Source organism: Schistocerca piceifrons, chromosome 1, assembly GCF_021461385.2.
Source record: "Schistocerca piceifrons isolate TAMUIC-IGC-003096 chromosome 1, iqSchPice1.1, whole genome shotgun sequence".
Classification (NCBI taxonomy): Eukaryota; Metazoa; Arthropoda; class Insecta; order Orthoptera; family Acrididae; genus Schistocerca; species Schistocerca piceifrons.
Genome location: NC_060138.1, coordinates 163,120,932 through 163,193,020, shown reverse-complemented (window position 1 = coordinate 163,193,020; position 72,089 = coordinate 163,120,932).

Sequence of the window (72,089 nt, the reverse complement as noted above, 5' to 3'; positions counted from 1 at the left end):
AGGGCACAAGCGCATTCCTGTGCTTGAACTTCCTCTGTATTCACCAGATCTGGCTGTCTGTGACTTTTATCCGTTCCCAAAAGTAAAAAGTGCACTGGAGGAATCACATTTTCAGTCTGATGAAGAGGTAAAGGCAGAAACGACAGATTTGTTGATGAGAGTTACAACGGGTGACCTACATCATTGCTTTGAACAATGGAAGACACGTATGCAGCGGTGTATGGATAGGGGAAGGCCGTGTGTTGAAGGTGATAAAATTTAGTAGTAGCTTTGTTTTGCAATAAATCATATTCCTTACCCTAGACTCGTTATCTGCTTTCCACATCTCGAACACAGTTTTCAGACCGAGGTATTGTTGTTCGGACTTAACGATTTTGAAAGCTCTGTTACTGAAGGAGTTTTCATTTGTTTCTTTGAAAAAGTTCATCTAGTTTCTGTGATATGTCTTTGGTAGTAACTGTAAGCTGCAGTGCATGTAACTCTGTACATGACAACTGAGATGGAAGTTGGGCGCTAAACAGCAATCGGTCATTCCAGTAGTACGCTGTGACTAACCTACTGAAAAATGCCTGGTTGGCTGGATGCAGGGGTTTCGGCGGCTGTTGTCATCCGTTGATTAGCTCCTGCTTGACGCTGCACCTAAACATGACGAGTTACCTCTAAAGCTGCTTTCTGAACTCATACCCATAACTTCACTGTAGTAGTTTGCGAACTGTTAACAGTGAGGATACACAGTCATCGAGATAACGCTTCCGTTGGTTCCGAAATTCATCACACGTGCAGTTACATCACATTTGATCGACGATGACATTCCCACGCCGTGTGTCTACGCTGCGTGATTGTGATAAGCGCAAATGGCCAGATAGTGAAAGGAGCTCTCGAGCAAAAGTGAGCGTGCTGGAAGTACTTTTCGAATTCAGACGCTTTCGACAGACACATCGTGACTGTACCTCAAGCTGAAGCTTGGAGAAGATCGATACCATGTGTCGACTGCCCTAAGTTTCTATGACAGCGACACTTCATGGGTGTCTTTCTTGATGTAGACCTCCTTGGATCGGGTTTTGCGTTACAGCACTAATTTACAGCTGTCAGACGATAGTAGAATGTTCATGGCTCTACTAAGAATAAAATGGAGGTGGAAGCTGGAACAGAACAACTGGCATGTCACTAGTATCCATGCATTAGCTGAAGATGCTGTACTGTTGTTTGGTACCACGACTATGTACGATAGCACATTGGTACACTACTGGCCTTTAAAATTGCTACACCATGAAGATGACTTGCTACAGAAGCGGCATTTAACATTCAGGAAGAAGATGTTGTGATATGCAAATGATTAGCTTTTCAGAGCATTCACAATAGGTTGGCGCCGGTGGCGACACCTACAACGTGCTGACATGAGGAAAGTTTCCAACCGATTTTTCATACACAAACAGCAGTTGACCAGCGCTTCCTGGTGAAACGTTGTTGTGATGCCTCGTGTAAGGAGGAGAAATGCGTACCATCACGACTTTGATAAAGGTCGGATTGTAACCTATCGCGATTGTGGTTTATCGTATAGGGACATTTTGCTCGCGTTGGTCGACATCCAGTGACTGTTAGAAGAATATAGAATCGGTGGGTTCTGGAGGGTAATACGGGACGCCGTGCTGGATCACAACGGCCCTGCAGCAGCATGGACTAGCAGCTCGGAGACCATGGCTGCGGTTACGCTTTGACGCTGCATCACAGACAGGAGCGCCTGCGATGGTGTACTCAACGACGAACTTGGGTGCACGAATGGCAAAACGTTATTTTTTCGGATGAATCCAGGTTCTGTTTACAGATTCATGATGGTCACATCCGTGTTTGGCGACATCGTGGTGAACGCACATTGGAAGCGAGTATTCGTCATCGCCATACTGGTGTATCACCCGGCGTGATGGTATGGGGTGCCATTGGTTACACGTCTTGGTCACCTCTTGTTCGCATTGACGCCGCTTTGAACAGTGGACGTTACATTTCAGATGTGTTAGACCCTTGGCTCTACCCTTCATTCGATCCCTGCGAAACCCTACATTTCAGCAGGATAATCCACGACCGCATGTTGTAGATCCTGTACGGGCCTTTCTGGATACAGAAGATGTTCTACTGTTGCCCTGGCCAGCACATTCTCCAGATCTCTCATCAATTGAAAACGTGTGGTCAATGGTGGCCGAGAAACTGGCTCGTCTCAATACGCCAGTCACTACTCTTGATTAACTGTGGCATCGTGTTGAAGCTGCATGGGCAGGTATACCTGTACACGCCATCCAAGTTGTGTTTGACTCAATGCCCAGGCGTATCAAGACCGTTATTGCGGCCAGAAGTGGTTGTTTCTCAGGATCTATGCACCCAAGTTGCGTGAAAATGTAATCACATGTCAGTTCTAGTATAATATATTTGTCCAATGAATACCCGTTTATGGTCTGCATTTCTTATTGGTGTAGGAATTTTAATGGCCAGTAGTGTATCTGTCCAATGAAATCCCGTTTATCATCTGCATTTCTTCTTGCAATTTTATTGGCCAGTGGTGTATTCTCATAAAGAGAAAAGTAGCTGTATTTTTGTTGACTTTCACAGGACAGATCTGTATGGCTACAATTTGGCCGAATGGTTGAGTAGTAAGCACTCGAAGATTAATAATGTGCTGTTGTGAGCTGTAGACTGTCACTGAGTAATGTTACTGCACTGGACCATTGGTATCTTCTTGCCACAGAATTGTGAAGCCTCATTTGTAGCGCCAGGTTTCTGTCAGAGCATCGGGCCATGTCGTGGGTCAGCAGTCGCCGAGGTGACAGGCTGTCTGCTCCTCGCATGTTTACAACCAGCAGATTATCTCGTCTGGGTGTCTTCATCCTTTGGACGTCCCTCTGTGGAACTGGCCAGGTAGGCCCACACTGCAGGGAAATCCTGCTGCTCAATCAGCTGCCATGGCCGACTAGAATGTGTGTCACTGGCTGGGTTGGTGCCTGAACCACTGCTGTGAATACACTTGCCCATCTGCATTACCCAGAAACCGTATATGGCGCGTGCTCGTATTGCTTCGTTTCTGGTTCAGTTCTGCACATGCCTCGTACGTTCCAAAACAGTGACTGACTCTCTAGGATATTTTTAAACACAAAATATGTGAAATATATTAAATGTAATAATACTGAATCAACACAAATGGTAACACGTTTGATCTTATACGAAGGTTCAATTGATTGTACATAGGGTTTCTTCTTACACATAATGTGTTGATTATGAAACATAAATATGTGGCCACAAGCACAATGAGTATACATCGAGCATGATGATAAGAGTATGGTATGCATGAGTGTAAATTCTTAGGTTCTCACACGCAGCTGATCCTACAGGCCCATCTGCCATTATTTTGTAGCAGCATACATATGTGCATCTACAGATGTTACATTTAAAATCATAATTACCACAAAAAACTTAGACTCAAATTCTCTTTACTGATGAACTAAATGCAGCTTAACCTATCATGCAAAAGGAACATTCAAAGAATTTATAAGAAATAAGTGCCCATAACATGCAGCATCAAACCAGATATCATACACATCATACATGGGAATAGGTGCATCGTAATGTAGGGACTGGATAACCGGCAAACATAACTTTAGTCCTGCAGTTAATGGCATTAAAAGACAGAACCATCTAACATCTGGAGTGAAGTGTGGGTTATTTGTCCCCGCCACTGTACTGATGTGGACTGAAACGTTATGCACCTTTGTGGAAGTATACTCACAACTACCAACTTGCTGGTTTCCTTTATCTCTTAACTCTTAGTGCAGTTGTAATATTTCCTGGCATAATATTTTGTCATCACATGGGAAAGGTTTAAATTCCATACCTATTTCTTCTTCAGATCTTCTAGTAGCTATAACTCATGCACATCAATTTTGCTGAACAAAATGAGATTCTGCATGCTAATATCATTCCTAACTGTTTGTGAACTGGCAAGATAATTGACGCCCAGAAGATGTGGTCTGCATGTTTCCTACGCTTGTCTCTACATTCTCTATGATACTATAGACAGAGCCTCACACTGCCTGTGCGACATAACACAAACTTCTGTGAGAGAGGAATAATGCCAAGCACCGTGCACACACTCTGTGGCTTGAGACGCTAGCAAATGTCTCTCAGACATCCAAAAACGTGGTTCCATCGCTGCTCTAGCAGCAATCTAAGTCAACTGCTCATGGTGTGTCAAACCAGCGTATGTGGTATGGACACAGCCCGAACTCCTCCAAGAAAGCAGCATGTGCAGAACATATCTCAGGCATGGCCGAAGACAACACCAGAGCAATATTCCAAAAACGCTACCAACGAGTGCAAAGATAACCAAGCCCCTGAACGATAAAAAAAAACAGAAGTGCACCATGTGGAGTAGCTAATGAACTTCTCCCGTGTAACAGTCAACCGAGTCCACAGACACAAGGTGTACAGTTTTAGCTGCCAATATAATTCCATTATAATTCCCTCTTCCATCAATATAATAGGATAAATGGGCCATTACAGTGATATCACATCACGGTACAGTTCTAACGAATTGTGTGACACCATGACTGATCAATACCAACATCACTCGGATGGCTCTCACTATTACTAGAAGATAACCATGTGTCCCTAGCCTGGTTGAGTCTACAATAATTCTTTGCTCAAGGTATGGTTTAAAACGACAGACAATCTATCGATTTCTTACTTTTTATGGAATTCAGTTCCACTGTATTTGGCAGAGTCCAGCATGTTGATTTGGCTCGATCTGATTACTTTTGTGGATGTACCATGAGCCTTTCCCATGTCCACGTCAATTGCTAGAGTAGCCACTGTTATGGTGATAATTTGTCAGTTTTGATGGTCAAATCTGTACTATTTCTGCCTGTTGGAGATTCCTCTCAGATTTCACGCTACCTCCATTCAAACCTCTGACTGTTGTTTCCCCCATTAAAATCGTTCCAAGTGCCTCTTTGCTCTCGTTGTGGTCAGTTATGGCTGTGTCCTCCCAAAGGCCTGTCCCTATAATTCCTCGGCTCATTATTTCTCTGTGTTAGCTGACGATAGCTTCCTTTGTAGCTTCTCCTCTTCTCTCTCGCATTATGCGTCTCTTGCACTGATTGTAGCCCATGGAGAACAGTCTTGAAAGGTTCTACATTATACCCACATCACCCTGAAAATACTTACTGATAGTTAGTGGGTAGCTTCATAAGTATAGCAGAAACTCATGCTTATGTTACACGGCACTTCCAGGAGCTGAGTTTTCTTCACTAATAACTCGAAGAGTTTCACGGGGTTTCTGAATTCCACTGATTCCAAATATTTGCGTCTTTCATTCAGTCTTGTGTCTCATGTGACCAGTAGGCGGTGAGGGAGGTTATAATCTGCTGGCAGCCACAATTCTTCACATTTTCTTGGCTACTGACCCTTCCACGTGTTTGCGAATTAATTGTAATTTATATTTCACTTGCCACGATGGAGGTATTGACCAATTAAATTGGATTGTCCAAGCTTTTATATGTATTGTGTTTCTACTACCAAGACATTTTTGGAAGTTTGGCACCGACATCAAAATTTGTAGTCAACGTCACGTCCTCTCTTCTACTCGTTCTTATCTCCGCTACTACAACTCTAGTTTCATACATATTTTACATAACCTAGTGATAAAAGTAGCTACTGCTTTGTCCTGTGATATTTTCGTCGTTAATATGCGTATCACGTCCTCTGAGTGGGCGCAGCTGTATGAGAGGTCGCTCTATGAGTCGCACATTGCGGCTTCTGGCTCACTAGCGTCCGCGTGACACTCGTGTACAGATGGCCTGTCTAGGACTCCACTATACACACAGGTTCTGTCATGTCGGATCCATTCTCATTTCCTGCTCCATCCCTTGGAGACAAGCTTCATTCTCTTTTGACTTTCTGCCTACTTGATCTCCCAGCAATTCTACTCGACCCCTCGTTTCTTTAATCTCATTCTGTCTTTATCGCGTCTATTCTCTTTGTATTCTTGGATACTTCAACCTCAGTTTTTTTCTCTACAATGTTTTGACCGAGAGCCCGCAGTGTGGCCAGAAATTTTGTGTTTAGACTAACTATATTCCTAGAGAGAGTTGCATGTTTCTTGGCTGTTAGCGCCACATTCTTGGCTTCAGTTGCTACTTCGTTCGACTCAGCTGATATCTTCCTAATTTTCATCACCTTATCTCTGATTTCGTACGAGAATCCTGCCAACCTCTTTTCTAAGTCTCAAGTTGCTACCCGCCTCCTCTTTCCTGACCCCTTGGTTTCCTTCTTCCTCTTCTCTCCTGTTTAAGGAATTCTAGGACAGTGTCCATCTGAATATTGTTTTTCGTCGTAGTTTCTGGTGTTGAGGAGCATGACTGCTCCGAGGAACAGCTGTTCGGTGTCATAAAGGACCTGTCGTAATCCCTTACTGGAACGTTTCATATTTTTACTACTGCATTAACGTGCCGAAAGTAGACTAAATCTTCATCCCCACTTACATCGTTCACTTCACCTACTTCCCTCTAATGTGGTGCTTCTTTCTCTATATTGTCCACTCTTGCCCGTCACTGTTCCGTGGGAAAATTAACCACCTCCTCACTGTACATGTCTTCAGCACTGTTCTGACTACCTCCTGTGGGTAAAACGTTCACTCCTCTCCTTTCCCATTCATAACCTAACTTTGCTCCTAGTTTTCATTCAGGCAGCTACCTAACTAACATATCAACACCTAAATGAAATCAATTCCATTAACTATGCGTAACACAACATGTATAGGTAAAATTAGCCATTCCAAAAATTATACAACGCTGACAGGTATGCCCTTATAGCAAATATACGTGGAACAGAATCCACAGAACCAGAGAAAGAATGCTGAACTTATTGGTTATTAGGCAGCAGAAATAATACTAGCCGGCCGGGTGGCCGAGCGGTTCTAGGCGCTACAGTCTGGAACCGCGCGACCGTTACGGTCGCAGGTTCGAATCTTGCCTCGGGCATGGATGTGTGTGATGTTCTTAGGTCAATTAGGTTTAAGTAGCTCTAAGTTCTAGGGGACTGATGACCTTAGAAGTTAAGTCCCATACTGCTCAGAGCCATTTGAACCAATGATACTACTATTACCGGAAAACTTAAACAAACGGGGAAAATGTGACAAGCGTTTTGTCTGATTGCGAATCAGAATATCCCGATTTGTGAACTATTCTGATGCTATATACCCCTATCTGTACAAGACTATGCATCAAAATCTTCCTACAAAAGCCTGATACACTGCAGTGTCAATAAATTATGCAAGACTCCAGTGGATTTGGTAATGTGGGAATAACCTGAGATCAATTTCTGCCCCTATTGACACAAAAACGCACTTCAGAAATACTACTGAAATCTGTGTGCAACGGACTATTTGAACGCTGGCGCTAGTAGTGAAGCCTGAACTGGCAACTTGTAATAAACCAATAACATGTAATGACCCACAAACTGAAAACTGAAGTGATATCAGGTGTTCCCCAGGGAAGCGTCCTGGGACCTCTGCTGTTTCTGATCTATATAAATGACCTGGGAGACAATCTGAGCAGTTCTCTTCGGTTGTTCGCAGATGATGCTGCAATTTACCGTCTAGTAAGGTCATCCGAAGACCAGTATCAGTTGCAAAGCGATTTAGAAAAGATTGCTGTATGGTGTGGCAGGTGGCAGTTGACGCTAAATAACGAAAGGTGTGGGGTGATCCACATGAGTGCCAAAAGAAATCCGTTGGAATTCGATTACTCGATAAATAGTACAGTTCTCCAGGCTGTCAATTCAACTACGTACCTGGGTGTTAAAATTACGAACAGCTTCAGTTGGAAAGACCACATAGATAATATTGTGGGGAAGACGAGCCAAAGGTTGCGTTTCATTGGCAGGACACTTAGAAGATGCAACAAGTCCACTAAAGAGACAGCTTACACTACACTCGTTCGTCTTCTGTTAGAATATTGCTGCGCGGTGTGGGATCCTTACCAGGTGGGATTGACGGAGGACATCGAAAGGGTGCAAAAAGGGGCAGCTCGTTTTGTATTATCACGTAATAGGGGAGAGAGTGTGGCAGATATGATACGCAAGTTGGGATGGAAGTCATTAAAGCAAAGACGTTTTTCGTCGCGGCGAGATCTATTTACGAAATTTCAGTCACCAACTTTCTCTTCCAAATGCGAAAATATTTTGTTGAGCCCAACCTACATAGGTAGGAATGATCACCAAAATAAAATAAAATAAATCAGAGCTCGAACAGAAAGGTTTAGGTGTTCGTTTTTCCCGCGCGCTGTTCGGGAGTGGAATGGTTGAGAGATAGTATGATTGTGGATCGATGAACCCTCTGCCAAGCACTTACATGTGAATTGCAGAGTAATCATGTAGAAGTAGATGTAGACAAAAAGAAATCAAAATCAGTAAATGGATTAGGCATATTTTCTATTGAAATGAGAAAAGCTGTTTATTCACATGGCTAATTTATTGCAACAGTATCGTGCAGGAAATTAATAATCAGAGTAAACAATATAGAAAAGAATCCTACAAAATACATGCAGCTCATAGTTCCCTCCATAGTAACACTCGGTTGACAAATTTGCATCGGATTCTCTATGCGAACTCTCCTTCCCTGTTTAATAATGGTAACGCTGGCTGACAGTGTCTGACATGACAATGATTGTGAATCGTGAAATTGTAAAGCTACACAGCATGCATTAATAGATTAACGGCAGCGGAAAGTTCAGAGAACACGCCACTGATGGTGTAAAGCAATACAGAAAATTCCCTACGTGCTGGAGTCTCAAAGACGCTCACCACAGACAGCTACCCATCGTGGCTGAACCACGTGCTCAGCAGTGTGAAGAATTTACAAGTCCGCCCCCAGGACATCCGTGCTCAAGCTCGACGAAAGATCCGTACCCAAGGACTGGAAAGTTGCACAGGTCACACCAATATTCAAGAAAGGTAGTAGGAGTAATTCACTAAGTAACAGGCCCATATCGTAAACGTCGATATGCAGCAGGATTTTAGAACATATATTGTGTTCGAACATTATGAATTACCTCGAAGGAAACGGTCTATTGACACACAGTCATCATGGGTTTAGAAAACATCGTTCCTGTGAAACACAACTAGCTCTTTATCCACATGAAGTGCTGAGTGCTATTGACAAGGGATTTCAGATCTATTCCGTATTCCTGGATTTCCAGAAGGCTTTTGACACTGTACCACACAAGCGGCTCGCAGTAAAATTGCGTGCTTATGGAATATCGTCCCAGTTATGTGACTGGATTTGCGGTTTCCTGTCAGAGAAGTCACAGTTCGTAGTAATTGACGGAAAGTCATCGAGTAAAACAGAAGTGATTTCAGGCGTTCCCCAAGGTAGTGTTATAGGCTCTTTGCTTTTCCTTACCTATATAAACGATTTGGGACACAATCTGAGCAGCCGTCTTCGGTTGTTTGCAGATGACGCTGTCGTTTATCGACTAATAAAGTCATCAGAAAATCAAAACAAACTACAAAACGATTTAAAAAAAAATATTTGAATGGTGCGAAAAGTGGCTGTTGACCCTAAATAACGAAAAGTGTGAGATCATCCACATGTGTACTAAAAGGAACTCGTTAAACTACGGTTACACGATAAATCAGTCTAATCTAAAAGCCGTAAATTCAACTAAGTACCTAGGCATTACAATTACGAACAACTTAAATTGGAAAGAACACATAGAAAATGTTGTGGGGAAGGCTAACCAAAGACTGCGTTTTATTGGCAGGACACTTAGAAAATGTAACAGACCTACTGAGGAGACGGCCTACGCTACGCTTGTCCGTCCTTTTTTAGAATACTGCTGCACGGTGTGGGATTCTTACCAGGTAGGACTGACGGAGTACATCGAAAAAGTTCAAAGAAAGGCAGAACGTTTTGTATTATCGCGAAATATTGGGAGAAAGTGTCACAGAAATGATACAGGATTTGTGCCGGAAATCATTAAAGGAAAGGCGTTTTTCGTTGCGACGGAATCTTCTCACGAAATTCCACTCACCAACTTTCTCCTCCGAATGCGAAAATACTTTATTGACAACGACCTACATAGGGCGGAAGGATCACCACGATAAAATAAGGGAAATAAGAGCTCGTACGGAAAGATGTAGGTGTTCATTCTTTCCGCGCGCTGTAGTAGATTGAAACAACAGAGAATTGTGAAGGTGGTTCCATGAACCCTCTGCCAGGCACTTAAATGTGATTTGTAAAGTATCAATGTAGATGTAGATGTAGATGAGTGTCGGACTTTGCCTCGATCGCTACCTGTGGACCCATTCTGTCATGTGTAACTGACGCTGTCGCCAAACGAACTCTTCTCCTCGGAGTTCCACAACGAATCCCGATGTGTACATCACATCGTCCCTATACGGACTCTCTCCTGAGCTCCAAGAAAGAACTCTCTTGATCTCCGTGGAAGATGTCCACTTTCAAAAAATGTGGAGCGCCTGTGAAACTCATCCTGTCAAACTCACACTGCAAAATTCCTCTTCGACAATCGCGTAATCGGAAATAGCCACACTGTCTCAGTCCAGCAGACTGGTGAAAGACACATTCTCAACAGAAAGGCCTGCCACCAAAAGTTACTGACGCCTCCGGTACGTCTCTGACGGCACAACTGATTTCTAATCATGTCGCTTATTTTATGGTGAGTGCAACACCCGAACTTTCTAGAAACTATACTGATTGCATCGTTAACAGACTATCAGACAACCAGCAGAATGGGCCTACCTCACATTTAGAGAAGAATATTTTATTATTTTAGCAGAATACATCACTCAAAAAAAAAAAAAAAAAAAAAAACAGCCATATATCCAGTAGATATCTGTGGATTCTGAAACAATTACTCTTCCGGCTGGTAACAATTTCGGGGCACCGGCCCATCATGACAGCAATGTTAGTAGCAGATCCCTGCTGGCTGCTTGGCGACTCCCCATGACGACTCCCCATGGCTCTCGCCCTGTCCTTGGGCAATCTCCATAACGTCACGAGTCCCCACTTGCTCTCCGCTATTTTATCTGCAGACAGCTGCTTCCGCCTCCCCCGAATTCGACTCATCAAGGCAGCCGTCAGATTGGACTCCGAGCAGAGCGTTTTGTCTCCATGTAACGACAGCACAGGCCCAACACAAAATCTTAGTCAACAGAAGACGAGACCCATTACCTGTAATTACCCAGACCAACCATTAAAAAGAAAGATGTCATCCCATCTCATTAAACGTCACAGCCATAATAAAAATGAAAAGAAGGCAAGCCCTCTGGACTTGTCGTCTTTAAATACCAGAACTTGGGCGTTTTGGCCTCCTCCATCTCTTCACAATTGGTTTCAACTTCTCTTCTTTTGGATCATCATTTGTTTTAGCTATTCATAAGTTTGTTGTTCTTTTTTCTGAGGTCCCTGGTACTGTTTTATTATTTCAACAACAATCTTAATTTTTTAATTCTGTACACGCATCTTTGCTTCTCTTGCTATGAATTAAAGTATAACTAAAGTATAACAGTGTACACAGCTCAGTAATCTCAGAGTCCGTACCGATAGCTGAGTGGTCAGCGCGACAGAACGCCCTGTAAAGAGACCCGAGTTCGTCTCCCGGCTGCGTCGGATATTTTGTTCGCTTAGGGACTGCGTGTTGTGTTTTCCTCATCATCATCATATCATTCCCATCGACACGCAAGTCGCCGAAGTAGCGTCAACTCAAAAGACTTGCACCAGGCGACCGGTGTACTCGACGGGAGGCGCTAACCACACATTTCATTTCTTTCAGTAATCTCACTTCTCTGGTCACTATTCTTCTTCGTCTTTTATTTTGGAATACATTTTCACTTTTACACAGTGAAGCTCGTAACGCCATTACGTTATAAGATTTGTGAAATTTTCTTTGTCAGGGTCCGAAAAAAATTAAGAATTTTAAATACATTTTCTGCTTTGTATACAGGGTGGTTCATTGATCGTGACCGGGCCAAATATCTCACTAAATAAGCGTCAAACGAAAAAACTACAAAGAACGAAACTTGTCTAGCTTGAAGGGGGAAACCAGATGGCGCTATGGTTGGCCCGCTAGATGGCGCTGCCATAGCTCAAACGGATATCAACTGCATTTTTTTAAAGTAGGAACCCCATTTTTATTACATATTTGTGTAGTACGTAAAGAAATATGAATGTTTTAGTTGGACCACTTTTTTCCCTTTGTAATAGATGGCGCTGTAATAGTCACGAACATATGGCTCACAATTTTAGACGAACAGTTTGTAACAGGTAGGTTTTTTAAATTTAAATACGGAACGTAGATATGTTTGAACATTTTATTTCGGTTGTTCCAATGTGATACATGTACCTTTGTGAACTTATCATTTCTGAGAACGCATGCTGTTACAGCGTGATTACCTGTAAGTACCACATTAATGCAATAAATGCTCAAAATGATGTCCGTCAACCTCAATGCATTTGGCAATACATGTAACGACATTCCTCTCAACAGCGAGTAGTTCGCCTTCCGTAATGTTCGCACATGTGTTGACAATGCGCTGATGCATGTTGTCAGGCGTTGTCGGTGGATCACAATAGCAAATATCCTTCAAATTTCCCCACAGAAAGAAATCCGAGAACGTCAGATCCAGTGAACGTGCGGGCCATAGTATGGTGCTTCGACGACCAATCCACCTGTCAGCTCCGGACATCCATCATGTTGGAAGTACATCGCCATGCTGACATGCAGTGAAACATCTTGTAGTAACATCGGTAGAACATTACGTAGGAAATCAGCATACAGTGCACCATTTAGATTGCCATCGATAAAATGGGGGCCAATTATCCTTTCTCCCATAATGCCGCACAATACATTAACCCGCCAAGGTCGCCGATGTTCCACTTGCGCAGCCATCGTGGGTTTTCCGTTGCCCAATAGTGCAAATTATGTCGGTTTACGTTACCGCTGTTGGTGAATGAACGCGTGCAAAAAATCTGACCTCGTCCCGTAATTTCTGTTGTGCCCAGTGGCATAACTGTACACGACGTTCAAAGTCGTCTTCACCCAATTACTAGTGCATAGAAATATGGTACGGGTGCAATCTATTTTGATGTTGCATTCCAAACACTGACGTTTTTGAGATTCCCGATTCTCGCGCAGTTTGTCTGCTACTGATGTGCGGATTAGCCGCGACAGCAGATAAAACACTTACTTGGGCATCATCATTTGTTCCAGGTCTGGTTGACGTTTCACATGTGACTGAACACTTCCTGTTTCCTTAAATAACATAACTATCCAGCGAACGGTCCGGACACTTGGATGATGTCGTCCAGATACCGAGCAGCATACATAGCACATGCCCGTTGTGCGTTTTGATCACAATAGCCATACATCAACATGATATAGACCTTTTCCGCCATTGGTAAACGGTCCATTTTAATACGGGTAATGTATCACGAAGCAAATACCGTTCGCACTGGCTGAATGTTACGTGATACCACGTACGTATATGTTTTTGACTATTACAGAGTAATCTGTCACAAAGTGGTCCGAGTAAAACATTCATATTTCTTTACGTACTACCCGAGTAAGTAACAAAAATGGGGATTCCTATTAAAAAAAAAAAAAACAGTTGATATCCGCTTGACCTATGGCAGCGCTATCTAGCGGGCCAACCATAGCGCCATCTGGTTTCCCCCTTCAAGCTAGACGAGATTCGTTCTTTGTCGTTTTTTCGTTTGATGCTTATTTCGTGAGATATTTGGCCCGGTCACTATCAATGGACTACCGGTATATATTACGTGATCCCAACGTGAATTCATTGCCTCAGATTTGAAATGATTAAATAGTTATATTTGTAACACAACAAATAGAGATTAAGTTCGCAAAAATTCATAGTCTTTGTTTTAATAACATCACAGTATTAGGGACTACACTTTAGCATGAGACTAACAGGCGTGACCTTGTTGTCGTATATAGGGCGGCGATAAAACCGCATGGCAATGAATGTCAGGAAGTTTGGGCTTTTCCTCCTGCTTAATGCCAGACAAATCAGCGTCCCTGAGCATTCGGCAGGGGCTTTCCCGATGACACATTGACTTAACGTACGCTAGACGGCTTGATAATACTGTGTCGCAACCGGAGTGTTCGCTTAGCTTGGGAGCTCATGTAACCGCAAGGGCAGATAGCAAAATCCAGCAATTACTGATAGCTTCAAGGCTACGACGTGCAGAAAGGTGTTAACGTCCGGTGCTTTACAGGCGACAAAGTAGTGCTCTCGACCACAACGGAAGCAAGATGTGACTACGGACCCCTTCCAGGAGTACCACTTATTACTCCGTTTCCTGGGAAGACACATAACTTCCTAAGAGAAAATATCTAACACAAGACCGAACATCAGATATGTGGTAAGACAATGGACTCGCATGTAGGAGGACGTCGGTTCATATTCCAGCCTGGTAACGAGATTTAGACGCCTACATCAACACAAATTCCAGAATAGTGGGATTGAGAAAGTCATAGCTTGAAATCCGTCTCCAATCACTTAGTCACTGATGGCATGTTGAACACTAATCTTTCTTCGGTTTTACTAACTAAATCTGTAACGCTCACTGAAAAGTCACGGTTGTTATAGTAGGTGCACGAAAACGTAGGAAAGAAACCTTTGTTAAAAATTAGACAATAAACAACGTAATGAAGCATAAAAGTGACAGAAGTCCCAAAGGAAAAATTGCAACGTTCCATGGATAAGACGATTCTTACCTCTATAGTTGAATACTAAGTAATAAATATAGAAATATGTCATATATTTCTTGTCAAATCATAGTCAGCGTGAACGGAGCGATACGTTTTTAATACCTCGGCGTAACGGAAGATTTTTAAAGCTTACATGTAAGCCGGTGTACCATAGCAGAAAATTGCTACGCTGGATTTACGATTGTTAATGTTCCCTAAGAAGAGAAGCCCTCAATTTTTTTTGCGCACATTGTGGTCTATAATTGTATCCATATTTCGTCTTCCCCTCCACCCAATCGTACACTATTGGCCATTAAAATTGCTACACCACGAAGATGACGTGCTACAGACGCGAAATTTAACCGACAGGAAGAAGATGCTGTGATATGCAAATGATTAGCTTTTCAGAGCATTCACACAAGGTTGGCGCCGGTGGCAACACCTACAACGTGCTGACATGAGGAAAGTTTCCAACCGATTTCTCATACACAAACAGCAGTTGACCAGCGTTGCCCGGTGAAACGTTGATGTGATGCCTCGTGTAAGGTGGAGAAATGCGTACCATCAAGTTTCCGACTTTGATAATGGTCGAATTGTAGCCTCTTGCGATTGCGGTTTATCGTATCGCGACATTGCTGCTCGCGTTGGTCGAGACCCAATGACTGTCAGCAGAATATGGAATCGACGGGTTCAGGAGGGTAATACGAGACGTCGTGCTGGATCCCAACGGCCTCGTATCACTGACTACCAGTCGAGATGACAAGCATCTTATCTGCATGGCCGTAACAGATCGTGCAGCCACGTCTCGGTCCTTGAGTCAACAGATGGGGACGTTTGCAAGACAACACCCATCTGTACGAACAGTTCGACGACGTTTGCAGCAGCATGGACTATCAACTCGGAGACCATGACTGCGATTACTCTTGGCGCTGCATCACAGACAGGAGCACCTACGATGGTGTACTCAGCGGCGAACCTGGGTGCACGAATGGCAAAACGATATTGTTTCGGATGAATCCAGGTTCTGTTTACAGCATCACGATGGTCGCATCCGTGTTTGGCGACATCGTGGTGAACGCACGTTGGAAGCGAGTATTCGTCATCGCCATACTGGCGTATAACCCGGCGTGATGGTATGGGATGCCACTGGTTACACGTCTCGGTCACCTCTTCTTCGCATTGACGTTACATTTCAGATGTGTTAAGGCCCGTGGCTCTACCCTTCATTCGATCCCTGAGAAACCCTACGTTTCAGCAGGATAATGTACGACCGCATGTTGCAGGTCCTGTACGGGTCTTTCTGGATACAGGAAATGTTCAACTGCTGCCCTGACCAGCACATTCTCAATATCTCTCACCAATTGAAAACGTCTGGTCAATGGTGGCCGAGCAACTGCCTCGTCACAATACTCCAGTCACTACTCTTGATGAGCTGTGGTATCGTGCTGAAGCTGCATGGGCAGCTGTACCTATACACGCCATCCAAGCTCTGTTTGACTCAATGCCCAGGAGTATCAAGGCCGTTATTACGGCCAGAGGTGGTTGCTCTGGGTACTGATTTCTCAGGATCTATGCACCCAAACTGCGTGAAAATGTAATCACATGTCAGTTCTAGTATAATATATTTGTTCAATGAATACCCGTTTATCATGCGCATTTCTTCTTGGTGTGTCTGGAACCGCGTGACCGCTGCGGTCGCAGGTTCGAATCCTGCCTCCGGCATGGATGTGTGTGATGTCCTTAGGTTAGTTAGGTTTAAGTAGTTCTAAGTTCTAGGGGACTGATGACCACAGCAGTTAAGTCCCATAGTGCTCAGAGCCGTTTGAACCACTTCTTCTTGGTGTAGCAATTTTAATGGCCAGTAGTGTATATTGTGCGTAACATTGTCCATAGTGGATAGTGTAATTTCGACGTTAAGATACAAGTCTGATGCACAACACTCTATGCTAGTGATTGTATCTGCGCTTATAACGTTTGGTTACCTAAGAAGTAGTGTCCCTTTTAGATGCTAAGAAGAAGAAAACTAGTTTGAAACAAACAAAAATCAGTAGAACTAAAACATGTACTTGTTATTCAATCTCAAATATGGATTGTTTTTACCAATAAGTAACGGAAGAATCCATAAATAAGATTAGTAGTACCGACACAGCACTTTTATCAGTCCTATACAGTTGGTTTCTGAAGCAAAAAGCGAAGGCAGCACAACACGTTTGGCTCAAATACCGATTCCAAAAACTAATATTACAGCGAAATACGTCAACAAGAAACCATAAATTGTGTATTAATGCATTTAGTGCAATTAGCTAACTACGAAGTCTGTCTTCGTCTCCTTATGGAATGATGAACCACTGCAAATGATGAGAATAGAGGCCGGGCATACGTGATGTCCGCTGTATTCATTTGTGTACAAGACCGATACGTGCAGAAAAGTCGGCCGGTGTGGCCAAGCGGTCAAAGGCGCTACAGTCTGGAACCGCGTGACCGCTACGGTCGCAGGTTCGAATCCTGCCTCGGGCATGGATGTGTGTGATGTCCTTAGGTTAGTTAGGTTTAATTAGTTCTAAGTTCTAGGGGACTGATGACCTTAGAAGTTAAGTCCCATAGTGCTCAGAGCCATTTGAACCATTTTTTTCGTGCAGAATATATGTGTGTGCTTGTTGAAGGATTAAGTGCTGCTAACTGCAAAGTGTCTTCTACACTGCTCATTTGTACATTCAGATGAAATATGACTGGAGGGCGCTCTACCAGTCTTACGGAATTTGGTGGAAACACGAAAAAAACGAGCTTAAATCTTGAGATCTGCGGTTAGGTAATCTTAATGCGAGCAGCATTAGTGTTTCCATTACAAAACCCGTGCAGGAATACCATATTCGCATAGCACTTGTAACAACGTGCAGCATGCTCAAAGGATACAGCAGAATTGTCCAGCAAATCATTACAATAATCGCAGTCGAAAAATCAATGTCGTAAGCTCAACACAAGAATTAAACTCAGTAGATAAAACCGTAGCGACTGGAGTACTAAAATGTGTAATGAAAGCCTATCTCTCTAAACAATAAAAATCGGACACAAGTTGTATGTAATGATTCGAATTAGTCTTCATTGCCACCTTTTAAAATATGTATTATTCATCCTGAAACAACCAGTACAAGATTTCAGAGATCGTTAACTTCGTGTGTCACCTCTGCTTCCGTAAATTCAGAGTCACTAAGCGCCGTGGTAAATATCATCTGACATTGGCTAAGACCAAAAGCAGTTGATGCTGATAAATTTCATTCGATTTTTCAATAATATGTTTTAAGACTCGTGCTGATAATATGAAATCATACTGTTCAGATTCAAAGTGTTAATGATGACAAACGCTCACAAAACATTTGGTGATTGTGGTAGAAGAAGCAAACTGTAACAAATGACGCAAGGAAAAACATGTCACGCTTGATGGACGATGCACTTGTCGGGATTAACCGAAGCATTTTTATCGGGAGTATAAACACTTAACAAGTGATAAAGAGTTCGTCGTGTGAATTTATTGCAGTCATCAAATATGAACAAAATTTTCGAATATGATGTTAGCAGGATACAGCGAAATGTTTTAAAATACGTCACTTATTTAGTTGTTGGCAGCTGTTGTTAAAGGTATTTTCCTTACTGCTATGGACCTGATAAAATTTCATCAACTCACATAATACGTTTTATCGATTCATCTACTTCTACCATTCTCCTTCCCGACTGTCTACTTACAATTCTCTTACGGTCATCTCGATACCGATGACACCTCATTGTTATAAGTCTTCGCAGGATAGTATGTTGCAGTGAGTGAAAAGCAGTTGCAGTTGTTCCGTACTATAGACTGTTAACTAAAATATGATCATATGGAATATCTTACAAAATACGTGATCATCACCATCAGTCTTCGACTGTACTGCCCGACAGAAACGCAAACCACACGGAAGTGTACTGGGAACACTAATGCTCTTATTATATAGAAATTATGAGACAGATTTAGAAATACTCTCATATTGTTAGTTTATGATATTGTTGTCTAGTGAAAAGTAGTATTCTTTAATGATTACAAAAAACGAATTAGACAGCTTTTCCAATTGCTATAATGAATGGCTGCTTGATTTAAATGTGGGTAAAAGTAAGATGACACTCATTACAAAGAAGAAGAAAAAACGAGTCTTCAGTCCTCCTGAGTTTGTGGCAAATGTCATACCGTTTACATACACTACTGGCCATTAAAATTGCTACACCAAGAAAAAATGCACATGATAAACGGGTATTCATTGGACAAATATGTTATACTAGAACTGACATTACATTTTCACGCAATTTGGGTGCATAGGTCCTGAGAAATCAGTACCCAGAGCAACCACCTCTGGCCGTAATAACGGCCATGACACTCCTGGGCATTGAGTCCAACAGAGCTTGGATGGCGTGTACAGGTACAGCTGCCCATGCAGCTTCAACACGATACCACAGTTCATCACGAGTAGTGACTGGCGTATTGTGACGAGCCAGTTGACCAGACGTTTTCAATTGGAGAGAGATCTGGAGAATGTGGTGGCCAGGGCAGCAGTCGATTATTTCCTGTATCCAGAAAGGCCAGTACACGACCTACAACTTGCGGTCGTGCATTATCCTGCTGAAATATTGGGTTTCGCAGGATCGAATGAAGGGTAGAGCCACGGGTCGTAACACATCTGAAATGTAACGTCCACTGTTAAAGTGCCGTCAATGCGAACGATAGGTGACCTGGACGTGTAACCAATGGCACCCCATACCATCACGCCGGGTGATAAGCCAGTATGACGATGACGAATGCACGCTTCCAACGTGAGTTCACCACGATGTCGCCAAACACGGGTGCGACCATCATGATGCTGTAAACAAATCCTGGATTCATCCGAAAAAATGACGTTCTGCCATTCGTGCACCCAGGTTCGTCGTTGAGTACACCATCGCAGGCGCTCCTGTCTGTGATGCAGCGTCAAGGGTAACCGCAGCCGTGGTCTCCGAGCTGGTAGTCCATGCTGCTGCAAACGTCGTCGAAATGTTCGTGCAGATGGTTGTTGTCTCGCAAACGTCCCTATATGTTGACTCAAGGATCGAGACGTGGCTGCACGATCTGTTACAGCCATGCGGATAAGATGCCTGTCATCTCGACTGCTAGTGATACGATGCCGTTGGGATCCAGCACGGCGTTCCGTATTATTTTCCTGGACCCACCGATTCAATATTCTGCTAACAGTCACTGGATCGCGACCAACGTGAGTAGCAATGTCGCGATACGATAAACCACAATCGCGATAAGCTACAATCCGACCTTTATCAAAGTCGGAAACGTGATGGTACGCATTTCTCCTCCTTACACGAGGCATCACAACAACGTTTCACCAGGCAACGCCGGTCAACTGCTGTTTGTGTATGAGAAATCGGTTGGAAACGTTCCGCATGTAAGCACGTTGTAGGTGTCGCCACCGGCGCCAACCTTGTGTGAATGCTCTGAAAAGCTAATCATTTGCATATCACAGCATCTTCTTCCTGTCGGTTAAATTTCACGTCTGTAGCACGTCATCTTCGTGGTGTAGCAATTTTATTGGCCAGTAGTGTAATCTGTATTATTTTAAGATTATGCATTTTAATTATTATGTATAATACTGTCCATTCCATAAAGTTTTAATTTGCACATTAAAAGATGAAGTGTGCTCTATTGTTCTTAACATTGTCCATTGCGTAAAGTGTTATTTCAACGTTAAGGAAAGCAAAATGCATTTTTCTACTTACACATATATATCTCCAAAAATATCACAGCTAAAATAATAAGACTAGAGACTATTTCGTACAACGTTATGCTTGATATTCTGACCAATTTTTGTTTGAAAACGCTCATCGACACAAATTTCATAAGGATTTGAATTTTTAGTTGCTATTGTTTCTATAATGTACCTTTCCTCGTAAACTAATCACGCAATAAGACTGGAACATCACAGTTTACACCTGCATAAGAGGCCAATAAAAAGTGTGGAACATATATTTGTTTAAGGTCGTAGTTGCTTTGAAATTAATGTTTCACTTCTGTGTTACTTTGGGCTACTCTGTTTTTCACAAATTTTAAAGGAGAACTTTTCGCAGACAAAAGATAACTGGAATGTGCTGCACAGGACTGTTCAGTAAGTAATTCTTAAGAACTATGCCAGATTTCAGGATGTTAGGTTGGGTAGTTTCTGAGATAAAGTGCTTTATGTCTCAAAAGAGTCAGTTTATGGAAGTTCGTATTTCAATTTTTGACAACATTGAGATACCTCTAGTGACCAGTGCTGTCCATATCCATAATCTTTATTCTCTTCCTCGTCTTCTTGGAGTAATCTCTTCCCCTGCCTCCTTTGCCAAGCCAGATTTTGTATTTTTTGTTCTGACGCCTGAGCTTTGTCCAGTCTCGCTTCATCGATGCTTCCGAGTATTTTTAGTGTATATGCACCTGGATGGAAGCCTAGTATCTGCAGGCACTTAATTCTACCTACATTTCCAGTATAGAACACTAGATGGGCATCACATGCAGCAATCTTCAGAACAATTGAGGACACAAATACTGTTTTTGCACAACGCACCCTTATAACGTGACCGCAGCTCTCATTGGTATTCTGTGTTTTCCCATTTAAACATTTTTTTCAGCAGCTCAGGATTGGCTAGATACCTGAAAGTTTGTTTTATAAAATCTAAAACAGGCAGTGGCAAACCACGGCAAACAAAGCATCCTCAATTCCTTGGCTAATTTTCCTCTTCGATGAACTCAATGTCTTTGTCGAGAATTATTGTTCACGCTTAGAAGCAGCATCTGTAACACTGTTATTTAAATTATTCTTGTAACTTTTACACGTGAAATTCGACATTTCCTCACTTTTTTAAATATATATCCATTGTTACGATCAATTTCGAGTGAAACAGGTTGATATATGCAAAACTAAAAACTGAAACAAGATTGTAGCACGTACTATTAAAAAAAGGAGAAAAACCACGTTGTAAACTAAGGAACAAACAAAGATATCTTTCTCACAGCTTTCAAGATTCATCTGCAGTTCGTTTCAATTGTGTGAACGAAAAATTGACGCATAAAAAATTTTTTGCGTAGAGAAGGTCCACTCAGAACGTAGAGATAGTCAGTTGTTTCCTGAAGATGGCTTAATAAGGCGCAAACCAGTTTGAAATTTAAAAAAATCAGTAACACAAAAACAGTGTATTTATTGTTCAACCTTAAATGTGTATTAATACTGTTTACTGATGAAGCGTCTTTCTCTCGTGATGGTAACAGTAGCATTCGTAACTCACATCGGTTATCCAACGAAACCCCCATCCATTTGTTGAGACACGTTTTCAGGAACGCCTCTTACATGTATCGTGTAGTATGACAGACAATTAAATTCGCCTCTTTACCGAATCATTACCTAGAATGTCTCGAACGCGAAGATTAAATTCCTTTGGCTGCAAGGATGCGTTGTTTTTCCAGCATTACAGGAACCCTGGACATTCAAATAGTTCCGTGACGCGTCATATTAACCTAACAACCGGCAGCGGTGCCCGTGCGGTTCTAGGCGCTCCAGTCCGGAACCACGCAACTGCTACGGTCGCAGGTTCGAATCCTGCCTCGGGCATGGGTGTGTGTGATGTCCTTAGGTTAGTTAGGTTTAAGTAGTTCTAAGTTCTAGGGGACTGATGACCTCAGATGTTAAGTCCCATAGTGCTCAGAGCCATTTGAACCATTTTTTAAACCTAACATTTTCCGGAAGAGGGGTTGGTAGGAATGGTCAAGTCTCTTCGCCACCATGATACGTTTCAGATTTTCGCCAGTTGGGGTGGTTGAGAGGCTAATTAGATGAGGAGAAAATAAACACAGAAAACGAATTGATCGTCCGTATGAGGAATAGTGATGCTCGCACAAAAGAATGCCAAGAGGACCTTAGCAGAGCTACACGAGGTGTTAGCAAGCGAATACGAAAGTGGAGTTTATGAAAATAAACTTTGAACTTTATCACTTGCCTCTAGCTAACACCTTCTGCGAGTATTTCTTTCGGTTGCATTCTACTAGCAGTACATCTGTTGTAAATAGGCTTATTGGCAACGTTACGTAGCGTTCTGTATGAAAATCACTGGCTGTGCTGTGTGCCGTCTGTGGCTAGTTTGCATTGTTGTCTGCCATTGTAGTGTTGGGCAGCGGCAGCTGGATGTTAACAGTGCGTAGCGTTGCGCAGTTGGAGGTGAGCCGCCAGCAGTGGTGGATGTGGGGAGAGAAATGGCGGAGTTTTGAAATTTGTAAGACTGGATGTCATGAACTGCTATATATAGTATGACTTTTGATGACTATTAAGGTAAATACATTGTTTGTTCTCTATTAAACTCTTTCATTTGCTAACTATGCCTATCAGTAGTTAGTGCCTTCCGTAGTTTGCATCTTTTATTTAGCTGGCAGTAGTGGCGCCCGCTGTATTGCAGTAGTTAGAATAACCAAGATCTTTGTGAGGTAAGTGATTTGTGAAACGTATAGGTTAATGTTAGTCAGGGCCATTCTTTTGTAGGGATTTTTGAAAGTCAGATTGCGTTGCGCTAAAAATATTGTGTGTCAGTTTAAGGACAGTCATGTATAAATTCTACAAAGGGGACGTTTCATATGTCTACCCTTAGCCGAGAATACCTCACTGGAATCTTCTGATTTTTTTCTTGTAGTTTGTGTAAATAGTGTAGCTATTGTTTATTGCTAGCGCGTAATTGTAGAGAGAATCTCCTTTGTAGTTGCAGTCTTTCATTGTTGTTGTGGCATGCATGTAGATTTGCACCAAGTATTTCGCAGCTGCGCTTGCAATTAACTAGATATTATTTTCAGTGCTATGTTAATGTGTTTTCTTATTTTGCTCTTCAAATTGTGTTTTTCTGTGTTGTCGTGTGAAATATTGTGGCAATAGTGGCGTGTGAAGAACGTAATACTAGGCTCCAAAGTAAACTGAGAAATGACAGTGAAGACGAAAGCAGTGTGTTAGCGCCACTGTGTAATGAATTAACTAATGTTCAAACTAGTGATTTGGTAATTGTGCATAGGGAAATGGAGCGGGCGGTAAATAATGGTGTAGGCAGTGAAACAATTAGTGAACAGGGAAGCATTATCGATCGATCGGTCGGCAATAGCTCGCCTCAGGAATCCGAAATGACAGGACACAATCTCGCAAATACTGTAGATTTACGTTTTGGATCCTCACAATTTTCTCAAATAAGTCAAGACACATTTTCTGCTTGTCAAAATGTGAATGTTGCCGGTGCAAATTCACTGCCGAAAAACACTGAGGAACATGTTTCAGACACCAGTGCATTGTTATTACAATTAATACAACAAATGGGACAAACACAGCAAAAGCTTCAAAAGTTAGACACAATGGAACAAAATCTTCGAAAGTCAGATCAGTGGAACAAAATCAGAGACAAACACAGCAAAAGCTTCAAAAGTTAGACACAATGGAACAAAATCTTCGGAAGTTAGACACCACGCTTGAACAAACACGTGAAGATTTAACTACTGAGTTACATAACATTGAATCGAAATGTCAAAAAGTTTGTAATGACGTAAAAACACAAATTTGTGAGCATTTTCAACCTATTTTTTCGCGGTATGAAAATGCATTACAGAATCACGAAGCAGCCATAAAGGAACTGCAAACTATTGTTCATGAAAATCATGGGACCTTGCAAGCTAAAATTGACTCAGTTGCATCTACCGATTCGGTTACGCAACTTGCAAAAACTCAGGAAAACTTAAAGGACACAGTAGATACTCTGAAAATTGGTTCAGAAAGACACATGGAGGAAATTAGATCATTATCAGAGAAAGTAGTTGAACTTTCGGATCAGCTAAATAATTTATCTACGAAGGTAGATGATAATCTGAATGACACAAAACCGGTAGTCTTTAATGACACAGAAGAGTGAGAACAAATTAGGAAATTCAAACAAAATCAGAATCAAATTAATACGCAACACCAAAGAGAAAGGTCGGCCGGTGTGGTCGAGCGGTTCTAGGCGCTTCAGTCTGGAACCGCGCGACCGCTACGGTCGCAGGTTCGAATCCTGCCTTGGGCATGGATGTGTGTGATGTTCTTAGGTTAGTTAGGTTTAAGTAGTTCTAAGTTCTAGGCGACTGATGACCTCAGATGTTAAGTCCCATAGTGCTCAGAGCCATTTGAACCATTTTGAACCAAAGAGAAATCCGGGAAGTACAAGATCAGCTGACACAGGTAATACAAGAATTACGTATTTCAGAGGACACTCGCGCTCCAACTCGGGAAGAGGGACTTAGAAATACGGAAAAGTCGCAAAATAATAACACAGGGCATTTCGAAAATTATGAAAGAAGTTGGCAAGGCGCACTGAATTTTGAGATTGAACCACCGAAACGACGTAACAATGACCGAAATGCGACTCGCCAACATGATGATTTTGACTATAAGCTGTTCATTACCACACGTAAATTTAAAACATTTAAGAATTCTGGCAACAACATTCATCCACAAGCGTGGCTCCATCAATTCTCTCATTGTTTTCCTCCCAACTGGTCATTAGAGCACAGATTAGAATTTATGTGTGGCTACTTAGAGAATGAACCAGCTGAAAGAATGCGATCGGTCATTCACAATTGTCACAGTGAAGGAGAATTTTACCATGCCTTCCTCTCAGCATATTGGTCTCAAGCTACACAAGACCGAGTAAAACATAGCATCATGATGAGGAAACACTTTGAACAATCTGAATTTTCCAGTCTTGTCAAATATTTTGAAGACACGTTGCATAAGAATCAATATCTTTCAAACCCATACAGTCCTTCAGAACTCATCCGCATTTGCTTAATGAAATTGCCTGAACATTTAAGAAATATTATTTTGGCAGGACGTTGCAAAGACGACATAGACGCTTTTCAGGGACTCTTACAAGAATTAAAAATTGACACAGACAGTCACGGGATGCGAAAACAGGAAAACAATCACTACAGGTCACATCCGTCACAATTCCGTGACGACAGAAACAATAACTGGACGCGACAAGTCTATTCTTACAACGCAAATCGTGACCAAAACAGACACCACCCATATGACAACCACTGGCAGAGTAATAATAGTTACGGAGAACGATCGCATTTCCGTAGTAATGAATATGACAGAGATTACCATAGAAACAGACAATATGAGAACAAAAACAATTATTATCAAGGGAGACAGAATAACTTCGCAACAGTTCAGCGTGCAGTTACGATTCCGGGAGAAATTCTCCACCACATGACCGACAAACAAGAAACTATGTAAACTACCGACAAAACGACAGACCTGAATTCCATCAGAACTGGCGGGATTCAAACAGAACAGGGCACTCTCGACAAGGTGAATTTGTAGAAGTTAGGTCTCCTAATCCCAATAACGACGCATGCCAACAAAGAGACAGACAATGAATCGCACTGCAGGCAGCCACATGCGCCGGCTGGCTCAGGGAAAAATTACATAGACGCTAACCTTGAGAAAAATTTTAGCATTCTTTACCGAGGTGCCATATACCACATGATAATTCCACTGAAGCTGAAACTCTGTGTCCTAGGAAGAGTAAAGGTTTACACCACATTTCACATGTAAAACCGTTTATTGAAAGATAATCTGCTTTTTGACTTTGTCTTTGCCATAAAACTTTTCACTTCACATTTCTAGTATGCATTGTCAGACTTAGAAACTGTTACCATGCAACAATGTTTAAAGTTAATTATCCAGTCAAGAACCAAGAGAACGTATTTAAACAGAAATTACGAATGCATTGTTATAGTGAACAGACGTCACAGCATTATTGTGTGTGTACATTCTTGCTTGTTAGTTGCACGATTACGTAATGACTATAAGGTTTACATACTTAGAACATATACTGGTACTGCTAATGAGATTTTAATGCAACATTTTGGTTTACTTGAAAATACATTCTGGATTTAATGTACTTTCAGTGAGATACCAGATGACACAGTGGTTAGTTTATGTGACAGCTACATGATTTTATCACGACGCTACTAATGAGAGACAATTTATAATGTTGCTTCTGCAGTGTTTCTATTTTATATCTGAACAGTTTTTCTGTATTATTCTGGAAAAAAAATGGCCCTGAGCACTATGGGACTCAACTGCTGGGGTCATTAGTCCCCTAGAACGTAGAACTAGTTAAACGTAACTAACCTAAGGACATCACAAACATCCATGCCCGAGGCAGGATTCGAACCTGCGACCGTAGCGGTCTTGCGGTTCCAGACTGCAGTGCCTTTAACCGCACGGCCACTTCGGCCGGCTATTATTCTGGAAAGTAAAACATGTCTTAGTAGTAACTTTTGTGGTATAGCTACAATGAGACTGCCTTTTCCATAGCACAACAATACGTTACAGCACAGTACTTTCTTCATCACGGCAATAAGCGTAATAACTAAGATATCTATACGCAGAGCATTTCACTTTTGTTTATCATGAGGTAAGTACATTGGCTTCTGCAGAACTTAGCTTTTGGAGGACAGTAACTACGACACTTCCACAGAGATTATCTTACAGCAAGACGCACATTTAGCGCTACAGGACACGCATTTGAGTGATTAATTTTGTAAAAACCATTTATTTTTCAAGATTTTTGAATTACAAAGAAAGTTTTCCATGATACATTTCATTCCATTGCTGTAATCTGTAACACCTGAGGGTATAATTACATTAATCCTCAGGGGGGTACATGCTTACTTTGTGCACCATGTGTTTGGCAAGCACAAGGAGCCCTAGCTAATATGGTATTTGCTTATACAACTTTACACATCGGTACCATATTCCTCTAACACAGAACTACACAGCTATCTGATTACTTAACAGAGGAACAAACATTTTTTTTTACTATGTCAGTGACAGGTATTTACGCAATTACACAGTTGGATAACTTCACACTTATGAAATTGTATTTCGTATATACTTTGTGAACTGTTCATATTTTTTCGGAACTATTGTGATACTATGAGAGCTCTGAATGATGTATTTGGTATGGGATCATGATTTTAAAGTACGTTTGAGGTAGATGACACTATTGAAATGAGCAGAGAATTTTTTTTAGGTTTTGAAATTATTGCAGAAAGCTACGACGTTTTTGAGATTTGACTGAGGTGTTATGATGTTATTTTTACGACGACGATGTGTATTATGCTGTTGAGGTATGTTTATGATCAATAAGATGATGCTACCATATATGAGGAATTTGATTATGCTACGTATTTATTATGATGAAATATTGAAGAAGTGTCAACGAATACGTATATGAATAATGAGTAGTGGTTAGGGACTCTGATTTGTGGAAAAGGATGTTGGAAACCAAGAATCGTACTTTAAGAGTTATGAAATGTGTGTAAATGTGTGAATGTATCACAGTGCCGATGAAAACTTTTTGAACACTGTTATATTCATAGGATTTTGTTTCTATACATTTGCAACGCAAATTCTCGACCTGTGAAATTTTTTATATGAGACTATCACTGTAATGTAAACTGGTGTCATAAATATTTCAGTAAGAAAGTTAAGTGACCACCTTCACGTAATGAGTCGTGGGCACTCAGCTGCGCGACAGTCGCCTGGAAAAAAGCCATTAGTGTGTGCCTTTCAGAGGCACAGGTGGAGAAAAAAAAAGGAGGCCATTATCCTCGCTATTGACATTCCTTTGTAGAAAGCATCGCAAATACGACACGCTCAAACTTGAAAACATATGATAACAATGTGGATCTCTTAATTTATGATATTTACTGAAATGCCTAATGAAATGATGAGAAATATTTTTATGTCTATACACCTGATTATGACTACTGTCTTTGTAGTTGAGAGATTTTTTTACTACCTTATGAAATGCCATATGGCTAATGAATGATGTTTCATGCCTTCCTTTGTACATATTTGGTCATTTTCTGTAATATCTAGTTTCTAGCTGCACTGCAGCATTGGTTATTATAAAATTTAATAGGTGTACTAATGTCACTATTTTCTGTCTACAGACCCAGTAAAGAATACGTTTATGATGTATTTTCTTAGAAAAGAGAGCACAAATAGTCATTTCCCTTCACAGGAATTGCATAAATAATTTTTCTAATGACTTGGTAACTTTCTTGCAGAGTAAGTTTTTGTGATGCATCACTAATGTTAAGATGTGACATACATATTAAAAATGGCCACTTTTACTGTAATATTTTTTCTGCTTGAGCTATGTCATGTTTAGATATAAGTTATTGCATTTGCTGCTGCTGTTTGCCAGGCATAGTGCTACTAAATTTCACTTTACATTACTCTGTTAAGCCAGTTTTACTACTGATTTATTTTTCTTGTTTGCTGCTGATTGCCTTATATTAGTTGTAATATTGTTGCTTGCTTTGCCAATTTGCATTTTTTTGTCATTGCTGTTTGTGTTAATTGTTTTGTGCTGCTGCATTGCCTTGTCCCTTAGTTTACGTCTGAGCTCAGTAGATTTAAGTTAGCTTAAGATGGGGTAGGCCATATAAGAGAACAAGTTGTGATGAATTGGAAGAAATGCATTGAGAAGCTATAAGAAAATGGTTTGGCCAAAAAAGTATTTTGAAAGAGGATATGAACCAAAAAAGTAGGGTTTAGGGACAACAGGTTTAGGTAGGATTTTCTTGGTAATAAATGATGAGGTAAGATAATAGAAAATAAATAATGAGGTAAGAAATATGTGAACATATAAATAAAGAAAGCATGCTTGGATAGGATTTTTGGTGGAAACAAATGTTGAAATAAGATGAAAGATCTATGGAATGAAGTTTTGGGTTGGACTGCAGTACCAAATGTTACACTGAAAACAAACCCTGTCGTTTTCTCCTGTGTTATTCTGCTATGTGTTTATGTACCCTTGTGTATTTGTCTTTTTCCTGTCTTTATGTGTTTAGCTAATAAGATTTATGTTGTAGAATTTTTCAAATATTATGTTATTTTCTTTGTAAAGATGATTAGACATTATTTATTCTGTTCTGTTTTAATGCTCATGTGTGAAGTTGATGTTTCAAAAGTTATTCTGATCTTTTATGTATGAACTTATGTCATAATTCCTGTAACACTGATGTATATGTTATTTCGATTCTTTTGTAAAGCCTGTACTACAAATATTATCTGTATTGTTATGTTCTTTAATGATGTATTTTGTACCTTTGTAATTGTATTCTTATGTTAAAAATTGTAATTGACACCAGTTCATCATATTATTAACTTGTAAGTTCCATTTCACTGCACACGTTTCTGTTGGGCATAGTATATGGACAATATGTGAGAAGTAGGGACTGTTAGTGTTTGCACGTGTGTTAATAATTCAGCAAGGTACTGGATAAAAGCATTGCTGGTTCTAAGGACAATTCCAAAAACTTTGTCAGTGCACAAGTTGTGGTTATGGACTTGCTATATTGTCCACAAGACTGTTCGATGGTGATTGTGCACCTGCACAGTCACAGCAGATGGCTGCTGGCCATCTCTACAAGGACTACAGTGGGTCTACACCTTTGATGATCCATCAGTACCATAATTTCTACAAGGACTGCAGTGGGTCTGCACCTTTGGTGGCCCACCAATACCATACTCTCTACCAAGACTATAGTGGGTCTGCTCTGTGATGACCTACCTACCAATATTCTTCAAAACGTCGAATGACTCTGCTGTGGGTTTGCTCTGTTGTGGCCCATTACCTGTCTGCATGTCGAGAGTCAGCACTGTCTTTCCGTTGGAAGGACAACACTACTTCTTCAAGACTGCATGGAAATCCACTACTTCCGTGTGCATTTTCTTTTACTGCTCAGACTTTGAGAAAAACACTGCAATTTTACTGTGATGAATGATCAGGATTGTCTTCATGGACTGTGAGAAAATTTTAGCTTTTGACCAACATTGTATCCATAAGTGTGTGCATTTAATATCTTTGTTATTGTAATTATGAAAAATTTTATCAAATCATTATTGGCCACTGCCCAAAACAATTTGTAAAATTTTTTGTGGGGAGCATGGGGGCTATGTAAGTGGGCTGTTTATGTTTTTTATTGGCAACGTTACGTAGCGCTCTGTATGAAAATCACTGGCTGTGCTGTGTGCAGTCTGTGGCTAGTTTGCATTGTTGTCTGCCAGTGTAGTGTTGGGCAGCGGCAGCTGGATGTTAACAGTGCGTAGCGTTGCGCAGTTGGAGGTGAGCCGCCAGCAGTGGTGGATGTGGGGAGAGAAATGGCGGAGTTTTGAAATTTGTAAGACTGGATGTCATGAACTGCTATATATATTATGACTTTTGTTGACTATTAAGGTAAATACATTGTTTGTTCTCTATTAAAATCTTTCATTTGCTAACTATGTCTATCAGTAGTTAGTGCCTTCCGTAGTTTGCATCTTTTATTTAGCTGGCAGTAGTGGCGCTCGCTGTATTGCAGTAGTTCGAGTAACCAAGATTTTTGTGAGGTAAGTGATTCGTGAAACGTATAGGTTAATGTTAGTCAGGGCCATTCTTTTGTAGTTATTTTTGAAAGTCAGATTGCGTTGCGCTAAAAATATTGTGTGTCAGTTTAAGGACAGTCATGTATAAATTCTTCAAAGGGGACGTTTCACTGTAAGGAACAAAAGTAGAATACATGAATATATATGGTGTGTTTCTTTGAATTAGTCTGCACAACCAACTTCCTTAAATATTTACCATTCCTCCTGAAACATCTTGTATGTGATCAAATACGAAATCAAGCTATTTATTTATTTATTTATTTTAGTAACAGTTCAATTAATTGAACAACCGACGCGCAAACTAAGCAGTCGGTTTTTATATGTGACGAGTCTTTAATCTTGAAACGATCTTCGTGTATGTGAGGAGACGGAAGATAATGTCAATGCTGATACTAATGTAATTGAAGACGTTCTTTTCTGTTCTATACAACAGCGATTATACGGATTTACGTATTGTACATTTTCACGTTATTACCGATTAATAATAAAAGATAAGAAACAACTCTGACGACAGGGTTGCCAAACACGGAGTGCTATTACGTAGAGTGTATTTCTACATGTGAAGTTCACCTTCAGATTTGCTTCACAGTTTTGAAATTAATGATGCATGTGGCTCCAGCGTCGGCTCTGTGTGACGTATGGCTGTGTTACACACTATTTTTTATTTGTGACCCATCGAAGAACTCTTCATATAAATAGTAGTATTAAAAGAATTCGAAACCGGTAGGAAAAACTCTGAGAACTTACTGTGACAGAAAATGTTTTACATCGACTCAAGTTATCTCGCAGGCAATTTCCTACTTTAAGCGGATAATATCTTCCCTGTGTATCTTGTGTGTCTTTGAATTCGTGAAGATGGCTTGGCTTTTATCGATTTTGGTGACGTGTCATTTATAATGTTTGTTTGCTGTTAATGATGCGTTTTTCATCCTTGATCCGTAATGGAAACAGACTGCAACTCCTTGAAACAGTTAAGTAATTGAGGTACGTTATAGGGTTAGGAGAAATTTTTATGTTCTTTGTATGTTAACTCCACATGCGTGGTACTATTCTAAGTACCAACAGTTCTATGGACAATTTGTCACCAGCATTTTCTTATACTGAGAACCTTCATGTTAAAATTGACCATTCTAATGCTTCTTAACAGTACTAGACTTTCTTGGACCAGAATAAAATTCATTGTAAGGGTACACCTGAAATTGTTCAAAACCTGATTACCTAGTGAAAATAAAGTAACTTGTTTCAGTTCTCTGTAGATGTAATTAATTTAATATAGAGACGTTCTTAGGGCAGACAGATAAAATAAGCGAGGTGGCGGGGTCGGCGCGTATATACGAACAGATCTCAAAGCGAAAGTCTTATGTACGTCAAACACTGCTGACGAAAAAGAGGCTGAATTCATGTTCATTGAAATAAACATACAAAGTCGGAAGTTCTTGACTGGCGTCGCGTACAAGCCGCCAAAAATAAGCTCAATGAGTTCCTTTCAGTCGGAATTACATTCACTTCAGTGTCAATACGAACATGTCATCGTAATGGGTGACTTGAACATAGACCTGCTAAGAGACACTCCCTCCGCAATAAACCCAAGAAGACTTTAGTTGCAATAGCAAGAACATTCTTCCATTGCAACCTACACACCGTACGGCGCACAGTCATGCTCTTATAGACGTAATCGCAACGAAACAGACTGACAAAGTAAGAGATGTTGGTCAAACATCGGCCCCTGGCCTCTCAGCACATGATGTAATATTCCTGGCCTACTCTGTGCAGCCCCCAAGGATCAAATCGCGTTACATAACTTGTAGGAACATGAAACGTATTGACCTTGACGCTCTAACAGCCGATTGCTCAGAAATCTCATGGCATAAAATAATCAGAGAACATATAATCGACGGCAAAATTAATGAACTTGGTGATAAACACACTGCCCTCTATGACAAACATGCACCTGTACGCATAATCCGCGTAAGAAAAACTCCTGCTCCATGGCTGACAGCTGAATTACGTCAAATGATGACTGATAGGGATGCTGCGCACAGGCGTTTCAAGGCAGATCCGAGACCCGAGCGTTTCGAAGAATATAGAAAGCTACGGAACAGAGTGAAACAATGCATTCGCAATGCTAAAATCAGGCACGCTCGCTCTCTTGTATGCAGCGATCTGACGCCCACGACTCTATGGAAGAATCTCCGTAGCTTGGGGGTCGGAAAGGCAAAATCGGAAACTACTTTTCATGTGTCAGCTAACGAATTAAATGAATTCTTCTCTGCACCTCTGAATACCCGCACGGCTGATAACTACCGTCCACAAGAATCCCCAAACAGAATAACTAAGAACGATACCTTACGTCTAAAACATGTAACAACAAATACGGCAAGAAAAGCACTAATGAGTCTTCTGATGCAACAGGCAACGACGGTATCGGTATAACAATGATGAAGAATGTTGCCGATGTCTTAGTACCTGTCTTAACTGACATATGTAATTTTTCCCTCGTGAACGGAATATACCCCACTGCATGGAAAAGAAGCATAATTCGACCCACCCCTAAGATCGAAAACCCGCAACTGCCTAGTGATTACCGACCAATTAGCATACTGCCTGCTGTTTCCAAAGCACTAGAATATATTGTCCATGACCAAATCACTGAACACTTGCATGAATTCAGCCTATATGACAAATTTCAATCCGGTTTCCGTAAACATCACAGCACAAACACTGCTCTAATTAAAGTAACTGATGACCTGAAATATGCCATCGACAATCGAAAGGCAACAATATTGACGCTACTGGACTTCAGCAAAGCTTTTGACACTTAACTTTGACATATTGCTCAGAAAAATGCAACAGCTTAATTTCTCAGATAGTGCAGTGAGATGGTTTGAAAGCTACTAAAAAGACAGACAGCAATGTGTTGTCTGCGTAAATGAAAAATCTTCCTGGAAACATGTTTCCTCGGGAGTGCCACAAGGATCAGTTTTAGGACCACTTTTGTTTTCTTTATATGTCAACGATATTTCGTCGGTTCTGTCCTCCTGTAAATATCATTTCTATGCCGACGACCTCCAGCTCTACCTAAGCGTCAGACCTGAAGATGTAAACACTGCAATCGCTCAGATGAATGATGATCTGTCTTCAGTAGTGACATGTGCGAAAAACCTGGGGCTTAAACTAATTGCAAAAAAGACACAAGTAATCTTAATAGCCCATCATAAATTAATAAGTTCAGATTCCCGCGAACGGCTACCTCCTATTCTGCTCGACGGTACTCCAATACCATATCAGAAAACAGTTAAGAACTTGGGTGTAACTTTGGATGAGCATCGCAACTGGGCGGAGAATACAGTCGCAGTGTGCCGAAAGACGTCTGCTTGTCTCTATGCTCTCAAAAAGTTTCGGAACATATTTCCACAGGACTTGGAAACGCCAGCTCGAGCAAGCACTCGTTCTACCGAACCTCCACTATTGTGATGTAATTCAACAAGGCATGAGTAGTGAAAACAAAAGACGGCTAGAACTAACCATGAATGCCTGTGCGTTACACCTGCAACATTCGCCGATATGATCATGTTTGTGCTTCATACTCCGAGCTAGGGTGGCTGCGGCCGGACAAATTGCGTGACTACCACACTCTATGTCTACTTCACCGACTCCTCGTCGCGCAAGCACCCCAGTACCCTGCTTCGGAGATTAAAAACCTGTCATGATATCATAATCGAAACACGAGGTCACTCTTATTTGCTATCCTAACTGTGCCCACTCACAAAACAAAAACTTTTACAAACTCCTTCTCAGTTTCCGCTGTCCACCTCTGGAACAAACTGCCCAAAATTCAATCTCCTGCTGCTTTTAAGAAGAAGCTGAAGCATTTCCTACTATCATCCTCATAACATTCTCCACAAAATTAATGTACAAGGCTAATCCTCTCATCTGTCAAATAGCAAAGCTAGCGTCTCCTATCTTGCTCCTGGGATGCCTTCCTCTTCATCTATCTCTATTACCCACACAATCTTCTTTCCCTTTATATTTCCTTAATTATGTTTCATCATGTCTCTCTATTCTTCTCCTCCCTTCACCATCAGTCTCCCTCATACTCCCTGCTGCTAGCACTCCTATCTAAAATCTGTCTCTTCAGCAATGTCTAATTATAACAGTACTTACGATCTACGAATATAAACTCTATATGTATGTATTTTTCCAGGTGTGCCTTTGTAATTGTTAATTTCACTTTTTGTATTAGATGTAGTTTAACATGCCTACTAAAACATATGAATGTAAAATAAGTAGAATGCCTGGTTAGATGTAAGAGAGGGCCTGATGGCCCTAATCTTGCCAGGTTAAATAAATCAATCAATAAATAAATAAAATAAATTGTTCAACAAATTCTTCTTCTTATGGCTCTAAGCACTATGGGACTCAACATCTGAGGTCATCAGTCTCCTAGACTAACAACTACTTAAACCTAAGGACATCACACACATCCATGCCCGAGGCAGGATTCGAACCTGCGACCGTAGCAGCCGCATGGTTCCGGACTGAAGCGCCTAGAAATGCTCGTTCACAGCGGCCGGCTCTACAAATTCCATAATGGATAACATAATTACACTATAAATCACGTGAGGGAAAAGCCTGGTACCATGCGACAAACTTGTAATGACCATAGCTACAGATAGCAAAATAAAGATTAAAAAATCCTTCCACATTTTCAAGAGTCTCTTCTACAACTTAATATTCAGCCATCCAGCATGTCCACCTGCAAAGCAAACGGTTAAAATTCAAATGGCTCTGAGCACTATGGGACTTAACATCTGAGGTCATCAGTCCCCTAGAACTTAGAACTACTTAAACCTAACTAACCTAAGGACATCACACACATCCATGTCCGAGGCAGGATTCGAACCTGCGACCATAGCGGTCGCTCGGTTTCAGACTGAATCGCCTAGAACGCAAACGGTTACATTCCTTTTTTACTTGTTTATGTGTGTATTATAGCTAGCACACGTTCCACTACATTAAGCACAAGATTCATTTACAAATCGCTAAAATGTATTCATCACTTTTTCAGCACACAAATTAAATGCTGACTCCCGCAGTCTCATATGCATATGGAGGATGGATTATCTTTCTGTCTCTGTAGTTAACACCAGACTGACTAAGAGTATAAAACATTTTATTCGGTTCAACACTTTCAGAAGTCTTTTCCAAATCTACGAATGCAACATTTATTTCCATAAAGACAGTACTTGCTGTCGATAAGACACCACAAAGATATGTGTATGCAAACTGTCTGAGTAATGTAACGTATCTTTCTGTGGGGCATGTAAAAGGAGAGAAATATTTAAAAATATGTTGTGGATGAATATGAGTTTCTCTCCGGAAAGACATATTAGAAATGCGATGGCGCGATGTAGTTAACAACTTCCTCGCAGCACAATATATGTAATCCTTTCGAAATACTCTGTCACAATTGTTTTAGTTTCCTGTGTCACGGACGATCGTGTTCTTTCGATGCGTCAGGCCTTAATGGCTACAGAGCATCTTCTATTGTGACTTCCACATAAAAACTGGCAACGAATATTCGATCGGACTTCGTGAAAACGAATCTGCAGGTTCGACTTATAAATAATGAACACTTTAAACGACACGATGTGATGAACGAAAGATGTCTTTGCCTTCGAACAATGTGGGCGCAATTTCACGATACATTAATCTGTAAAAGATAAATTCACGATCAAATTCAGTACTGTGACATCAAAAGGTTAGTTACAATGAATGGCAGACACCTGACATTTACGAATGAAAGCATTATTATTTCATGAAAGTACATAATACGAGACTCGGCAACGCTATCTTTTATTACATCAGAAGCGAAAATAGAAGAAAGCCACAAGAAGACGAAGTCTCCGCTTCCATAGAAAATTAATTGTTTCTTTAAAAAGATGTATGTGGTTTTCATTCAGACATCTGTTCTACTTTTTTATATACATAGTCTCTGAATTCTATCTAACACTTTCCAAATAAGCACTGGCGCTATATACTAGGGTGAGTCAAATAAAAACCTTAAATTTGTGATAACAAATCGAAATTTCGCGCCATTATCCTGTAAATTGGTAAGCGTGCAACAACCAGCGTGCAGAATGGCCTGTAGGTGGCAGCATAGTGCAGATGCACACATAGCGTCGCAGTATCAGCATAAAGATGACCGCTCCATTTGCGACTTGCACCAGGGAAGAACAGCGTTCTGTTATTCCGTTTTAGCGTAGTGAAAGTGTGAAACCTATTGAAATTCATCGACGAATGAAGGTTCAGTACGGTGCTGCATGTTTGTCACAGCAGCAAGTCTACGAATGGAGCAGGAAGTTCGCAAATGGTGTGACTTCAGCGGAAGATGATCCTCGTCCAGGTCAGACACAACGAGTTGTCTCCACAGAACATTGCAGCAGTTGAAGCCATAGTGAAAGAAAACCACCGAGTGACACTGAATGACATTGCTGTATGTTTACAGATCAGTCATGGGCCAGCACACCACATTGTGCATGATGTGCTCCAGTTTCACAAAGTGTCTGCAAGATGGGTGCCGCAGCAGCTGGCTCCTGAAATGAGAGAACGACGTGTTGATGCTTGTGAAGAACTTCTTCGGCGCTTTGAACGAGAAGCTGGTGGCTTCCTTGCAAGAATCGTTACTGGGGACGAAACCTGGGTTCACTTCCACCAACCGGAAACGATGAGAGCGTGCAAGGAATGGCGCTATTCCTCATCACCAAAACCAAAGTAGTTTCGAACAGAACCGTCAGCAGGAAAGGTTATGCTGACTCTCTTCTGGGACGAAAAAGGCGTCATTTTGGAACATTACGTGCCTAGAGGGACCACTGCCACCAGTGCATCATACACAGATCCCGTAAAAAGTCATTTGCGGCCTGCAATCAAATCAGAGCGACGTGGATTGCTGTCAGCAGGTGTCCTTTTGCAACATGGCGATGCTAGGTCCCGCACTGCCCGTACAACAGTTGCAACAATTACAGACCTACATTTTGAGTGTCTTCCTCACCCACCACACTCACCAGACCTTGGCCCAAGTGATTTCCATGTGTTTGGACCACTCAAAGACGCAATGGGAGGAAGGAAGTCCCGTTGTGATGAAGAGGTACGCCACGCGGTGCATGAGTGGTTGCACGGACTACCAAAAGAATTTTTTTCTAAAGGAATTTATGCACTTTGTAAGCGCTGGAGGACTTGCATTGAGCGTGGGGGAGATTGTGTTGAAAAGTGATACAGCTTTGTACCACTACTGCACAATAAATAATATTTAAAGAAATATTTAAGGTTTTCATGTGACTCACCCTCGAAAGTTGGTCATCTTCCTATCGGGTTATCTAAAAACTCGTCGTAACAACTTTTGCGTATCGTCAATTTACTGAACTACGCGCAACAGCTGTGCAGCGATTGCTGCGAGGAGTTTTAGAGCCACCAGATGTGAGGATAACCTCGTATACTGGCTAAAACCAGTCATCGAAAAAGATAATGTTGTGATCTAGGTTGTGTTACTCAGACAATCTCCGTGTTTTCACAAGGTGCGACATTGCCGCGAAAAAACAGTGACCCGTATATGTAATAAGTTTCCTTTAATGTACGTCTATGGTCACAAACTTTCTGTTAACAGATTATCGGTTTCGGCCTTTAATGACCATCATCAGATCTGTTTCATAACTTTGTTTTTATGAAACAGATCTGATGATGGTCATTAACGACCGAAACCGGTAATCTGTTAACAAAAAGTTTGTGACCATAGACGTAAATTAAAGGAAACTCCGTGTTTTCCGTAAAGCTCCCCTATATTATTAGCGTCAATTCAGAAATTGCCTGTATACATCTCCAACTTCTAAAACCATTACGGTCTCGTCCCGATCTACGAGGCTGTGCCGAGAAGTAATAGCTCCGAATTTTTTAAAGTGAAAACTCTTGATGCTTTTTGAATAAAACAAACGTTATTAACATTCTACATGAAACTTCCTGGCAGATTAAAACTGTGTACCGGACCGAGACTCGAACTCGGAACCTTTGCCTTTCGCGGGCAAGTACTCATTCTGGAAACATCCCCCAGGCTGTGGCTAAGCCATGTCTCCGCAATATCCTTTCTTTCAGGAGCGCTGGTTCTGCAAGGTTCGCAGGAGAGCTTCTGTTAAGTTTGGAAGGTAGGAGACGAGATACTGGCAGAAGTAAAGCTGTGAGGACGGGGTAGCTCAATGCCAGTTGGCCTCTGTAATAAAAAAACTGAGTGGAAGGATCAACCACCGAACGTGAACAGGATGTCTTGTGACGTCCGCAACGACCAAACATAACGATTAAAAAAAATCGGTATCGTACTTGCCCGCGAACGGCAAAGGTCCCGAGTTCGAGTCTCGGTCCGGCACACAGTTTTAATCTGCCAGGAAGTTTCATATCAGCGCACACTCCGCTGCAGAGTGAAAATCTCATTCTGGAAACATTCTACATCTTTGTTCTTCATGTTGACACATTTATTTCTCAACATAGTCACTCTGGCGAGGAACACATTTCTCCCAACGAGAGAGCGGTATGTTGATACCGTCACTGTGGAACGTTTGAATTTGTTGACGAAGCCAGAACCTCATCTCTGCTTGCATCGCTTCGTCACCATTAAAGTGAAGCCCTCGAAATTGTTCTTTAAGTTTCTGAAACAGACAAAAATTGAATGAGACCAAGTCGAGACTGCACGTAGGATGGTCGATGACAATAAGCCCAAGGTGTCCGATTGTTGCAGAAGCCGCACCGCTAATGTGTGGTCTGGTATTGTCACGCTGGAGAGGAAAGCGCGAATTCGAAACTCGATTACACCACGCTGTTTCTCACCCACCGAAATGGTTGAGTTACACACCGCCACGTTAGACACTGCGATTCGGAGCCCTCTTGTAGCAGGTGGTTGAAACTTGTGACATCGAAGCGAGGAAGTCTACAGAGTACTATCCGTGACATTGAATACTTCAATCGATATTGATAACAGAACAAAATATTCGGAGGCATTACTTTTCTGCACGCCCCTATACTCGCAGTATTCTGTTCCACTCTTCGATAAACGTTTATCTAAATCTGCTTTATTACTCTGCTGTTCACAATAAAGTGCCTGGCAGAGAGCTCGACGAACCACCTTCAAGCTGTCCCTTTACACTTTCACTCTCGAACAGCGCGCGGGAAGAACGAGCACTTAAATTCAGTTGTGGATTTTAGCATAGAAATTCGTTTCCACATGTACAACACTTTCACATAGAAATGAATGTTCTTCTTTTATGTCGTACTATGATAAAATGCCCCCCCCCCCCCCCCCTTGAACCATAGACCTTGCCGTTGGTGGGGAGGTTTGCGTGCCTCAGCGATATAGATAGCCGTACCGCAGGCGTAACCACAACGGAGGGGTATCTGTTGAGAGGCCAGACAAACGTATGGTTCCTGAAGAGGGGCAACAGTCTGGATGATTGACTGATCTGGCCTTGTAACATTAACCAAAACGGTCTTGCTGTGATGGTACTGCGAACGGCTGAAAGCAAGGGGAAACTACAGCCGTAATTTTTTAATTTTTCCCGATGGCAGGGAAAGCAGAAAGGTGGAAGGAGTATATAGAGGGACTATACAAGGACGATGTACTTGAATGCAATGTTATAGAAAGGGAAGAGGATGTAGATGAAGATGAAATGGGAGATATGATACTGCGTGAAGAGTTTGATAGAGCACCGAAAGACTTAAGTCGAAACAAGGCCCCAGGAGTAGACAATATTCCGCTAGAACTACTGACAGCCTTGGGAGAGCCAATCCTGAAAAAACTCTACTATCTGGTGAGCAAAATGTATGAGAAAGGCGAAATACCCTCACACTTCAAGAAGAATATAATAACGCCAATCCCAAAGAAAGCAGGCGTTGACACATGTGAAAATTACCGAACTATCAATTTAATAAGTCACGGATGCAAAATGCTAACGCGAATTCTTTACAGACGAATGGAGAAACTGGTTGAAGTCGACCTCGGGGAAGATCAGTTTGGATTTCGTAGAAATATGGGAACACGTGAGGCAATACTGACCCTACGACTTATCTTAGAGGCTAGATTAACAAAAGGCAAACCTACGTTTCTAGCATTTGTGGACTTGGAGAAAGCTTTTGACAATGTTGACTGGAATACTCTCTTTCAAATTCTGAAGGTGGCAGGGGTAAAATACAGGGAGCAAAAGGCTATTTACAATTTGTACAGAAACCAGATGGCAGTTATAAGAGTCGAGGAACATGAAAGAGGAGCAGTGGTTGGGAAGGGAGTGAGACAGGATTGTAGCCTCTCCCCGATGTTATTCAATCTGTATATTGAGCAAGCAGTAAAGAAAACAAAAGAAAAATTAGGAGTAGGTATTAAAATCCATGGAGATGAAATAAAAACTTTGAGGTCCACCGACGACATCGTAATTCTGTCAGAGACAGCAAAGGACTTGGAAGGGGAGTTGAACGGAGTGGACAGTGTCTTGAAGGGAGGATATAAGAAGAACATGAACAAAAGCAAAACGAGGATAATGGAATGTAGTCGAATTAAGTCGGGTGAGGGAATTAGATTAGGAAATGAGACACTTAAAGTAGTAAAGGAGATTTGCTATTTTGGGAGCAAAATAACAGATGATGGTCGAAGTAGAGAGGATATAAAATGTAGACTGGCAATAGCAAGGAAAGCGTTTCTGAAGAAGAGAAATTTGTTAACATCGAGTATAGAATTAAGTGTCAGGAAGTCGTTTCTGAAAGTATTTGTATGGAGTGTAGCCATGTATGGAAGTGAAACATGGACGATAAATAGTTTAGACAAGAAGAGAATAGAAGCTTTCGAAATGTGGTACTACAGAAGAATGCTGAAGATTAGATGGGTAGATCACATAACTACTGCGGAGGTATTGAATGGGATTGGGGAGAAGAGGAGTTTGTGGCACAACGTGACTAGAAGAAGGGATCGGTTGGTAGGACATGTTCTGAGGCATCAAGGGATCACCAATTTAGTATTGGAGGGCAGCGTGGAGGGTACAAATCGTAGAGGGAGACCAAGAAATGAATGCACTAATCAGATTCAGAAGGATGTAAGCTGCAGTACGTACTGGGAGATGAGGAAGTTTACACAGGATAGCCTAGCATGGAGAGCTGCATCAAACCAGTCTCAGGACTGAAGACCACAACAACAACATGATAAAATGACGTGGATCTCATTTTGCATTGCATTTTCATATACATAGTGCGCTCTGATGCTTTCCGCGGTCTCTGTTTTCTGTGTCCTATTTTTACATGATGCTGCTACCACCTTACTCGTGATCTTAGTTACGTAATTCGACAGCTCTTATTTTGTATATATTATAACGAATGAAAGGAACCAAGCGATCGCGTTAGCAGAAAGGTTAGTGCGCAGAAAAATTTGGTTCATTACCGTTTCTGTTTTGTACAATGTTTGTGTTCCAGTGTTATTTTTGCCTTTAAAGTAATATTTATGTCACTAGATTTGCTAGTAATAGTTTCGTGTTGCTCAACGGCCTGTTGCGGCTCTTTTAGTAGCACGCTGTTTCGGCGTCTTGCATGCCCCTGACGTACACCAGTACTAATAGCAGACAAGGGGGAGCTAAAGTTTAACGTGGAATCCGAACCAAGTATCCTTTGTAGCGAGTATTCACATAAGTGAAAAGTTAATCTAGGTTATAGATAGAAACACTTTCAGTGGTTTCACCAGGATTCGATCTCGTGATCTTTCATTTCATGCTCGCGCTTTGCCACTTTTTTTTTTTTTTTTTCGTTGTTGATCGTTGTGTTTGGTCGTTGCGGACGTCACATGACATCCGTTCAAGTTCGTTTTTGTTGATCCTTCCACTCAGTTTTTTTATTACAGAGGCCAACCAGCTCTCTGGCCGAACACGCTGAGCTACCGTGCCGGCAACCACTAGACCACAACAGCCAACCTAGCACAGGTGATAAATCTTCAGCAGAATCTCTGAGTCAGGTTATTTTGGATCGTACTCGGAATACCTCTGTACGTATCCTGTTTTAGGTATGATGATTTTCTTACATCACTTTAGTTTAGTCCCAAAGATGGTTAAGAGAGTTTGTGCTTTGTGCTTCTAACAATAACTCTACGAAGCTTTCCGCTCACATAATCGAAAGCTCGTGCATAATCGCGAAATAAAAAACAAATCTTTTTTTGCGATTAACATGAACTGACCGGTTCATGTAAACAATATTTCACGGCTCGCTGACGGTTTGAGTAATAAGCCGTTCAAAAACCTTTCGCACCGCTCTCATTAGCAGCACAGTTCGTCAACGTTGCATACCAGCCTTTTCATTGTAGCCAGTAACACTGTGCTATGACGGCTGCCTACAAATTCTGGCTTGTAGCAAGCATGAGGAACTCCTTGCAGGCTATTTGGAGTCTGCTGGGAGGGGGTAGAGAATGCCGATCCAGACATTACGCAACAGATTCCACGAGCCTCTAGGTGTCCATTCCGAGAACCGTACCAACTACCAAGCACCTTAGTGTGCGAAGAACGTGGTCATTGCTACCCTTGTTCCTACTATGTGAGCTTCTACCAGCACAATCTCAGAAGTTTTGAGGGTGGTGGATACCCACAGTAGCTCGACACTCATCAGTTTAATTACAAGCCCTAATGTGTAGCCGTAGGAAATTGACATCGATCAATATTAATTATTTTCTGTTCACAGCCAACTTCAATTTGCAGATGACGTTGTCCATAGTGAGTGTGTGTCTAGGAATGCAGGAGTAACAGATGAAGTTGGTTGCCACTAAAATACTATATGCAACTTAATTCGAAGTCATGTAAATTTACTGCCAGTTGCTTCTTATACGCTGCTGGCCCTTAAGTGTAAAGTGAGCCTCATAAATATGAGGAAATGAGGGTACTGTCACGCTGGTGCTAACGTATTTAATGAGGTCCACTTCTGCTCCATTCAACGCCAATTACGAGTGTTTATGTAACACACATTTTCATCTTATTGCTTGTTGATACTAACAGATACGAAACGTCAGTGACGAAGAGGTTGTGAAGCGCGTCGTCTTATTATTTAGAAAGTACTGTTATTTGATATGTAATGCTGAAATCCAATTTTATTACACAGCTATGAAATAAAAGTTCCATGTGCTTCTGACAGCGGATCTCAGTACAGGACAAACTTTTGTTTTATGTATTTCTTTATTATTATGCCATCTAAGCATACTTCTCAAAAATGACAGTATACAAAAAAGTGATTCACAATCTCCAACCAAACGCATATGATAAGAAAATTTACGAGATATTGTTTTGACGAAAACTCTGATGAATGTCTCGTCTTATCTCTCAACCGAGTGTGTGTGTGTGTGTGTGTGTGTGTGTGTGTGTGTGTGTGTGTGTGTGTGTGTGTGTGTGTGCAAACATAGGTGAGCCTAAAATGGCTCCAGAACTAAATAACGAAAATAATTTCCCGAGTTCGACAAGCACTATACAGTGCTTAACTTCACTTTAGGTCTGTGAACAACTCTGGTATAATTTATACGGCAAACACGTCCCAATCATCACAGCGGTTCCAATCTTACCTGGAAACAGAGTGCAAAAGCAGAGATAGTTCACACATCTTCCGTTCATAAATTTTAAGTTAAAGAACTATCAGAAAAGAAACATATAACCAGAGTGGTTCCTGAGGATTGTTTATTGGTTCAAATTCGGCTTAAATTCTGTTCTTAATACACGTCTATGACCTTCTAGACACTATAAGACATAAAGAAAAAGTTCATTTTTCTGATGACAACATCACACTCACAGATAAAACGCTGGAACTCCTATTTGAAAAATCAAATGAAACTGTCAAGAATGTTTAAGATTCGTGGTATGTAACTGTATGCACTTCAGCATAAAGAGGGAAAACAACTCTGTTATATTAAGCATAGATGATAAACCTGTGGATTGTATAGCAAATATGTGGTTTTAAGGACTGAATATTGTTTGTCAATTAACATGAAATGAATACACAAAGATACTGGATGAAAGCATGTCAAGATCATGTTATGCTCTTAGAGTTCTGACATCGGTTTGTAGCAGCCAGTGTCTTGTGGCAACATGTTATCCCGTCAAGCACACACAGCAGTTATTGTTCTGATGGATAAACATGGTGACAAACAAACTTGAACGATTTCTAATAGTTTTATGTTTTACGTTTTTAATACTGGCTGGTTACACTTCGTAACTGGAATGTACACAGGCTACACTTCTTGGTAACCTTGGTGTGTTTTCTAGTTCCTTTACTTCTATCGAAAGAATATGTTTCGTTTTTCCCAGAGGTTAGCTAAGTCAATAGCGTGTTGAAACTTGGTCCATTAAAGAGCATATCTATTCGCCTATTTCTGCAATGTTTTAAAACTGTTCATCTTCGTCATTGACCTGATAGATATTTTAATTTATTTACATTATACTACCAGAGCCGGCCGGAGTGGCCGAACGGTTCTAGGCGCTACAGTTTGGAACCGCGCGACCGCTACGGTCGCAGGTTAGAATCCTGCCGCGGGCATGGATGCGCGTCATGTCCTTAGGATGGTTAGGTTTAAGTAGTTCTAAGTTCTAGGGGACTGATGACCTCGCAGTTAAGTCCCATAGTGCTCAGAGCCATTTTTTTATACTGCGAGACAATGCCCTTCTAGCCTACAGTATTCGTACTGTGAGTGCTGTTTTATCACTATCTAACGTCCATAACTCTCAAAGGAAGTAGAATCTTGAAGATTGTTAAAGTTAATTTAATCGAAGTAACATTTTGCTTTTTATTGCTTTTGTGTTTCTGAAGATGCTTGTTTAGCAACCGAAATTAGTAATCAATTGTAAAACAATATACTTTTTGCAGTCAACACACAGTTAAAAGATTTTGTAATTTGTTTTAAACTTTTGGAAATACACTAGATCACGCATCTCCATTATCTGATAATGACACGTCTTATTATTCCTACGTATTCTAGGGAGTACATATACGAATCTGTTGTGCATAACGGGGGAAGCATTACTGTTTCACTTACAGTTCTATACATAAACATGGAATGAGCGCTCAGTTTGGAGTTCCATTAAAAAAAAAAAAAAAAAGCTTAAAACAATATTTATTATCACGGAATAAAATTATATAATAAATTACCCAAGGAGATGTAAAACATTACTAAACATTACTAAAATACATCTGTTTAAAAAGTAGTTCAAAATTGTTCATAAGTAATGTATGATTAAAGATTCCTTAGAGGACGTAGTACGGTGGTTAATAATGAAAGGTGATAACTACAGCACCTTGCCACATTACAATATATGATTACAATGTAATGCTTTTACAAGAAAATCGTATGGCAAGATCTACAGTGCATGATAGTAACGTATTCTCATTCGTCTTAGTTCACCATCTCTCTCATTTTTGGCGGATGCTCAGTTTTTCAGGAAGACTAAGAGGAAGGAAGACATGAAGACGTGCGTGGGGCATAGTAACAGATTTATGGGCATGAACTACAGTTAGGGTCATGGACATATAACATGTTGGTTGCCCAAGTGTTGCGTGTCAGTGTGTGCAGTAATGAAATGTAGAGCTATGTTTTATGTTATACAATTTCTACAGCAAATTGTGTGTCAATCAAGAAACATCCTGCAATAGGGACCAGCAAAGTGAGTCAGTGCAGTAGTTAAGATACTAAGCATACTCATGAGGATGGTTTTGCTCTGTCCCGATACCCTGATTGAGGTTTTTCGTGGTTTTCCTAAATCATTTCGGGCAAATGCCAAGAGTAGTGGGGAAATAAGAGATTGAGAGCAGTGCAACACTGCACCCTAATCACCCCTAACTTAAACGTTCCAATTGCCCTTGGCACTGCAGCCAGATGTTTCTGCATTCACCTCTTATCATTATGGATCTTTTAAAAATTCATTTCTTTTCCGTGAATTCCAGCACACTAATTGTTTAAGCTATTGTGAAGAAAATAGCGCTTATCACAGAGGTGGACTTAGAGTGGTCTGGTATCGACTCCAGCATGTGTATTGTTCTTATAATTCAGCGAATTGCGACATATGTTACTACCATACCTGCCTGCCTCCTCCACTACTCCTGCCATTATGCACCCCCTCCACAGCCATCCCTGTTACTGCTGTTGTCACTTACATTGTATCTACAACCAAGTAGCTGTGGGGTTTGACCCATGTTGTGCGTAATTTTTAAAACTGCTGCGAATTTCGATTTCGACAGAGTATTTCTACACAATGTTTAAGCAATTGCTGTCATGTTTAATAGGACAACTGGGCGATAGCAGCCCCCAACTAAATTTAAATAGTTAGATCGTCACAAGTAATACTTTATTTATTATTCCTCTCTGCATTAGTTAAATACAGATGTTAGCTTGGTTTTAGTTCTTGCTACATACTGCTATGTTATGGGCTATAGTGTTCGGTGTCATACATTATGGTTCCATTACATGTTATGTTATAAATAATTTACTATACACTAACAATCGGTGGCTAAATGGATATCAAATATGCAGTAGGGTAGCCACTGTCATTTAAACAGTTCCACCAATTTATTTAAACACAGCTGTAACACCTACAATAATGTATGGTTAAGGACTGCATAAGGTTATCACTCAATTTAAAAAATTCGTTTGTTATTCCGCAGACATACTTTACAACACAACAGTTCTGAAATTTAAACATGGCGGATAACAATTTAACCTGCAGATACAGCACAGGCACGCTGAGAGAACCTAACAGTAAAAATTATCCTAAATAGTGATCACAGAGCTGCTACCATCACACATACTTCTTGAAATGACAATTCTAAACAACTACGACAGACAACGTATGTTGGAAGCATACGTTGGTACTTCAAGAGTGATTTGACAAATTGTAGGCTACATGTTGTTGTTGTTGTGGTCTTCAGTCCTGAGACTGGTTTGATGCAGCTCTCCATGCTACTCTATCCTGTGCAAGCTTTTTCATCTCCCATATGAAGTAATATAAAACTTTTCGGACAGCAGCTGTATATATTTTTAATGAATGGTTCCTGGAATAAATACAGAACAGAAGGATGACATACACAATTTAGGTGGAATGATTACTTTGAGCACTGATCACGTCATCAGTGTAAAATTTCAGAGCCACATGAAGAGTCATATACTTTGTGAAGAGAGAAAACGGTTACAATCTTTGTGAGTATAGTTTGTAAAAACATGTTAGTATAATCAAAACACTTTTGAGGTCTCAAAACAGTTAATCGAGTCAAACGTGCACCAAATGAGGGTGGGTCATTGTGGCAGAGTACCGTCAAGCGCAATTTGCTGATGATAAATATATGGATAATAGCTGATGAAAATTACTGTTAGATCTCACAGCACACCAAACATGTATCAGTGACAGACTGATAGCATCTCTCTAGTAGAAGCACCCACTGCTGTGTGAAAACAGTTATGACATTATGCCAGACACCCAAGAGAGAAAGCTGCATTAGCTTCAACCTGTCATTCACGGTGTAGAGCGATATCACTTAAAAAATAAGACTCCATTCAAAATTCACAGCCATCTGATAGTTTTTATCACAGCTCCATAAACATAAACTTTTATGTATCATTAATGCAGTGCACACATGTATGCTGATAGGCGACCAATCAAAACAGAGGCTAAACTGTTGGGATGTAGATATGGTAAAGATGAAATTTATTAAAAGCAAGTTTTACAGGAGAAGTAAAAATCAGTCGTGACACTATTAATTAAGAAGTTGTATTTAGAAATAATTATAGACAGCCCGTACTCAGCTGTAAACAATGGTCAGGGTCGTTGATGAGAAACAGAGTTATTGCATCTAAAACATAAACGCGATGTGCCTTATTCATAACAGTTGGTAGTTTCAAGATAAACTAATCAATTGCAGCCCTAATGTCAATTGTCATGCGTACTTCCTAAAAATTTCGAAGACTGGAACAAAACTGTAGAACTCGTCTCACTAGTGTTTTGTATGCGATTTCCCATGTCGTGGGACAATCACGTCTATCCAAAAGCCTCTCTATGAGCACTAATCTCTATTATCTCCTTTTTAGAATTACTGGGAAATAGTTATACTGTGTGATGTGCTCAGCATGGTCACTGCTAATAATCTAATCGTAATCTATTGGGTTCTTTCCATTTATTTTGAAATTATCTTATATTTATCCTAATTGCAGAATAAATCTCTCACTCTGAAGCGGATTTGCGACGTTATTGGAAGTACTGGCCGAAGCATATTTGTGAAGGCAACTCGTGTCACGTGCAGGGATAGCTCATTTCGCAATTGAAAGATAACCGTTTCGAGTCCCTGTCTTGCGCATAGTCTTAATATGTCAGGAACTCTTTGCAGTCCCTTACGGTCGTCCCTTTCCTGTACAAAATCAGCCTTATTTTGATCATTGTTTTAATTTACAGTACAGCTATTTTCTTGGTTGCAAGGGGTTTATTATGTCAAATATTTTCTGTTCTATTTTGAAACCAAGCAACTACGCAAGTGCGTTTTCCTAGTGATTCTTCATGGGACGTGCAAGTCAACTACCAGCGAGACAGTATACACATAGAGGAAGCTGTGGCACGTTAGCGCTACCTGCAGGGCACGCTGTACTGTGAGCCGCCATGTTTTGTGAAGGCATTCTGCGATTGATTTGTGAGCGAGAGTATACGTGCGCGAACTTGTAAGATAAGCATTTGTTGAATTTCGTTTTGAAACTATGTCTACCGTTTGTGCAGCTTATAGCTGCAGGAACAGAAGCAATATACTACAAATATCTCTTGGCCGGCCGGAGTGGCTGTGCGGTTCTAGGCGCTACAGTCTGGAACCGCGTGACCGCTACGGTCGCAGGTTCGAATCCTGCCTCGGGCATGGATGTGTGTGTTGTCCTTAGGTTAGTTAGGTTTAATTAGTTCTAAGTTCTAGGGGACTGATGACCACAGCAGTTAAGTCCCATAGTGCTCAGAGCCATTTGAACCATTTGAATTTGAAATATCTCTTATTGCAAGTGAGTGCCGTTTAAAAATATTGTCTGTTAATGACTCCATATTAAAAATAAAACAGGAAGAGATTTCATGCATTTATATGATATTGTTGTCATAGAAACGAAAACTGAAGGCGAATTCAGAAGACGTATATTAGATAACGGACAAGTCTCCGAATATTTTAATCCATATTTTGTACATATATCATAAATAAGTGGCGAAACATGCAAAGAGGTTCAACGTTTACCAGTTATTTTGTAGGATTTGGCTCTACATAAGGCAGACCAATCCGATTAAAGCGAAAAACAAGGTTAGCGTACACTGAGATGACCGAAGTCATGGGATAGTGAATTGCACTTACACAGATGACGATAGCTCAGCACGCACAAGATATACTCAGGTGATCCGCGAGAAAAGCTTTCCTACAAGATTTTAGACGTATGACAGGAATTAACAAACACTGAACGCGGAATGGTAGTTGGAGTTACATGCATGGGACATTCCATTTCGAAAATCGTTAGGAAATTCAGTATTCCGGGGTCCAAAGTGTCAAGAGTGTGACGAGAATACAACATTTCAGGCATTACCATGGAAAACGCAGTGCCGACAGCCTTCAATTAACGATCGAGATTAGTGGCTTTTGCGTAGAGTTGTCAGTGCTACCAAACAAGCAACACTGCGCGAAGTAACCGCTGAAATCAATTTAGACATACGTCAAACTTGTCCGCTAGGAAAGCGCGGCGAACTTTTGGTTAATGGGCTATGGCAGCAGACGACTGACACGAGTGTCTTTGATAACATCACGGCATGGTCGCAGTGACTGTCCTGGGATCGTGACTATTTCGGTTGGACCCTAGGCAACTGGAAACAGCTGGTAAGAGCTGATAGTAGGGTGCAAGTGTACCACGAACCCCACGAAGTAATGGACACAAGTTATCAACAAGGCACAGTGCAAGCTAGTGGTGTCTCCATAATTACCATGAAGAGTGCTATTGACAAGGGATTTCAGATCGATTCCGTATTTCTCGATTTCCAGAAGGTTTTTGACACTGTACCACACAAGCAGCTTATAGTGAAATTGCGTGCTTATGGAATATCGTCTCAGTTATGTGACTGGATTTGTGACTTCCTGTCAGAGAGATTCTAACAACCCTACCACAACAAAGGTCAAAAATTAATTATGATCGTAGTGTTGCTCACGCTGCTAAATATTGCATTTTCGGGCAACAACAAAGTTATATTATGTGGCAGGTGTCATTAGAGCACAGTTAATAAAGTCATTTCTTGAAATAATGGATAAACTAGGCACTTATCTTTTCGTGTTTCCCACGCTGGTCTCTTTGTGAACTCATGGCTCAATCGTCGAAAATCTAGGTAGTGATGATTCCAAGTTCGGATGCAAAGAGGCCTAGGTTTATTCTGCGATATTCAAAAGTTTTATAGATGTGTTTCACAAACCATTCTCGAAGATTAAACTTTTGCAAGTTAGGGCAATGGTGATGTAAAAAAGTAATCAGCACTCCTAATTTAAGTTACACTTCTTTTTTTTTTTACTTTTGTTGCAATATCACGTAACTCGTTCCAAAACATCACTTCACAATATAAAACATACTTGAAAATATCTTCGTCACTGTTAAAGTTCACATTTCATAAACTGACTACAATTTGCGTCTTTTTAACATGACGACCAAAGCTTAACTCCCCAACAACCGCTTACGCGCCCAAAAATCAGAGTTACAAGTACGTCAAAGATCATAGTGACAAAAGAAAGAATACACATAAGAATAATATCATTGCAATACATACATATCGATGTATCGAAGTACCTCTACATTAATGAAATCAAATCTGAATGTTGTCACAGAAATATGTTAAATATTTTACAGAAACACAGTAGAATATAGCTGGTATCGAGAGGCTGAGGTGAGGTGCCGTAATGGTTACGTAATTCAAGTATCATTACAAGATCACAGTTCATAGTAATTGAAGGAAAGTCACTGAGTAAAACAGAAGTGATTTCTGGCGTTCCCAATGGTAGTGCTAAAGGCCATTTGCTGTTCCTTATCTATATAAACGATCTGGGAGACATTCTGAGCAGCCGTCTTAGGTTGTCTGCAGATGGCGCTGTTGTTTACCGACTAATGAAGCCATCAGAAGATCAAAACAAACTGAAAAACGATTTAGAAAAGACATTTGAATGGTGCGAAAATTGGCAGTTGACCTAAATAACAAAAAGTGTGAGGTCATCAACATGACTGCTAAAAGGAATCCGTTAAACTTCGGTTACACGTTAGTCAAATATAAAGGCCGGAAATTCAACTAAATACCTAGGAATTACAATTACGAACAACTTAAATTGGAAGGAACACATAGGAAATGTTGTGGGTAAGGCTAACCAAAGACAGCGTTTTATTGGCAGGACACTTGGTAAATGTAACAGATCCACTAAGGAAACTGCTTGTCCATCTTGGTTTAGAGTACTGCTGCGCGGTGTGGGATCCTTAGCAGACAGAACTGATGGAGTACACCCAAAAAGTCCAAAGAAGGGCAACACGTTTTGTATTATCGCGAAATATGGGAGAGAGTGTCACTGGAATGATACAGGATTTGGGGTGAACATCATTAAAAGAAACGTGATTTTCGTTGTGACGGAATCTTCTCACGAAATTCCAATCACCAGCTTTCTCCCCCGAATGCGAAAATAATTTTTTGACACCGACCTACACCTACACGGCGATAAAATAAGGGAAATTAGAGATAGCACGGAAAGATACACTTGTTCGTTCTTTCCGCGCGCTGTACAAGATTGGAATAATAGAGAATTGTGAAGGTGGTTCGGTTAACCCTCTGCTAGGCACTTGAGCGTGATTTGCTGAGTATCGATGTAGATGTAGATGTAATGGTGTGGACTGTATTTACGTGGAGTGGACTGGGTCTTCTGGTCCAGCTGAACCGATCATTTACTGTAACTGGTTATGTTCGTTTAGCCTACAGAAAACATGGCGAAGGGTAGTGCAATTTGCTTCGCATTGGTCGCTCTATGGTACTCTACCTTTCTGTCAACTACTCTCGTTCCAGGAAACAATTCTTGCCTAGCTTTCACGTACGCATCGCTAGTGTGAGCACGACGCGTCGCTTACATATTTTGCATGGCAGAATGACAGATTGCGGAACATGCCGATGAGTAGTCGTCACGGAAGTGTTCCAGTTTCTCTCTTCTCCTGTACACATTACAAATGTAAAATAGAGGTGTATCTTGCAAATGAGATTCATTTCGACACAGTACAATGACACCACGAGTAAACGAAGAAAACGATCGATATTCCGTCTTGTGACGTCCCGCACTACTCCCTCTACTGCGACAGCGTCTTTCCTTCTAGGTACACGTTTTTGATTATTTGTATTTTATTCAGAGAACGAATAGGAATTCTGTTTAAAGGCCACCACTTTAATATGACGTCCATTCGGTTACTACGGTAGAGGAGATGCGTATGACTGATAGTACACTTCCCACTCTTTATTGTCTGGTCATCGCTAACGAAATTAGAGGTTTGGCATTCGACCCCATTTTGTGATTGAACACCAGTGTTATAAAAGAGGTGAGCTTTCATTTATAACTAAGCTGTTCTGAATATTTATATCAGTATTCTAACATTTGAAATATTAGTATTGTAGCAGCTTCGTGCACAAACCAGGAATAACCGTGATAGCCTCTATATTATTTTTTTTAAAAAAAGTCCTTTTACGTATGTAGGGAGTAAGGACATTCTTTATGAAGTAGTAGGGAAATTACGTTCTCTTCGCAATCCTCTTCCCTCGCTTCACCAAAGTTAAAAGCGATTTTAGTGTTCTAAACTATTCCGCTAGAACTCTGACAATAGAATGTAAGAAGACTTTTATGTATCGTATGCACAATCATGGAGTCTTTAGAAGCACTTTAATAAACGGTATTATCGAAAATTAAACTGCAGGGTTTTGAAAAATATTTAACTTATCAAGTTCTTTACTGGAAACCGACAGCAAACAGTACATTGACAATTATTATTTTTTCTTAACGTGGAAGAGGATCAAGACATTGTGTTATTACACTGTTACCAATACTAAATTGTCGTTATTTAGCATCATCAGGAGATTACATTCTTCAGGGCCCTTCTTAAGGAAGTTCAGGAAGTAACATATACATAATTTCTCAAATTCCTCAGTTACTAATTTTCCTGCATTATTCTGTGAGGTATGTGTAAGCATGACAGTAGTTGTAACTACATCCTGAAACTTATAATAATAATAATAATAATAATAATAATAATAATGATATCAATGCTTAGTGGAGAGAAGAAAAAGAGTTGGGTCGGGAATTTACGTGGCATGTTTTATAGATCCTGAAGACCAACCTGCATGTGACCTTCTTCACTGTTTACGTTATTAGTTTGATGCAGCCTACTGAAGGCTTATTGATGTCCAAAAACTAAAACGAAAATACAATGTGATGTGGTTAAAGGCATTAGCCGAAGTCATCAATACAGCAAATTACACTGTCATTTTTTGCCGCTAGTGCATATGGCACACGAGGGAACGGGAAAAATAGTGTAGTTGTTGTCGTAAGACAGAAACGGAGAGATTTATGTTAAGTCCAAATTGGCACTATCATTGTCTTTGGGTCAAAGCGTGGAAGCCGTGGTTAAAGTACACCGTGGGTGGCAAAATCATTATGTCCAAAAGCAGCACCGGGGCAACAGTGGTGCACCACGGGCCATTGATGACAAGAGTGGTTCAAAATGGTTCAGATGGTTCTAAGCACTATGGGACTTAACAGCTTAGGTCATCAGTCCCCTAGAACTTAGAACGACTTAAACCTAACTAACCTAATGACATCACACACATCCATGCCCGAGGCAGGATTCGAACCTGCGACTGTAGCAGCCGCGTGGTTCCGGACTGAAGTGCCTAGAGCCGCTCGACCACAGCGGCCGGCAGGCAGGGGTGAACGACGGCTGGGTACGTGTGTAAAGGCGAACAACTGTCGTCCGGATAAACCAAGGGGCTACCAACAATGTATCCTCAACGACCGTTGCTCGTTATGGGCCTCAGCAATTGGCGGCTGGTTCATGCACCAATTCTGAGTGCTCCTCATTGGCGACGAAGGCTGAAATCTGCACGCCAATACCGCAACTTGCCAACCACTGAGTGAACACAGGTGGTCATTTCAGATGAACCATAGTTTATGCTACATTGGACAGATGGCCGCTGGCATATAGGGCGTGAAACGTCAGGCAGCAAACATCGTGCAGCAGTCGTCGGGAGGGTCCAGGACATTCCATGGGTGATTTCGTCATTCTGTAAAGCACAATGGGTAAACATCAGTATGCATCTTTCCTTGCGGACCACGCCGACCCCAACAGGCAGTACTATACTCGGCGTGATGAAACCTACCAGCAGGACAATGCGTGTTATACAGCGCACACTTTATTTGTGTGGTTCGAAAAGTATCAGGATAAATTTACCCAACTCCCCTGTCTGTCAAACACACCGGATTTAAACTCAATCAAGAATCTGTGTGACCACCTCGATCGGGCTGTTCACTCCTTGGAATATCGACCGTGAAAGTATCCAACTAGCCACGGCGTTGGAGTCGGCATCACTCGATATCCCTGTCGGTACCTTCTAGCGCCTCATAAACTGTTTCTGAAGGTTCGCAGTAGTCCGCGCTGCGGAAAGGTCGTTATTCTGTTAACAGGGGGTCATATTAATGTGACTGGACGATATATTAGCTGAAATTATAATTAAATTAATGGGGACATTGATATTTACCAACGCCTGTAAGCAGCTAAAGATCTAGATTTCATTATAATTTCATTCTTCGACAGCTGCAAGACCACCAATGATATCTGTACAGATATCAACTTCATAAATATGTTATCTGTCCTATAACCCTCAATAAACAGAATATTATACTCAAACAGGGAAACTGTTCTTCACCTTACAAACCAATTATTAAACCAATAACGCTTTATGCCTGCCGATTCGGGGATAGACTAAAAAGCGTAGAAATCTTAGAATATACTAGATCATTCTAACGAAAAATTCTGAATGATCAAAGTTTAGTTATGATCTCAATACTTCTTAACGATCTAATAATTGACCCCGTTTCAAATCATACAGGAAAGTTTTCACAGCAAACTAGCCTACTCGGCCAACAAACAAATTCTCTGTCTGTACGGCCAAACTTTCAGGAAACATTCCTCACACACAAATAAAGAAAAGATGTTATGTGGACATGTGTCCGGAAACGCTTAATTTCCATGTTAGAGCTCATTTTAGTTTCGTCAGTATGCACTGTACTTCCTCGATTCACCGCCAGTTGGCCCAATTGAAGGAAGGTAATGTTGACTTCGGTGCTTGTGTTGACATGTGACTCATTGCTCTACAGTACTAGCATCAAGCACATCAGTATGTAGAATCAACAGGTTAGTGTTCATCACGAACGTAGTTTTGCAGTCAGTGCAATGTTTACAAATGCGGAGTTGGCAGATGCCCATTTGATGTATGGATTAGCACGGGGCAATAGCCGTGGCGCGGTACGTTTGTATCGAGACAGATTTCCATAACTAAGGTGTCCCGACAGGAAGACGTTCGAAGCAATTGATCGGAGTCTTAGGGAGCACGGAACATTCCAGCCTATGAGTCGCGACTGGTGAAGACCTAGAACGACGAGGACACCTGCAATGGACGAGGCAATTCTTCGTGCAGTTGACGATAACCCTAATGTCAGCGTCAGAGAAGTTGCTGCTGTAGAAGGTAACGTTGACAACGTCACTGTATGGAGAGTGCTACGGGAGAACCAGTTGTTTCCGTACCATGTACAGCGTGTGCAGGCACTATCAGCAGCTCCACGGGTAGACTTCTGCGAATGGTTCATCCAACAAGGTGTCAATCCTCATTTCAGTGCAAATGTTCTCTTTACAATGAGGCTTCATTCCAACGTGATCAAATTGTAAATTTTCACAATCAACATGTGTGGGCTGACGAGAATCCGCAAGCAATTGTGCAGTCACGTCATTAACACAGATTTTCTGTGAACGTTTAGGCAGGCATTGTTGGTGATGTCTTGATTGGGCCCACGTTCTTCCACCTACGCTCAATGGAGCACGTTATCATGATTTCATACGGGATACTCTACCTGTGCTGCTAGAACATGTGCCTTTACAAGTACGACACAACATGTGGTTCATGCACGATGGAGCTCCTGCACATTTCAGTCGAAGTGTTCGTACGCTTCTCAACAACATATTCGATGACCGATGGATTGGTAGAGGCGCACCAATTCCATGGCCTCCACGCTCTCCTGACCTCAACCCTCTTGACTTTCATTTATGGGGGCATTTGAAAGCTCTTGTCTACGCAACCGCGATACAAAATGTAGAGACTCTTCGTGCTCGTATTGTGGACGGCTGTGATACAATACGCCATTCTCCAGGGCTGCATCAGCGCATCAGGGATTCGATGCGACGGAGGGTGGATGTATGTATCCTCGCTAACGGAGGACATTTTGAACATTTCCTGTAACAAAGTATTTGAAGTCACGCTGGTACGTTCTGTTGCTGTGTGTTTCCATTCCATGATTAATGTGATTTGAAGAGAAGTAATAAAATGAGCTCTAACATGGAAAGTAAGCGTTTCCGGACACATGTCCACATAACATATTTTCTTCCTTTGTGTGTGAGGAATGTTTGCTGACAGGTTGGCCGTACCTTTTTGTAACACTCTGTACATATATGACCGACACACTCGTATGGTCCAAAGTTTGTCCTTTTTGCACGCCATGAACGTACACTAATGATGCTGACGGGTAGCACTATAACTCAGTTATTGTTCTTTGTACTCTAAGCTTACTGCAATTTGATTGTTATGCACCAGAATTGATGCACTTTCATTTTCAAAACACCTTCAGTGGTCATTCAGAAAATATGGTGTGCGTAACATTTTTCAACATGTTGCTATTTAAGTGACGAAACAATTTTCGTTATAAATTTGGAAAGCAGTCTACTTGCATTGTTTCTCCTGTATTATAATGTAAGAAAACTTAAGCCGGCCGCTGTGGCCGAGCGGTTCTAGGCGCTTCAGTCCGGAACCGCGCTGCTGCTGCGGTTGCAGCCTCAAATCCTGCCTTGGGCATGGATGTGTGTGATGTCCTTAGGTTAGATAGGTTTAAGTAGTTCTAAGTTCTAGGGGACTGATGACCTCAGATGTTAAGTCCCATATTTCTTAGAGCCATTTGAACCATTTTGTATCTGGAGCCAGACGCATGGGACGCTCCACTTCGGGAATATTTAGAGAATTCAGTATTCCAAGATCCACAGTGTCAATAGTGGTTTGACAGTACCAATTTCAGACATTGCCTCTCACCATGGACAACGCAATGGCCAACGGCCCTCACTTAATGACCGAGATCAGCAGCGTAGACGTAGAGTTGTCGGTACTAACAGGCAAGCAACTCTGCCAGAAATAACCTCAGAAATCGGAGTGGGACGTTCGACGAATGTCTCTATTAGGTCAGAGCGGCCGTTGATGGGTTATGGCAGCATACGACGGTCACGAATGCCTGTGCTAACAGTACAACATCGCCTGCAGCACCTCTCCTAGGCTCGTAACTATGTCGGTTGGACCCTAGACGACAGTAAAACCATGGCCTAGTCAGTTGGTAGGAGATGATGGTATGGTTAGAGTGTGGCGCAGACCCCACGAAGCCATGGACCCAAGTTATCAACAAGGCATTGCACAAGCTTATGGTGGCTCCATAGTGGTTTGCTCTGTGTTTACATGGAATGGACTAAGTCCTGTAGTCCAACTGAACCAATCAGTGTCTGGAGACGGTTATGTTCGATTACCAGGAGATCATTTGCAGTATTTCATGGAATTCATGTTCTCGAACATTTCACCAGGCCACAATTGTTCGCGATTCATCTACGTCTACATCTACATGGATACTCTGCAAATCACATTTAAGTGCCTGGCAGAGGGTTCATCGAACCACCATCACAATTCTCTATTATTGCAATCTCGTATAGCCCACGGAAAGAATGAACACCTACATCTTTCCGTACGAGCTCTGATTTCCTTTATTTTATCGTGGTGATCGTTCCTCCCTATGAAGGTCGACGTCAATAAAATATTTTCGCATTCGGAGGAGAAAGTTGGTGATTGGATTCCGTCGCAACGAAAAACGCTTTCCTTTTAATGATGTCCAGCCCAAATCCTGTATCATTTCAGTGACACTCTCTCCCATATTTCGCGATAATACAAAACGTGCTGCCTTTCTTTGAACTTTTTCGATGTACTTCGCCAGTCCCGTTTGGTAAGGAACCCACACCGCGCAGCAGCATTCTAAAACAGGACGGGCAAGCAGTCTCCTTAGTAGGTCTGTTACATTTTCTAAGTGTCCTGCCAATAAAACGCAGCCTTTGGTTAGCCTTCCCCACAACATTTGCTATTTGTTCCTTCCAGCTTAAGTTGTTGGTAATTGTAATGCCTAGGTATTTACTTGAATTTACGGCTTTTAGATTAGACTGATTTATCGTGTAACCGAAGTTTAACGAGTTCCTTTCAGCACTCATGTGAATGACATCACACTTTTCGTTATTTAGGGTCAACTGCCAATTTTCTCACCATTCCGATATTTCTTCTAAATCGTTTTGCAGTTTATTTTGATCTTCTGATGATTTTATTAGTCGATAAACGACAGCGTCATTTTCAAACAACCGAAGACGGCTGCTCAGATTGTCTCCGAATTCGGTTATGTAGATAAGGAACAGCAAAGGGCCTATAACACTACCTTGGGGAACGCCTGAAATTACATCTGTTTTACTCCATGACTTTCCGTCAGTTTCTACTATCTGTGACCTCTCTGACAGGAAATCACAAATCCAGTCACATAACTGAGACGATATTCCATAAGCACAGAATTTCACTACGAGCAGCTTGTGTGGTACAGTGTGAAAAGCCTTCCGGAAATCCAGAAATACGGAATCGGTCTGAAGTCCCTTGTCAATAGCACTCAACACTTCATGCGGATAAAGAGCTAGTTGTGTTTCAAAGGAACGATGTTTTCTAAGCCAATGTTGACTGTGTGTCAATAGAAAGTTTTCTTCGAGGTAATTCATAATGTTCGAACACAATATATGTTCCAAAGTCCTGCTGCATATCGACGTTAACGATATGGGCCTGTAGTGGATTACTCCTACTACCTTTCTTGAATACTGGTGTGACCTGTGCAACTTTCCAGTCTTTGGGTACGGATCTTTGGTTTGGAAAACGTTCTGGAGAGCGAATGACTTGGCCACCGAGATCGCCCGACATGAATCTCTTAGAACAATTATGGGACATAGTCGAGAATTCAGTTCGCGCATAACATCCTACACCGGCACCACTTTTAAAGTTATGGAAAGGTATAGCATGTGTTGTGCACATAGTTCCGCGTAGTCAGCGCTTAGACAACTCTCCCAATAGAGCGCGCCCCGCTAAGCACAACAGCGCAGGCGCATCGCTCGTCCGTCTCCGCACTACGAGATGGCGCTGTCTTAGAGACGGACCAAATTCTGCTTCCGCCGATCCGCGTGTTAATATGTAACGCAGCCAATGAGCTTGCTGCTAACGTAGAACCTTTTCTCATCGCGGATCACACTCGTGCAGTGATACTTGAACGCGCGAGGTATTAAACGAGTGTACAGACCTCAGATTAGTAAGTCTGCATTTGTCTGTACCAGTCTATAGTCAAGTTTCAGTTTGCGCCTAATAAGATTATCATATTCCTGTAAATAGCCATGAAGAGAAATGTATAGACACTTTGTCAAGTATCAGAGATATGTGAGAATAAGATTAACGTACCAAGACCAAAGGAACTTCCGATTGTCAATTGTAAATAGCATCCAGAATCAAGTTAAGTAAGGTTTATGATTATTATTATTTTAATAAATGTGTGAGCAAATTAATCAAGTTCTGTTTAAAGTTGGTCACCGTCAATCTGACCTAACGGCAGAAAATAAACACGCAACGATAAGACCACGAGACACATTCCTGCCACTTGCCTACTTCGCTTGAGCGACAAGTCAAATAATCTGATGGTGTGTGTACCGAAGGTCTTACAGTACGCACACCACAGCATGGCTCAATATTTCTGCAAGTGACTTGTTGCTGCACCACGCCTGGCAAGAGAGTTCCGACACGGTATTAGGAGGTATCGCATGACTTTTATGGCCTCACTTTATGATTACGCCAGGTGCAGTGTGGGCCACCACGGCGGTGACTCGGCTAGACAGCGGCGCCGCCTCCTCAGCCGTGGGCGCTGACTGCACGTGAAACGTGATGAGTAATGGTGCCCATTCTTCCCTGCGACTATTTTATTGTTGGCAGAAGTTGCGGCGGCAGCTACCGTGTGCCAAGGTCACGGCGTTGTGCAAGAGTTTCCCTGCTTGTATAATACGCAGTGAACACTGCCTGGCATGAATCTGCCTTTCTTTTATTCTGTTGTTTAACGCCATGTCGACTGTCACTGGACTTGGAACTCTAGCTCTGTTGCGCAAGAAAACAGGAGCGAGATTGCCGCCGTCTCTGTAGGGACGCAGCGTGCAGTGATCTGCTACACTACTGGCCATTAAAATTGCTACACCACGAAGATGACGTGGTACAGACGCGAAATTTAACCGACAGGAAGAAGATGCTGTGAAATGCAAATGATTAGCTTTTCAAAGCATTCGCACAAGGCTGGCACCGGTGGCTACACCTACAACGTGCTGACATGAGGAAAGTTTCCAACCGATTTATCATACACAAACGGCAGTTGACCGGCGTTGCCTGGTGAAACGTAGTTGTGATGCCTCGTGCAAGGAGGAGAAATGCGTACCATCACGTTTGCGACTTTGATATAGGTCGGATTGTAGCCTATCGCGATTGCGGTTTATCGTATCGCGACATTGATGCGTTGGTCTAGATCCATTAACTGTTAGCAGAATACGGAATTGGTGGGTTCAGGAGGGTAATACGGAACGCAGTGCTGGATATCAGCGACCTCGTATCACTAGCGGTCGAGATGACAGGCATCTTATCCACATGGCTGTAACGGATCGTGCAGCCACGTCTCGATCAATGAGTCAACAAATGGGGACGTTTGCAAGACAACAACCATCTGTACGAACAGTTCGACGACGTTTGCAGCAGAATGGGCCATCAGCTCGGAGACCATGGCTGCGGTTACCCTTGATGCTGCATCACAAACAGGAGCGCCTGCGATGGTGTACTCAACGACGAACCTGGGTGCAAGAATGGCAAAATGTAATTTTATCGGATGAATCGAGGTTCTGTTTACAGCATCATGATGGTCGCATCCGTCGCATCGCGGTGAACTCACATTGGAAGCGTGTATTCGTGATCGCCATACTGGCGTCTCACCCAGCGTGACAGTACGGGGAGCCATTGGTTACACGTCTCGGTCACCTCTTGATCGCATTGACGGCACTTTGAACAGTGGACGTTATATTTCAGATGTGTTACAACCCGTGGTTCTACCCTTCATTCGATCCCTGGGAAATCCTACATTTCAGCAGGATAATGCACGACCGCATGTTGCAGGTCCTGTACGGGCCTTTGTGGAATACAGAAAATGTTCGACTGCTGCCCTGGCCACCAGATTCTCCAGATCTCTCACCAACTGAAAACGTCTGGTCAATGGTGGCCGGGCAACTGGCTTGTCACAATACGCCAGTCACTACTCTTGATGAACTGTGGTATCGTGTTGAAGCTGCATGGGCAGCCGTACCTGTACACGCCATCCAAGCTTTGTTTGAGTCAAAGACCAGGCGTATCAAGGCCGTTGTTACGGCCAGAGGTGGTTATTCTTGGTACTGATTTCTCAGGATCTATGCACCTTGATTGCGTGAAAATGTAATCACATGTCAGTTGTAGTATAATATATTTGTCCAGTGAATACCCGTTTATCATCTGCATTTCTTCTTGGTGTAGCAATTTTAATGTCCAGTAGCGTAGGAAGATTAAACCTCTTTTTTAATGTTGTAGATGAGATATCGTGTTGGGTTCATCCGACTAAATGACAAGCGTTTTAGAAGTGTGGTGCTTCACATGTGCGTGTAAAAAGCAGCTCGCTGAACAGAGGATAAAGAATAGCTTTAGGGGAAAACATTTCATAGTATTACGATTAAAAAGAAATTACGCGCATTCTTGGAGAACTTCTTTCGAGAACTTAGTAAATGAGAGATCCAAAATGTTGTTCCTAATTTAAGTTGGCTATATTTAAGTACTAATATAATAAAGAATGGCTACTACCACTGGTTGAGTACAATTTGTCATTTTAAGTTCTAGAATGAAACATATGTGAAGTGGGCTATTCATTTCAGACCAAATCGAGATGAAGTAATCGCCAATAATGTTACAGCAGTCGTAGCGAAGAATGAAACGGAGACACATAATAATGGATGCTACATGCGAATTTGATGAAACGTGTGCGGCCATTCACCAGAAGAAGCCTATTCCTGAATCAAATAAGGAAATGCCGAGATCTTTCCTGTGGTAGGTCTACATTTGATTTCAGATACTGGGTCATTTCTGAAAATACCAAACAAAACCTTGTAGCATTTCTAAGGGGTTTCAGTTTGACATAGCCGGCCAGAGTGGCCGTGCGGTTCTAGGCGCTACAGTCTGGAACCGAGCGACCGCTACGGTCGCAGGTTCGAATCCTGCCTCGGGCATGGATGTGTGTGATGTCCTTACGTTAGTTAAGTTTAAGTAGTTCTAAGTTCTAGGCGACTGATGATCTCAGAAGGTAAGTCGCATAGTGCTCAGAGTCATTTGCACCATTTCAGTTTGACATATGTCTTAGCCTCATAGAAGTCAAGGGTTGTCAAATAATTGTCTTCAGAGGATTCCGATCCGAGTATGGGGTTTACTGAGAGCATGCCATCACGGATGCAAGCAAAGCCCAGTAAAGCGTGCGATGACGCAGTGGTCAAAGCAGTCAACTCACTCTTGAGAGGTGTGTATTTCAAACCCCATACTCTCATCCACTGTCTTCCTAAACCGCTCACGAAAATAGTGAGAAGTTTCTTTTGAAAAATACGTAGATGATTTGCTTCCCAACACGTTTGTTAACGGCTATTCTTTCAATAAGATACCATAAAACATCTACATATTGTAGAGCGTGACTACAGGAAGAAATTAATAAAGATAATTTATGTCCAGGACGACGACGACCTGGTCGAAAGAACAGAAATATACTAAATCCCTCAGAGTTAGAGGATGGCAGAGAACGAAGGAAAGTTGTTGAAGAGGATAACACCCGCGCAGGGTTGCAACGCTACGAAATGAAGAAGATGATATCGGTTAATGGTGATATCGAGCATCCAAGATATATGAGGAGTAGTAAGAAAGTCTAAAAATTAAATTACCGTGGTTAATATCTTGTTCCTTAGCAGCTACATATCTGCAGTCTTGGTACACAATGAAGCCTCACGCCACACCACTCGAAGAGGAGACACAAAATAACGCAGGCGATTGATAAACTGAAGGTGATTTAATGGCAGCGTAATTTAGCTTGTCCTCCTCTATCGCCGTGATACGGTGCTATGGCGTGCGGATGTCAGTATGTACGGGAGTGACACAACAAGCTTCGCAGCTACGCAACATGTTGAGACGTGCCGGCCGCGGTGACCGAGTGGTTGTAGGCGCTTCAGTCCGGAACCATGCGGCTGCTACGGTCGCGGGCTCGAATTTTGCCTCGGGCATGGATGTGTGTGATGTCCTTAGGTTAGTTACGTTTAAGTAGCTCTAAGTTTAGGGGACTGATGACCTCCGCTATTACGTCCCATAGTGCTTAGGCCCTTTTTTTTGTTGTTGAGACGTACACATGCGTGTCTGTGAGACGGTTAACAGCGAAACCGAAGTAATTAAAAATCCGTACATATTCATACAAAAACTTGCTATTGGTGTCGTTGCTATTGATAACTTCGATAAAAGAATAAGAGAGATAGGAGGCAATAATAGCCTGTTTTCCTACATACTTGAGAGCAGTATTCCGGAAGCTGGTATTTGATACAATCATTATGAGAGGATTTACTTATCTCCTCAAAATAGCGCCTGGCGCTAAAAATCCGCTAGAAATCTGGACCCTTTTTATTCAAGGAGGCGCCGAGATAAGAGAAACGACCTTGCTTGCTTTGTTAGGCGTCAATGCGGATGCGGAACGTATATGTACTGACAACAGTGTCTGCTTTCTGTGTCTCGGCACACAGAATTTGGCCACTGTTCTGTCCAACTGTGGGTACAATATCAGAGATCGGCACAAGATGCACGACACCCTTCGGCTACACCGGGGGTATATAAAATTCCTTGTAGTTGTGGACAGGTTTATATCGGTACCACAAAGAGAAGTATATACACTCGTCTTGAACATAAGAGGAATTGCCGCCTGGGTCACACGGATAAATCGGCCGTAGCGGAACATGTTTACCAGGAAGGTGATCATGAAATAAAATTCAGCGAGACGAGCGTCATATCAAAAACTTCGCATTATTATGCACGCAGGCTATCGAGATTGATAAACACCGTAATAATTTTCACAGGAAAGACGAAGGTGTTAAACTGGATAGAATTTGGATGTCAGCGTTGTACCGCAAGCTTGACGATCGATCACTTTCAATCGAGAATGTTGGCATTACCAGAGACAATCTCATAGGCGACGCCACCTGATCGACAGTGGCGCCCTCTGTACTGCCTATATAATCAGCGCTTCCTCAAGTTCTCTTCGCAGTTCGCCGCTGTACATCCGAGGATGTCTCCCGCAGTCGGAGACGAAACGTCAGGGGAGAGTTTTATACTTGGACCACGGCCTATCAGCCCGCAAGTTTTAAGTAAAGAATATCCGAGCAACATTGCAACAAGACTGCAGACCTGTGCCAGAATACAAAGAAATTCTTATTTACGAAATTTTATTTTTCTAGGTATTAAGTAAAACTTGATGACTACAACTTATGTAAGCTTTAAAAGTAGTCTCATACGTCTTTTATTAAAACAAGGCAAAGTATATACATTAGTCAAGGTCATCGCGACACGTGCTCGGCTAGCCGCGCTGTCTAACGCTCTGCTTCCTGGGCGGAGTAGTGTCGAGGTCCGGTGTGCCAGTCAGCCTGTGGATGGTTTTTAAGGCGGTTTTCCATCTGCCTCGGCGAATTCGGGCTGGTCCCTCTGATTCCGCCTCAGTTACACTATGTCGGCGATTGCTGCGCAAACACTGTCTCCACGTACGCGTACACCTTAATTACTCTACCACGCAAACATTTGGGGTACACTCGTCTGTCGTCTGGTATGAGACGTTCCGGTGGGGTGGGGGGGGGGGGGGGGGGCAACTGGGGGCCGAACCGCACAATAAGTCTGGTTGGGGCGTGGGGTGGGTGGACTGCTGTAGCCTTTTTTGGGGTTGTGAACCACTGGGGGCTACGGCGGGACTAAGCCTGACCATAGTTTCTAGGTCCTCGGTTCAGTACACAATACACACAAGGTCATCGTGAGAAAATTTTACAATATTGCAGATCAGGTCTGTTCCGGCGTAACGACAAGCGCCGGCCCGATGATGGACAGCGGAAGAGCAGAGAGGACGGTCTTTTTTTTTTCAGAGTTTTGTGAAACATACATATCCCACTGACTGACACTTTTGAGTGGGTGTGTTAAGACTAACTCTGCAATTAGTTCTACAGAAGTGGTTTATTAATGCATGCACACTATCTATTAAATAAACAACATTGTGCTATAAGTGAATGATCGGCCTCTTAGCCTCTCTGGATTCCTCCCAGAGAGTTGCGCGTCCCTAGCCACGTGGAGGCGGGCCGCTACTACTAGAAGAAACCACTCCATTTGTACTACTCTTTTATTCCCCCCACTACCATACTGAGCTAACTACAACTACTAGCTACTACAAGTCAAGGACTTAAAGAAACATTGTATTTACATATTTACAATTGCGCATTAGATCTGAAGCTCTTTTACCCTCTCCCAAGGTAGGCTCGCTGGGCCTCCCTTGAGATTTTATTTACCGATTTTGCGAAATTGCTGAACAATTCGCCATTCGTCAATATTTCATTGACATTCCTTGTTTGCAGAAACTGTCTCTCAACTGAGACAGCCTGTTCGTATATTGGACACTCAAACACTGTATGTTCCGGCGATCCTTCGTAGGCACCACTGTGACCCTCCGGTGTTGGACTTTTTCCTATTTTATGCAGGTACGTGGGATACGGACCGTGACCTGTAAGGTAGTGAACTAGGCCCTTGAGGGCTTCATTATCTTGTTCTTTAGTCTTCCTCTTACTGTGGGTAGAAACCCGTGGACTCTACGGCCTGTACTGAACCCATCCCATTCGTCCTGCCAAATATCAAGCATTAGCTTTAACGTTAATCAGAGGAGTGCTCATTATATTTTGCACCTTGTCGATGTTCTGTTTGCGCAGCCAGTAGAAGGCTGCGTGCTGCCTTACTATCAGGTCTAGTGGACATAGACCCATGATTACCAACAGTGCATCTGTGGGACTTGTGTTGAATGCTCCAGTACAACTCAACAAAACGTTCCTCTGTATTCGCCTGACAGCAGCGACAGGCCGCACCAGAGCTAACCCGTGGGCCCACACACTGGATGCGTGCCCTACTATTGGTGCCAATATACTGTTATGGTAGATATTTATTGCTTTTGACGGCAAATGAAATCTTCTTTGTCCAATCGATATTATCTTGTTGAACAGAGCTAAGGACTTTGTCGTTATTTGCTCAATATGCGGAATGAAACTCCAATTGTCATTTAGATATGCCCATTACTTAGGGGTATATCTAGATGAGAACTGGAGTTTCATTCCGCATATTGAACAAATGACGACAAAGTCCTTAGCTCTGTTCAACAAGATAATATCGATTGGACAAAGAGGAGAGGACTGTGAGAGGGCCGTGAGACGAAGTCAGCTAACAGTACGCTGACTAGGATGACACCACGGCTGGAGCGGCGTTTACACGAAGAGAATAAAAGTGCCGCGCCGTGTAGCCGCGGCCGGAGTAGAAGAAGAGCCATCATGCAAACGCTATAGCAGTGACTCTTCTGTTTTGTTTGCACTGAAATTGTATGTACCGAAGGTTGCTTGCGACACACCTTTGTGAATAAGCAAAGTTAAGTACTGTCAATTTAGCTTACTGCAATAAACTCCATTGATATTATTTGCTTGAATTGTTGTATAGCGATCCTCGAAAACAGCTTCCTAAGCACCCTATATTAGACAAGTGGGCAGGATACTACATTGGCGACGAGTTATAAGAAGAATCCAGTGCATGGTGGCTGTGGAATTTTCGTTTGTGTTTTGCTGGCGTCTTAATTCTGTCTTGTCTTTTCTTTGCATGGGTGTTTACTTGCTTTAACAGTCTCTATTCGTGTTGTCCGCAGCTCGTGGTCGTGCGGTAGCGTTCTCGCTTCACACGCCCGGGTTCCCGGGTTCGATTCCCGGCGAGGTTAGGGATTTTCTCTATCTCGTGATGACTGGGTGTTGTGTGACGTCCTTAGGTTAGTTAGGTTTAAGTAGTTCTAAGTTCTAGGGGACTGATGACCATAGATGTTAAGTCCCACAGTGCTCAGAGCCAATTGAACCATTTTGCATCGGAACGAACATAAGAATTTGGCCCACTCACGAAAATCTAGCCGGCCGCTGTGGTCGAGCGGTTTTATGCGCTTCAGGCCGGAACTGCACTGCTGCTACGGTCGCAAGTTCGAATCCGGCCTCGGGCATGGATGTGTGTGATGTCCTTAGGTTAGTTAGGTTTAGTAGTTCTAAGTCTAGGGGACTCATGACCTCAGATGTTAAGTTCCATAGTGATTAGAGCCATTTGAACCATTTTATAATCTGGTTTCTTTGTTTTACCGTTACACAGGGTGTAATGGATACAAGTGCAGACAGATTTTTTGGTGACTAAGACCAGTGTACTGAACAACGACTATTTACATTATTTTCATACTATTATAGCAGTATGTTTTTAGGTTGGTTAGTACCTACAAGAACACGTGGCAAAAGGAAACCATTTACACTTACTTTCCCCTGGGCAGCTGGTCAGACGTTGAAGTGTGGATGTGTGGACACAAAATGGGCAGCCTATACTGACAGGCTTAGTCAACTTGGTGGAGCAGTTACGACTGTGCAAAAACATCAGGTAGTAAATTATACGTTTGTGGGAAGACTGTTCGTTACAGACAAAAAACCAGCAGCACACTGACACATGTACATATTAAGTCACCACAAATAAAAAAGTATGCATTTATATCACTTACACAATGCACATTCCATACCCAGGCTTCTTCCAAGTGTACAAATTTCTTCATGATTTTTAAACCAGATATCTGCAATGGTGAAGTTGTGCTTTATTCACGTCTTAAGTTTATGTGATAGATACTGCAGCTAATAATACATACGTACTTCTACTTCAACCATATGTAATGTCTGTGACTTGAAGATGCTCGCTTAAGCGACGCTGCTTGTCGATAAATACACTGAAGCGTGTTCAAATACAGAGATATGTAAACAGCCAGAATGCGACGCTGTGGTCGACAACGTCTATATAAGACAAGCGTCTGGCGCTGTTGTTAGATCGGTTACTGCTGCTACAATGGCAAGTTATCAAATTTTAAGTGTGCCTGAACGTGGTGTTATAGTCGGCGCACGAGCGATGGGACACAGCATCTCCGAGGTAACGATGAAATGGGGATTTTCCAATACGACCATTTCACGGGTGTACCGTGAATATCTGGAACCCTGTGAAACACCAAATCTCCGACATCGCTGCTGCCGGGAAAATATCCTGCAACAACGAGACAAACGACGAATGAAGTGAGTCTTTCAACGTGACGGAAGTGTAACCATTCCACAAATTGCTGCAGGTTTCAATGCTGGGCCATCAAAAGTGTTAGCGTGCGAACCATTCAACGATATGGGCATTCGGAGCTGAAGGCTCACTTGTGTACCCTTGATGACTGCACGACACAAAGCTTTACGCGTCGCCTTGGCCCGTCAACACCGTCATTGGATTTTTGATGACTGGAAACATGTTGTTTCGTCGGACGAGTCACGTCTCAAATTGTATCGAGAGCATGGACGTGTATGAGTATGGGGACAACCTAATAAGTACATGGACCTTGCATGTCAGCAGGGAACTGTTCAAGCTGGTGGAAGCTCTGTAATGGTGTGGGGCCTGTGTAGTTAGAGTGATATGAGACCCCTGATACGTCTAGACACGACTCTGACAGGTGACACGTACGTAAGCACCTTGTCTCATCACCTGCATCCATTCATGTCCATTGTGCATTCCGACGGACTTGGGAAATTCCACCAGGACAATGCGACACCCAGTCCAGAATTGCTACAGAGTGGCTCCAGGAACTCTCATTTGAGTTTAAACACTTCCGCTGGCCACCAAACTCCCCGTACATGAACATTGTTGGGCATATCTGGGATGCCTTAGAACGTGCTAGATCTCCACCTAATCCTACTCTTAGAATTGATGCACAGCTCTGCAGGATTTATAGTGTGAGTTCCCTCCAGCAACACTTCAGACATTAGCCGTGTTCATGCCACGTCGTGTTGCGGCACTTCCACGTGCTCGGGAGCCCTACACGATATTAAGCTGGTGTACCAGTTTCTTTACCTCTTCGGTGTAAGCCGGCCGCTGGTGGCCGAGCGTTTCTAGGCGCTACAATCTGGAACCGCACGACCGCTACGGTCGCAGGTTCGAATCCTGCCTCCGGCATGGATGTGTGTGTTGTCCTTAGGTTAGTTAGGTTTAAGTAGTTCTAAGTTCTAGGGGACTTATGACCTCAGCAGTTGAGTCCCATAGTACTCAGGGCTATTTCTTCGGTGTAAATACACGTTAGAGCAGCTTTTGGTGGCTTCATGAAGCCGTTCTTTATGTGCGTCAGTGATAAATAAGTACACGTTACAGCAGTTTTTAGTAGTTCCATGAAGCCGTTCTTTAAGTACACTGAAGATGTGCAGAATTTTTCACAGAAAATATTTGACACATTACATCAGCTTTTGATTGTTTCGTGAAGTCGCTCTGTAATTACGTTGTCGGTAAGTAAATACACATTACAGCAGCTTTTAATGGCTCCATGAAGCCATTTTATAAGTACACTAAAGCTGTGTATCACCGGTCACTGACAATAATTAAGCCATTACAACAGATTTTGATTGTTTTGTGAAGCTGTTCTATGAGTACAGTGGCGTCTGGTGCCGTTGCGTTGAAGTGACGCGGTAAGGGAAGTACATAAACAGAACAGACACGAATAGGTACCATTCTAGCGACGATACCAACGCCAGTCGGGAAATCAGTTGCCACAATAGACTTGGAGAAAGTGCAGATTGATACGGCCCGGTGCCTGAGAACGGGTATCTCGGAAATGGCGAATCTGGTTAGCTGGTCGCATGCTAAAGGTCATGTCAAAAGTCAGAATCGTTCTACATTGGTTTGAGGAATATGACGGCGGACTCACTTTGATATCTTGACGGCTAAATTTGTCCGATCTGAGTCTGACAGATCACACCTGGGACGTCACTGGACTCTAGGTCTGTACCCACAACCGACCTGCTCGTAATTTACGCGAACTGCATCATGTCTACGTAGACATCTGGAGGCAGCTACCTCCGGAAACCTAC